We start from the raw sequence: 71628 nt of genomic DNA, 5'->3' as shown, positions 1-71628 counted from the left end.
ACTTGTCAATGTCTTCTCTATTGCATAACGACAACGTGTAACCCAAACGAAGATTCGTTTCACGCCCCTAACCCTAATTCTAATGTAAACCCGACATATATATATATATTATATATATATTTTATTATATTTATATATATATATATATATATATATATATATATATATATATATGTCGGATCAGCATTCGAATTTTGGGCGCGCGACGACTCTTCATGTGGACTAGCCATCGTTTCACAAAGCCGAGATTTTATTTACACGTATATACAGGTCTATCACTAAGCTTAACAAATAATAAGTACAACTAATAATAAGTCTAACAAACACTAAGCCTAATGAATAATACGATCTACGAATAATTAAATTAAATAATACTATTAGCAATGTTTGAGTTCAAACGAATCCACGGTCACCGGGATAACTCCTTACTAAGCGAAACTAACTTAGACGCAAATGCGATCCTCGAAAACGCTCGATGTATCACTCTCCAAGGCAATCGCAAGAATGCCGGCCTCGTGGAGATTTTTCTCCCTGTACGATTGCATTTTGTTTTCTATCCCCGTTTGGAAGCATCGAGAAGGTTCCAAACGCCGTTGCTAGGCACACTCGTTGGAAGCATCGAGAGAGTTCCAAACGCCGTTGCTAGGCAGTTTCTGCCTGGAGTTTTGGTTACTAAATACAATGTATGTCCCATTGCATCGGCACCTCCGAGGCAACATCACACGTGGCTCGGCCCGCTCTCGAGGCCGCATGCCGCCACAACCACACTTCTCGGAAAACACATACAACCACTCCAGACCTCCGTTAGATAAAACATCCATCCCGTGACCGTGGCTACGTTCAGCGACCGATTGTCACCTCGAACCCAATCTCGCTTATTACAAATCTTAAACAATTACAACTATAATAAAATCTAGGCTAAGGTACTAGAGGATGTTCCCAAAATCTCCAAGGAAGGGCTTCGGCTTTCCTTTCATCTCCGACACGGCCATCCTGACTATCACACGTCCTCGGGTGTACCTTCGTCAACAAAACAAAAGGAAACAAGATTAGTGTCATTGTGATTAGCATTCAAAGTGCCAGTTGCATTCTGCGTGCTTTCAGTCGGGTCGTAATGACATGACGGACCATTCTCGATTTCACACCCAAATGGGTCTCATCCTTCGAATCGCACATACTCTCAAAGTTCGTTACATAACCAGTTTCGTAACACGATCGCTGTCAACACTAGACCGCCTCCAGCCTCGTGACATTGTCACTGTCGGTACTAGACCAGCTCCAGCTTCGTGACATCGTCGCTGTCGGTACTAGACCAGCTCCAAATCCGTGACATTGTCGCTGTCGGTACTAGACCAGCTCCAACCTCGTGACATTGTCGCTATCGGTACTAAACCAGCTCCAACCTCGTGGCATTGTCGCTGTCGGTACTAAACCGGCTCCCAGCTTCGTGACATCGTCGCTGTCGGTACTAAACCGGCTCCCAGCTTCGTGACATCGTCGCTGTCGGTACTAAACCGGCTCCCAGCTTCGTGACATCGTCGCTGTCGGTACTAAACCGGCTCCCAGCTTCGTGACATCGTCGCTGTCGGTACTAAACCGGCTCCCAGCTTCGTGACATCGTCGCTGTCGGTACTAAACCGGCTCCCAGCTTCGTGACATCGTCACTCCCAGTGCCTGACCGCACTGAACTCCGTCCCATGGCCGCACCTGGGCTCATATAATTCTACGATCCTCTGGGATCGGGGTACTCGCATCGCCATGGTCACTGTTCTCGTCATCACAACAGACATCCAACTCCGCAGGAATGCGACTATCCGGCATTTTCCTTAACCTGTCATGACTGTACTTGTATGACCTTTTCCCATCCAGTGTTTTCAAGGTATATCGGTCTCCTCCCAGGACCTCCGATATCACAAACGGACCCCTGAATTTTGGATCCAATTTTGTCTGGTTCCTTTCTTCATTTTGGCGTAGTACCAAATCACCAGGATTAAACCTAACTACTTTAGCTTTGGTTTTATCGAATCTCTCTTTGTCATACCTAGCACTAGTTTCCATCTCTTTTATTGCCTGTTGTCTTACACTGGAGATATCTATTTCTTTTTCCTCGATGTTATCAGGTAGTAATAAGTCATACGGTCTTGCTGCTCTACCAATCAATAACTCTAAAGGACTCGATTTGGTTACGCGGTTGATGGTGCAATTCAAAGCCAATTGCATCTCCCCGATCGCGTCTTGCCACGAACGCCCGGTCGTTTCTACCGTTGTGAACATATTTTTTAACGTGCTCATAACACGCTCTACTTGCCCATTGGCCCTACTTGCACCGGTCGCGATCAAATGAACTTTGATTTGTTTGCTTGCACAGAATTCTTGAAACTCCCGGCCCGTGAAACATCTACCCTGATCTGCTATTATCCGACAGGGACTACCGAACAAAAACACGGCGGACTTAAGTGCCTTGATAACGCTGAGCGAATCCAATTTGCGTGTGTGATATAAGTGCACGAATTTCGTAAAGGCATCGATCAAGACGACGACATACTCTTTCGAGTCATTCTTGCCACTCAGCTTGCCCGTTATGTCCATATGCACCGTATGCCACGGTATGCCGGTCTTAGGTATAGGATGCAGTTCAGCCTGTATTTTACCTGAACTAGCCTTCGAAACTCTACAAGCATGGCAGTTCTCGACAAACTTGCGAACATACTTCGCCATTCCCTCGAACCAATAATACTCATAGAGCTTCTCGAGCGTTTTATCCCATCCTAAGTGCATAATTGACTGATGCACATGGTTGATGACGGACCATCTAAAACCTCTCGGAACAATGGGTAAGCAAAGGGTTCTGCCCTTTCGTTGTACTTTACGGTAAAGTGTACCGGATCGCAGTTCGTAGGTATTCGCGATATCTTCCGCGAGCTCTTCGTTCTGTAATTTATTAACGATTTCGGAGATTTGCGGATCGCGACGTTGTTCCGCTAATAGCCAGTCTTCGGAGATCTCGGCCAGATTAATCTCTTTCTCTGCGACCTTGTCTATCATACGGCGATTCAAGTCTACGGGGTTTCGCGAAAAGAAATCTACGTGGGCCATTCGTTTACCCTCTCGATACATGATGTCAAAATCGAATGTTTGCAAATAAGCCCACCACCTATAAACCCGGTCGTTTAAGTTTACTTTGTTGCTGGAGGCTTTCAAAGAATTACAGTCCGTAACTACTAAGAATTTCCGTCCATGTAAGTAGTGTCGGAAATGCTTAACGGCGCTTACTACTGCTAGTGTCTCCAGTTCGTACGAATGATACCTAGATTCCGCGGGACTGGTCCTTTTACTATAATATTCGATGACTCTGTTTTCCTTTTCGACTCTATGCATTAAAATAGCTCCATACCCCTCCGAACTAGCGTCGGTATGTAACTCTATGGGCCGATTGGGATCAAATATCATTAACACCGGCGCGTCGGTCAGAACGGAAATTATCTGTTGTCTTATCTTTTCGTGCCTGTCCGTCCAAGTTATGTGCTTGTTACTAGAAGTGAGTGCGTACAAGGGTTTCATCACTTGCGAAAATTTAGGAATAAATTTTCGGAAGTAAGAGGCCAAACCTATAAACTGCCTAAGCTGTGTGACGGTCGACGGTGCAGGTAAAGAATTCAAAGCTTGTATTTTTCCCGGGTTTGGACGAACTTCTCCGTTACGAATTACATATCCCAAATAAAGTACCGACGTCTTCAGAAAAGAACATTTAGCGAAATTGAAAGAAAATCCGGCGTTTACGAGAGTGTTTAGTACAGTGTGCAACCTTTCTAGAGCTTGATCTATTGAGTCGGCGATTATTAGAACGTCGTCCAAATAAACAACGACATACGAATAAGCGAGGTCGCCTAAGGCCTTGAAAATGGCTCTCTGGAAAACGGCTGGTGCATTTTTCAACCCAAACGGCATCGTCACGTATTCGTATTGACCGTCGGGGGTAACGAACGCAGTATATTCCGTCGAGTTAGGGTGAATGGGGATCTGGTGAAATCCGCTAGCCATGTCCAGGCTAATGAAGTATCTCGCACTCTGCAATCTCGCGATTTGGTCAGCAATAAGGGGTAAGGGATACCGATCCGCGACCGTATTTTTATTCAGCGCTCGAAAGTCTACGCACAATCTGTCTGAGCCGTCCTTCTTCTTCACGAGTATTATAGGGCTCGCGAACGGCGAATTACTAGGTTTTACAATTTGTGCTTTAATTAACTCGTCTATCCTCTCGCGTACTATTCTTCGCTCTTCCACGCTAAGCCTGTAAGGGCTTCTCTGCACGGTGACGTTGGGATCGATTAGCCGTATTTCCAACTGGCCCGTACTGACGCGAGTACGCGGGAAACCCGTAATGAATGATTCTTTGAATTTTTCGAGAACAGAGATTAATCGATCTTTATAGTTACCGATCACATCAGTGTCAACCTCGTTAATGTTGACCGCATCTTCTGCGACTTTACCACAAGCGTTAACGACCTTTGTTTTACAAATAACGAGGCTATCTTGCGCGATATTTACGTCGAATCCCTGGCTCAAAATCTCGCGACCAATCATGATGTCGTATTTTAGGTAATCGTCAGCAAGGACATGAAAAACTATCTCCAATGTAAGATCGTTAATACGAACAGTGGACAAAATCTGAAGTGTACTCTTAATACAAGTATTCCCGATCCCCCGCATCACTACCACATCGGTTATTCTTTTACCCGAAAATTTCGAGGCTAGGGACTCTTTGATTAACGAACACTCGGCCCCAGAATCAAAGTAAAATGGAAACGACTCACCCAGATGGCTTAATCTACCAGCCGGAGGTTCCACTACACAGGAGTCGATCCGGCGTTCGTCAATGGAATCGTAGTTTCTTTTCCGCGATGATGGGCAATTAGGCGCGATATGTCCCTCCTCGTGGCATTTGAAGCAGGTCACCTTCGACGATGCGGCTGGTCGTTTTTCCTTCGGGTTTCGTATATCCTGCTCCTTCCCCGTTTGTGTTTGCAGGCGACACTCCGTTCTCCTATGTCCGTGAGCACCACAGCGGTAGCACTTAATCCGAGGAACTGATAGCCTGCTTCGTTTAACTTCAGGTTCCGTTAGTGAATTTCTTGGCGAAAATGTCGGCTGATCGTTGTAAGGGAGAATCCTCATTTCATCATGAAATTGGTCCTCCGTCCTGATATTATTCGCGAGCGTTAGTCGCCGAAAGCGTCGATCTTGTGAACTCAGTATATAAAGGGCGAGGGCATTGATCACTTCGGGCATCGTTAGATCTTGCAACTTCATCTGCAGCATGGAGCGGAGGCGACTACCGTACGCTCCCGGGGATTCAGTCTCCGACGGTCGTTCTCTGGATATCCTTATTAACGCCGAAGCGGCTGTCTCTCTGCCACCAAAACGCGAAAGAAATTGTTCCTTAAACGTTGGCCAGGTAAGCTTTCCACCGCGCACCATTTGTGAAAGCCAATGCGCAGCAGAACCCCTTAGGGCGCGATTTAGAGCGGAAAGTAACGCACTCTCTTGCATCGGGTGGTCTTTCAAAATCAGATCAGCATGAGAGCACCACGCGGATGGATCGGCGCCCGCGCCTTCGGGGTCAAAACGTGGTAACGTTGCATCCTTAGATTCCGTACTCGGTCGTTGCTCCCCCGTTTTGTGCGCTAGCGTCTGAATTAACTCGCGCATAAGGTCCATTTGCCCTTGTAGCACTTTAAACGGTTCTGATCCCACTTCTGATGTCGGATCAGCATTCGAATTTTGGGCGCGCGACGACTCTTCATGTGGACTAGCCATCGTTTCACAAAGCCGAGATTTTATTTACACGTATATACAGGTCTATCACTAAGCTTAACAAATAATAAGTACAACTAATAATAAGTCTAACAAACACTAAGCCTAATGAATAATACGATCTACGAATAATTAAATTAAATAATACTATTAGCAATGTTTGAGTTCAAACGAATCCACGGTCACCGGGATAACTCCTTACTAAGCGAAACTAACTTAGACGCAAATGCGATCCTCGAAAACGCTCGATGTATCACTCTCCAAGGCAATCGCAAGAATGCCGGCCTCGTGGAGATTTTTCTCCCTGTACGATTGCATTTTGTTTTCTATCCCCGTTTGGAAGCATCGAGAAGGTTCCAAACGCCGTTGCTAGGCACACTCGTTGGAAGCATCGAGAGAGTTCCAAACGCCGTTGCTAGGCAGTTTCTGCCTGGAGTTTTGGTTACTAAATACAATGTATGTCCCATTGCATCGGCACCTCCGAGGCAACATCACACGTGGCTCGGCCCGCTCTCGAGGCCGCATGCCGCCACAACCACACTTCTCGGAAAACACATACAACCACTCCAGACCTCCGTTAGATAAAACATCCATCCCGTGACCGTGGCTACGTTCAGCGACCGATTGTCACCTCGAACCCAATCTCGCTTATTACAAATCTTAAACAATTACAACTATAATAAAATCTAGGCTAAGGTACTAGAGGATGTTCCCAAAATCTCCAAGGAAGGGCTTCGGCTTTCCTTTCATCTCCGACATATATAATTAATTAAAAAGGGGGAAATATAATTCTGTAATATCGTAGAATAGCTTTGATTGAAGATCGGCTGAAATTAGAAAACACCGTGTACGTCGTCTTTTTGTAGTTTGTTTACATCCAAGAGCGCCTAGTAACAGTGACGCGAGAAAAGATAAACAGCGTCAAAACAGAAGTACGGTTTCATATTTCAAGGAGTGGCAATCGAGAGGCCAGAGCATGTGAGCCGAAAAGTGTGTGTGTGTGTGTGTGTGTGAGAGAGAGAGGACGAGAGCAAGAGCGAGCACGACCGAGCAGGAATGCATTGGCGAGGGTCAGAGTTGATCGAGACGTCGAAGCATAGAGTCGTTAGAATTGTCGAGTGTTAGAGTTGCTAGTGAGAGAGAGAGAGAGAGAGAGAGAGAGAGAGACAGTTACCAAATATAAAAAATACGAGCGTTGCATTTAGTTTTCCTGTTAATCAAACATCGTTTCTCTGTCTAACTAATATCTGTATTTTCAATCCATTATTAATAAATTATAATTATTCGGACAAAATTACATCTTTAATATATTCCGATATTACAAGTGGGGCTCGTCCGGAATTGAATAAGACAGAGAACGACACGATTTAACGGAGCTATTTGTGCGGGAGTAGAAAAGAATAGAATAAAATGGCAAACGTTGAAGACGAACGATTGTCGGGTGAAGAGGATTTGACGCTGGAAGAGCTGAGGAGTAAGCTCGCACAGATGAATCTGCCTATATCCGGTGCGAGATCAGTGCTGGTTGCCAGGTTGAACAGAGCGTGCAAACCTGGTCGATCTACTCCTAAGGATTCGAAGCGTGGCGAAGAACCAACAAACCAGCGAGATCTAAGAAGCAAGCAGAGAGCCGAACGCAGTCAAGAGGGAGAGGAAGACCTCGAGAAGCTGAGGACGAAAGAGCTGAGAGCGCGTCTCGTTAGCTTGGGGTTGAAGGTAACGGGAAGAAAATCCGAACTACGCGGGCTGCTACAGGCGGCCCTAGAAGGAAACGATGTATCGTCGGAAGAAGACAGCTCCGACGAAAGTGAAGGCGAGGACGATAAACAAGGCGCGCGAGAATACAGGAGAGGCACGCGAGTGGTGTATCAGGACCGCGATGAGTATCACCAGAAGGTATGCGTCGGTTCGATGTTGAGTCTTAAAGACGTAGAAGACTCATTAGAGAAATTCAGCGGGGATGATCTGCTGAGTGTAAATCAGTGGGTGGAAGACTTCGAGGAAATGGCAGAAGTGTGGGGTTGGTCAGACGCCCACATGGTGGCCAATGCTAAGAAATTACTCGCAGGCTCCGCTCAGGCCTTCGTACGACAAGAACGATGCGCGAAGTCCTGGGCAAAGCTAAAAAAGGCGTTGAGGAATGAGTTTGAAAATGTAGTAAGCGACCAACAGATACATCACGAGTTATCCCATAGAAAGAAGAAAGCAGATGAGAGTCTGCAACAATATATGTATGTAGCATCGTGGAGAAGGGCCTAAGAAACGTCGAGCTAACTACAGACAATGTCGCGAGAGCCGAGGCGCTGTCGGCTCCATCAATGCATTACCGGGTCCTTCAAGTAAATAGCCTTGCCGAAAAGACCTACGTGACCCTGGCTACGAGCGTCTGCAGAACACGTGTGCCTAGCAAAAGACAATAGAATGCTACAACGGCCAGAGAGTCAGTCGAGAAACAGAGTTTGCGAGTGGCGTTGCCGAGAGAGTGTTGATTGCATTTTGTGAAAGTCGAGTCGTTATCTAATTATTTAGTTGTACTGTTTTCTGTACGTTTGGTGTGAATAGTTCAGGTTGAACAACAATCGTCTTTCTCTGTCCGATTAACATCTGTATCATCCATTCCTTGTAAATATATTATATCACAATATTACATGTATCACATGTGCGGGATTGCAAAACAAGGAAGGATTGATACGCAATCCTTGATAGACTACATTATTCAAGGCATTCCCGACGAGGTCGCGAACAAGACTGTGCTATATGGAGCCAGGAATATCGAGCAATTAAAAGAGCGTTTCAGGCGCTACGAAGCGATAAAAAGAGATATGGAGATGAGGACGAAATTTGAGGAGCCGAAGAGTAGCAGGGTAAAGCCGGTAGCGAAACTGTCCGAAACCGAGAGGAACAAGGAACCCGGTCGATCTGGAGATGCGAGGAAGGCGCGATGCTACAATTGCGGTGATGCGGAGCACGTATGTGTGGAGTGTCCGAGCAAATCGAGAGGACCTAAATGCTTCAAATGTAGGGAGTACGGACACATCGCATCAAAATGCGACAATTTGGTTCCAGACACAATGATGCAACATTCGCTTATTATTGGCGCAGACTTTTTGGACACTGTTGAAATAAGTATAAAAGGGGGAGAATCTTTTATTAGTAGAATAAAGGACGAAAATCCCGATGAGTGTCCGGAAGTCCTCAAGATAGATGTAGAGACACAGGCGAGTGAGATAGATTTGTCACACGTTAAGGACATGCAACATAGGCTAAAAAGAGATTTGAAGAGAACCAAAGCATTGCTAAGAGACGCTCAAACGATGCTGGAGAGATCGAAAGGTGACTCGACGGGTAAAGCAGCTTTACGACAGCTGAAGAACCAGTTAGAAGATGCAGAATGCGCTAGAGCAGTTGCAGTTAAAGCGAAACAGGCACTGGAGCAAGAACCGAATGAGACGCAGGCTTCGTTGCAGGAAGCACTGCGGCAACGTTCCGAAGCAGAAGATCGTGTTAATGTAGCTAGTCGCGAACGAACTGAGCTACTGTCGCAATTGGAAGAAAATAAAGAAGAGTTGGCAGAAGTTTTGAAGAAGTATCGGGCAGCTGTGCAGCAAGTGTCGGAGGAACGGAGAATAGTGGCAAGACACGTGGTGATTGGCAAAGTGGACCACGAGATGGTGTCCTCGTCAGATCCTTGCGGCCAGCAGGAGGACTTAGCGAACATCACGAGGAGGAAGAATCTGGCTAAACAACAGCAACAGGATGTTGTTGATGATATTTGCGAATTTACTGAGAAGGATAGCGTTGCGGGTGTGAGAGTTGTTTCAAGTTTTCGGATAGACTCGAAGAGAGTCAACGCAAGGCGAACGAAAAGACAAGGGAAGTCGCACGTGCGGAATCCCTCCAATAATATCGATACGAAGATTCGATATACAGAGGATGTGGATGACGAAGACGACGATGGTATTGTCGAGGACACGATGAACGTGAAGACCTTCGAAAAAGGAGGGATCATAGTCTCGGTAGATGGTAAGTTGTTAACGTCTTCCATGTACGAACCGAGCCTACGAAAATGTCACGATGCTGCCACGACGATCAAAGCCCCTGACAAGAGTGAAATGGGTAAACAAACAACGGAGAGGAAGATAGAGGAAGAGCGAAAGAGGAGCAGTAGCATCGAGGACGAACAGGCCGCGGTGTTCCAAGAGGAACGAGATCAGTTGCGTACAGATGCAAAGAGACGGATCGAAGAGATCCAAGCCCGAGACAAGTGGACGTATAACAAGAGACGCAAGAAGGCGACAGCATACAGGACGGGAGATCTAGTGGCGATCGAGAGGACGCAGGGCGGTCCCCGACTAAAGCTGCATCCGAAGTTCCTTAACTAAAAGTAAAGGTCCTGCGAAATGACCGATACGTAGTGCAGCGAGAGCAGCACGATCACGGCAGCCGACCACATGAAGTGGTGGAATGTTAACGATAGTGATGTAAGTGCGAGCAGCGATGATGAGCACATCTGAGGGCAGATGTGATTGTCAGGAAAGGCCGATTGTAATATCGTAGAATAGCTTTGATTGGAGATCGGCTGAAATTAGAAAACACCGTGTACGTCGTCTTTTTGTAGTTTGTTTACATCCAAGAGCGCCTAGTAACAGTGACGCGAGAAAAGATATGCAGCGTCAAAACAGAAGTACGGTTTCATATTTCAAGGAGTGGCAATCGAGAGGCCAGAGTATGTGAGCCGAAAAGTGTGTGTGTGTGTGTGAGAGAGAGAGAGAGAGAGAGAGAGAGAGGACGAGAGCAAGAGCGAGCACGACTGAGCAGGAATGCATTGGCGAGGGTCAGAGTTGATCGAGACGTCGAAGCATAGTGTCGTTAGAATTGAGTTGCGAGTGTTGTCGAGTGTTAGAGTTGTTAGTGAGAGAGAGAGAGAGAGAGAGTTACCAAATAGTTGTCACGTTATTTGATGTAAATACGAGCGTTGCATTTAGTTTTCCTGTTAATCAAACATCGTTTCTCTGTCTAACTAATATCTGCATTTTCAATCCATTATTAATAAATTATAATTAATCGGACAAAATTACACCTTTAATATATTCCGATATTACAATTCTAATGTAAACCCGACATATATATATGTAGATATAGTAAATACTCGAACTTCTAATCGGATAAGTTTTACAAATGTTTAGTAGGGTAAGATTTATTTGTGTCGATAGGATTAATGGCGAAAGCTAATTTTTACTCGTTCGGGCGATTAATATAATACGGTTTATGACAAACGCTATCGTATGATGTAGGCGATGGCGATCGAGATTAGAAGGAATGCGTCTCGCAATGTTCGGAAATAAGTGAACTCGAGGGCGAAAAACTCGGTACAGAATCTTCGTGATTTAAGTCTAACTCTTCTCTGCGCCTCTTTTCTTCCCTTGTAACTTCTGCAGCAATTAATCGTTTGTACCAACGTTCGGCTCGCTTCTTGCTAAGGTGACTTTTATCTTCTCGATTCTTTCTTGTTTTTGTCATCCGATATGATCAAGGTGAAATGAATATCACTCTCTGTGAGCGACTTGTGCGATTTCGCAAGCCTTGCCCAAAGACGGGCAATATTTGCCAACGGCAATGGGAGGAGGAATGTGAAAATCGATAAGTGTTTTCGATAATTGAGAACACCGTAACACAGGTTTAACACAGCGAATAATCAGTTAGATTTAACAATTTAGAAAATATATGTCATTCTTGGCAACTAGTGCAGTCGTAAGCGAGAAATTATTATTTTAATTGGCAACTAGATTCACTGTGGACAATCAGTGTGGCTTCGTAGGCCTCGCCCAAGGATGAGCAATCTGCTAACGATGGGAAGAGGAAAACGAAAAACCATAGATGTTCTCTGCGTTGAAAACACCGTAATCATTGGTTGATACAGCGAACAATTGTAAACGAAATAGATCGAAATTTTATAAAGTTGTTTTATTACAGACAATTTATTAAATCTTGGCCAAGAACGTTTATTTCAATTTTATATCGTGAATTCAAGACGTTCGGATGAAATCTACGCAAATTGTGTGCTTGATAGTTTTATCTGTCAACTATAGCTGCCGACGGGTGCCTTTGTTCAGAGACAACTTTGTTCGACTGCAAGTTAAAAGAGAAGAGGATATACAATTTCAAATTTCCTACCTTGATTAGATGTAAAGTCGATCGGCGGTATGTATGGCTTGGTGATGTGTCGAATTTTGACAATTAACTTTGATTCCGCAGATGAAGTGACAATACGAATGCTTAATTCGAATGAAGATTTTTTGAAACCCTTTTTAATATTCGATTTCGACGGACAGAGTGACGATGTGAATGGTCTGAATTTTAAATAAGGACTCTTCTACTCTATGTTATTCCCGCTTATTTATAATATCCTAATTGTCACGTGATGGATCATCTCTATGGGAATCACAGCATTGCTACGTGACAAATTAGGAATTTTCTAACTGTCTACTTTCGCGGATTGTGCTGAAGTTTCGTCTTCTTGATTATCTTATTTACGCTATTCCTAATTTCTCATATTCTTGAGACACGTAGATGCTACTGAAGTTTCGTCTTCTTAATTTCTCGTATTTCGTTGGGTATTAGGGACATGCAAGGTGCGTGATAAAATGTAGGTATCGTAGTAGCTCGTATTTTGCTAATGTTGCGTCTGCGATGTTTCCCAGAACTTCCTTACTGATGCCAGTGGAACGTGGCAGGCGCGTGCCAACTTGTCCTTGCTGAAGTTACATCTGCGATGTATCTGGTAACTTCCTTGCTGATGCCAGTGAATCGTTCAAGGCGCGTGGCTACTTAGTATTTGCCGAGTCTTCTTATGCGTTAAAATATCATTTTTTTTTTATAATAGTAAGCTTAATATATTTTTTCATGGTTTGTTTCTTACGGCTGGTTTCTATCAATTTCCAGTATTCTTGCGTTACGTTGTATTGATCATTATTTATTCTTTCTTCGTTACGATCTTTCATTTTATAATCATTTATTAAATATTTATTCCTTCGCTGAAAATATGATTTATTTTGTAACGCATAAAGATTACTATATGAACGTGTTGATTATACAAAATGGCCGCCTGTGAATGTTCCTAGTATATAGTAACATTTTATTAATGTGAAATCTATTATTTATCCGTTAATTATTTGTGACTTTATTTTAATAGTTGACGTACAATTGCAGTGGGAATAATATTATTTTGCATTTATTTAATGTGTGTAATTATTACATGTATTCCGATGCGCACGTGTAAGAGCTATCGTAACAATCCAAGATGGCCGCTAGTGAATGTCTCTAGTAAAAGTGTAGTGACGCGTCCTTAATTTGTTTAATATTGAAATAATTATTCGTCCGTCGCTTATTTTCCTCTATTTTAGCGCAGTTAGAATTTTTAAATGACAATAGTATTGTTTGTGTAATCATTATAATGTGTATATATACTATGTGTTATTTTAATATAATAACATGTGGATTGTGTTATTGTTAATTTTTTTATTTTTATAGAGTGTTCGCTTAATTAATTTAATACTAATATGTGCATAGTGTGTTATTTTAATATAATAACATGTGGATTGTGTTATTGTTAAATTTTATAATTTATCAATAGCACTGTTTTATTGTTGTGTTACAAGTGGTTTATTTTTATAGAGTGTTCGCTTAATTAATTTGATAGTAATATGTGCATAGTTTGTTATTACCAGTTCTATTACGTAACATAACCTTATTTCTCCACGCCAGAATTAATATAATTATGCTATATTAACTAAGTACAATATAATAATTTTTTATCTTAATCGCGGTTGTCGTTGATACTCAGTTAATCAGTTTTGATTAATTCATAACCTATTCCTATATTATTGGCTATTTTCTGTTTCTTTGTTATGCGGTTGTCGTTACCTTGTGCGTGTAATTTGCAGCCTTTACACAGAATAGAGGAGCTAATCTTATACATTGCTAGTTAAAATCTTTATTGTTTATAGGTTCTACAATTCTAATCCTTCATCGCCGAGTCCTTTACTTGGAACGGTTACATGGTGCGCGTTTGGTATCTTCTGGTTCTTCGTTACATGTCTAACACTTATCAAGACTACTTTTATTTATACTAGAATTGTAAGTATATATATATATATATATATATATGTCGGGTTTACATTAGAATTAGGGTTAGGGGCGTGAAGCGAATCTTCGTTTGGATTACACGTCGTCGTTATGCAATAGAGCATTGGCTAGTGCAAGTACGATTACCATAGAACCGGACAAGTAACCGTGGTAATTAGATACTCGAGAAACTAATGACAATGATCCTAGGTTCAACAACGAATCCGCGGACAACGGGACGGTAGTCGTACGCACTCGCAAAAATCTAAGTCGGATTCTGTGTTAATATTCGCTGACCGTAAGGCGTTAATCTTTTTGTCGATGAGACCGCAAGAGAGAATGACTTTCCGTCCCGGTGATACCTCAGAGGAAAACCATGACGGGGTGTGTCTAAGGACACGAGGTCATCGGATTCGTCGGGGATATCCTACGTTCGGAAAGTAAGGGAAATTGACGTTGCTGCTAATTGGCCAATCTCCATATCGGTAGTTAGAAAAGGATGCTAGCCGCCCTTGCGGGAAGGTTGCTAGTGGGAGACGCCGCTCGTTGAAAAATAGGTCTCTCCTGTCTTCTTGTAACTGGGACAAAGACTGTGTATCTGTTGAAGGATTTTAGGTAACTAGATATTAGTGTTTATAACGGTCCTCGGGCTAGCCGATCACGTACTGCGGAGACGCGTCGGCATCTGGTAAACATCCTGCCCGGAGAATAGGATCTGCGTGTGGCGAGCTACGGGACAGAAACCGTTGCAATGTTTACTGTCACGTGTCGCTACAAATCTTTCTTTTAAGGAGAGCTATAGGGTTACTCAATGCCTTTGTTAGATGGAGAGTTCGTCCCGTTAACCGCGGCTACGTTCGGCGACTAATTGTCGCCTTGAGCCCAAGTTCATTGTCACAAGTCTCAAACAAATACAATTGGGTAGAATGACGGCAAATCGTTTAATTACAACTGTAGATTTTAATTACAATGTTTTTATGGATTTTCCCGAGGTTTCAGAGGGAAGGCACCGGTGTCCTCTTATCTCCGACATATATATAAAACACTATATTTTGTAAATATCTATATAGTAAAATAGTCCGTCCACTATCTTGGTCGCTAAGACCACTTCGCTAACATCGAATTGTTTTGTTATAATGTCGGAATATTTCCTTGGTTTTCCAGTTTCTTGTTGCTGCCTTGACTGTTTCGGTAGTATCTGGTTCAGTATTCCATAAGTATTCACTTAAGATTGGCAGTAGGCCTCTTGTAACTGCGTTGGCTTTAATGTATATCTTCCGATGTGAGTAACGAGCTTCTTATTATTATCAATTTCTATTCCAAGATGGTTTACAACATTCTTCCCCTTTTTAGGTTATGATTGGTTACCTCGGTATTTATTACCTTCGATATCTTCATACCGTCGTATATTATGTTTTGCAAAGTTGGATCCGTAGCCAATTCTCGTGGAGTTCCTGCATGCACATTTCCTTTAAGGATGATTGGTTGCATACAAACCTCGTTAACTTGTAAGATACCTTTTCTTGTTTGCTAAGACCATTCCGTCGGTGTTGAATCGTTTGTTATAATGTCACTAATTTTTAACTTTCCAATTTTCTCACGTCTTCTTGGTCATTCCAGTAGTATCGACTGCGATTCTTCGTACACATTTACTCCAATTTGGTAGCTGGTTTCTCATCACTGCGTTGACCCTTGTATAAACTTCTTCGATGTGAGTAGTAAATTATCGTTGTCACTCACCTAACCTATCTTAGTTATTTCTTAACTCTTCCTGCACTTATTAACTGATTTTATTTCTTCTTATTAAAGACCGCTGTGTCAACGCTGAGTTATTTCGTTATAATGTCATTAACTTTCTTGATTTTTTCGGTTTTATTTTCCATTAGCGAACTGTAAGTTTGTTGTCGAGCATCAATTATTGATTGTTGTGCTTCGTTTAGTTTAATTGAAATATAATTGTAAATTTTTAATAGTATTATTTTCTTCCATATATATTAAGGCAATTGAAGTTAGTTTATTTATTCGTTTCTGCTGACAGTCGTATACTATGTTCTACGGAGTGGGTCAACAGTTTGTTTCTGCGAAATTCCTGCATGTACGTTTTCTTCTACTATGATTAATTGTGCACTAGGTACTTTTAACTTTCACTGCTTTTAATTATTTTATTGAATTAACATATTGTGTATTTAAATGATGGTTAGAACATAATAATATTCCTTTTTCTTTTACGTTTCTACTATCTGCATGATTCGATAAGCACTGTCACACTTCCTTTGAGTTAGGCACAATATTGTTATAAACATTTAGTAATATTATGTTTTGTATTGAAACAATTGAAGTTAATTCTTCCATTTGTTTCAGTTGGCTGTCATACCTTGTGTTCTATGGATATGGACACATAACCTGACTTCGCATATACACTTCCTTCTACGATGAGTAATTGTTCACGAGGTACTTTCCACTTCCACTGTTTCGTAATTATTTTATTGAATGACACATTTTATAATTAATGGTTAGAACGCACATAATAATTTTCTTTTTCCTTTTAGGTTTGTACTATCTGCATGATTCGATAAGCAGTGTCACACTTCCTTTGCTTCAGGCACAATATTGTTATAAACATTTAGTAGTATTATGTTTTGTATCGGAACAATTAAAGTTAATTCCTACATTTGTTTCAGCTGGCTGTCGTAGATTATGTTCTACGGATATGGACACATAACCTGTCTTCGCACATACACTTCCTTCTACGATGAGTAATTGTTCACGAGGTATTTTCCACTTCCACTGTTTTGTAATTATTTTATTGAATTACACATTTTATATTTAAGTAATAGAGCACGCATAGTAATTTTCCTTTTTCCCTTTAGGTTACCACTATCTGCAGTATTCGACAAGCAGTGTTGTTCCATATACTACCGCACTCCGTTGTCTCTTGAAATCGTTCTTGTGGTCTGTTTCGATTGTGTTAGTTTTAACTTGTTCGAGTGTATTGTTCGTTGAATCCCTTTTACTTTAATCTTGACGTTTCGTGTGTAGATTCTGACAATAGTGCCTGGTTTATTGAAGTGTGTTAATATGCCTAGGTGTTTTATATATTTTATATCTAGTTGTATATAAGATATATTTTGTTTATTGTGGTTTTGTATGTCCATATTTGCTGTATATTAAATTGCTTGATATTTCCTGTTTGTTATAAAGGTGTGTATTCCTATCGTTCCATTCCTTTTTCCTTTCCTTTGAATTATTCATAAAGTTATTACGAGATTTGATTAAATTGTCGAATTGTAGGTTATCCTGATTGAATATAGTATTATGTCGTGATTTATTAATTAATTTGCGAGTCACTTTTGGTTAATTGGTTCTTCATAGTTTATCCTTAGTCGAATTATGAAATTATAGGTTATGTTGTACTCTTTATATTTACTATTTCGTTAGAGTACCTATTTTAACTTTATTATCTCTTATTTGCCCTCGTATACTAATTCTCTATATATGACTACATTTAATTAAACTTTTATTTAAACAATTTCCATTTTCGTTGTATCGTGTGTTCGTTTTGGATATTCGAATCGTCGCTCGCGTTATTTGTATATTGCGTTTTTCCGTTTTTCGGTACGGCACGTGCGTAGCGCGGGACGTGACACCCCCCCTCTCGGGGTTCAAATTTCCGAAGGAAATTTGACTGATCGCATCCCTGAGCTCGTTCGGAGCGGATGTAGTGACTGTTGGTAGTTGCTTTACTATAATGGTCGGTGTGATTGATATTCCTTGTAATCCTGATAATATCGAATTCATCAATCGTTGGAACGTGTTGGTGCGTTTTTCAATATATCTGTTCCCTCCAGCGTCTCGCCTGGAAGATGAAATCTGTCTTGATTTTTCTGTATTAGTGCTTCAACGTTTCTTCTTTCTTCTATGTTTAAATGTTCCAGTCGCAACAATTCCATTATTTTGTCGAACCTTGTTTCTTTAGATACTGAAATATTGTTGCACGTAGTATGAGAGAGCGAAGTGGGAATTATAAATTCTTTAATTACCATTGTAGGTATGGTAAATTCGTAATCCCTCAATGTGGTATTAATTACTTTTAGATAACCCCGTCTCTTATGGTTTCTCACAACCGCGTTTCCGAAATAGACTCCCTTAATCTGTTCAATTTTGGGAATAAATCCCTCGTTTGCCTCCGGATTTGCAATATTTATTGTACGTGGTACCGAACTTCGTTTCAGCACAATTATTGTATCGAACGGGATGTAAATACTTCCCCATTTAATATGTTTTTGCTCGTAATGCAGACGAGCTTTGCATCCTGCAAAAATTCGGATCCTAAGATTCCGTTTTGATCGATCAGCAATGATTCATCAAGTACATGAAAAGTAACTGAATGGCCCGCAACCTGTATTATTGTCTGCCCTAGGGTGACCAGATTCTTTGCCGAAATTCCTCGAAATTCAATTGATTCTTGCTCGTTGATGGTTGCTGAATCGGGTAAGGCAGGTTTCTTGATGATATTGATTTCTGATCCGGAGTCTAAAAGTAAATATGTTTTAGTTTTTAAATCTGGGGAGACTATTCGTGCAGTTGGAGTATTTGGGGAATCGTTTGGGTTTATATATTCGTTTCCCTTGCAAGCTACTAAACTTTGTAATATTGGCTTCATGACTTCCATGTATCCAATTACTATTTTCTTCCCTTTCTTCATTTTAGTTTTTATTTTACGCCAAGACGCAAGTTTACTGACACCGATCCAATTATCCAATTGCTTGCCAATAGCATTCAAAATACAAATTTTTGAAAGTACCGCAGCCATGTTAACCCAAAAATATTTTGTATATGGTATAGTGTGATACCATCTATATTTTCCTGGGGGAATCATAAGATCGGCACTACCTACTATGTTACCTACGTCAAATATTAGATGTAGTAACCAATAAAGTATTTTTAATCCAATTATAATCCAATGGCTAGCGTATTTATTCAAGTTTTTATATATATCTTCAACTGGTGATTCCCTATGTTCTCCCTTTTGATGTCTTTGAGCTTGTTGAACTTGCGTTTCTTCAGCTTGAAAATGTTTAGAATCCTTTTCCTTAGTTACCCTTTTTTCTTCTTTATTTACTTTATTCACAACACCTTGATTTTTCTCTACCTTTTCAGGATGAATAGCTTCACTGGAAGTGCTTATTATAATTAAATTATTATTTATTTGTATGGAAGGTTTAGGAATATTTTCGGTAGATTTAGAATTATTCTTTGAATTTTTATTGCAAACCTTTTCGCTTATAGATTCTGTTTTGGATTTAAGGATAGCTATATTTTTATTCTCTATAGTGTGATCTTCCTTGCAATTTAATGATTTGGCTTTGAGTTCGATAAAGTTACCTTCTGATGGTTTTATAGAAGTTTTTGAGTAAGATACACTCGCTATCTCTTTTTCTATTATGGTTGAAATATTCACGAAATTTGTGGAGTCTTGCTTTTGTATCTTTGCCAAGTCGAACGTGGAGAGGCACTTCGCACTTCCCAGCGGGTCCAATATCTCCGTGATATTAGGCAGTGGATAAGCGTTGCCTATCGTCTCGTCGTTCAATTTCCTAGTTTCTGCTTCATTGTTTAACGTGACATTATTCCTTATCACAGCAACGGAATGGTGTTTGCATTGAAAAGTTGATTAGTTGAAATGGTCAGCATCTCTCTTTTGATTTATATCTCTATCGAGGTATTTATTTATGCATCTTTCTTCCCAGGTTATTGCTCTTGCTTCTTTCCTGACATCTTCTTCTATTCCCGGGTTGTTTAGATGTTTCCGCGACGGCGATACAAATCTTCAGTCCTGGCGGTTGTTTCCGATGTAGATATTATTGCATGGTGGATGAGCGTTGTTTCGGTTATAATTATTGGAAAGTGTCGGATGTTGGTATCGAATTCTATTGTTTGCTTGTTTTAGTTCTCGTGTTGCTTTCACGGCTTGGCGGTACGCATCGTCCAAGGATTGGTATCCTGCTATCTTTACTCGTAAATACACCTCGTTTGGGAGCCCCTTAACGAAAGCTTCCCTCGTGTCTCGATCTATCCTATCTTGAAATACGGTGCCGTACTCGTACCTTTCCCCGTTCATTATTGCCAATCTGAGATCTCTGACGCGATTTATGTAGTCCAAAATATCTTCTCCCGGTCGTTGAAACATTGTAGCTAATTCCCCTTTATATTCGTTAACCGTTTTTCCCGGACCGAACATATCTTTTAATTTATTCCCGAAATCGTTTAAACTTATTACTTCTGTGTCTTCTACGGCGAGAAACGCGTGTCCGCGAAGCTTATTCGTTAATAATTTTACTAACTGAGATTCTTGATGCCTAGGAACCATGTTTCGTGCGCGCTCGCATGCTCTTAAAAATCGAAATACCGAGGGTCGATGTCCGTCGAACACTGGTACTGTCTCTATTGCATCTTTTAACTTAATTGGTTGGGGATTAACTTCTATCGGTATTGTCGCTTGGGAAATTATCGGCGATGATACGGGTGTCTTGATTTCCTTCTTTATTTTCAGTGAACGCACATCGTCTTGTAATTTATTCATTTTTGTACTCATGTCGCGAAAATTCGCATCCCATGCTTTAAGTTTTTCCGATAACTTCAAGATCATGTCTTTGTCCAACGATTCTAATTTAGTCGACATTATTTCTTAGGTATAAATTTTATCGACAAGCGTGACAACTTTAGTCCTCTGTGGAGCGTATCGAACCGTTTAAACCAACTTTAATCCTCCGTGAAGCGGATCCCACCGCTGCCACCAAAAATTTAATCTGTTACGTATTTGTTTGTTTAAATCGATCAAATTCTAAATTTAAATTTTACTGAAATTTTTTTTTTGTTTGAGTTTGAATTTAATCGGAAGAGAAATATTGAAATGATATTATTGTGTATGAAATATTGATTTAGATTTCTGATTAATACGTTAGTTGCTGCCACCAGAAATAGTCTAAGGACTATTTCAGAAATTTTCTTTTTATTGTTAAATTTTTTTTTTGCGTTTAATGGGTAGCGTTAACTGACGTTTAATACAACTGGCAAACGAATTCCACTTTTCGGCTAACCTGCTATGTGCAGGGATACTGGCACGGGAGAGGATTAAAGCTGGGTACAATAAATATCTGTCCTCGTTGAACGGATTTTTATTTGAATGTAGAATTGCTTAGGTTATTATATATATATTTTATTAGCTGGATATATATATTTTAGCGTTGCTGGATTGGATAGTAATGTGAGATCTTTCGTTGTTTTATATAAATTTATTTTTACGTTTGACTTCTTCTTCTCCTTTAATTTCGCTGTAGTGGTTCGTCGTTAGAACCGAAACTCAATTCATTTGCTACGATGGATTCTATTGCCACGATTTTCTCGCCTTTTGAATTTAATAATCGAAGATGATTCTAACGATCCTCTCTGTGCGGGACTTGTGTAAAGTTTAAGCAATGATTCTTTCTTCAAAACCGTTCACGGAAATAAAACGAGATCGATGATAGGAAGTTCTAATTCGATTCTCGAGGGAAACGAAATTATCAGAGAAGGAATTTTCAAAATTAATTTTCTTACCTTGAGGAAAAAGTGCTGTCGGGTGCCATTACTTCGCCTGCTCCGGTGATCGTCGGTGTTTTTACTTCTGGGTTTATTACTTGAACTCGAATATAGTTAATTTCCAATTTTTACTTTATTTATTTTATCTAGATACCCGCCTTACAATTTACTAATCTGATTAATACAGTAAATGCTATACGAAATTTCTGAACGAACGTAATAAAAAGCACGATGGTAATGAGTACAAAGAATAATCGTAATAAGAATGATCACAAAGACTAATGCGCAAAGTATAATGAGCGTAATACGAATGATCCGTAATAACAATGAACACAAAATATAATAATGAGCACAATATGGTACGTAAATTATAATGAGCTCTGCTCTATGTTGCTACGCTTATTTATAATGCCATCCCCCACGGGGTGGTGGTCCACTGGGGGTACGCTTCCGTGGGAATCGGGATGTTGCAGTTTGGATTTCTTGAAATCGTACGTGAGAGAATGCGAGTTCCATACTTCGACTTAGTTCCTATCAGTCCTGTGCTTCTGCTGAGCTAGCGTCTAGGAGGCTTGAAGCATTCCATGCTGGTCTAGTCTTTTCCGCGAGAAACTTCTATGTTTTGTACCGTGGGAATTACCCGTGTCTCTTCGGCGCGTGCAAGGGCTGGCGGCTGCAGCATCAAACATCTCGATGTTTGCTCGGGCAACACGCGCAATTCCGCTGCTCTCCCACAACAAGGACCTCCTTCTTCGAGTTATTTTTCGTAAGTTTGGATATTCGCATATTATGGTTGTTTTTGCGATTTTAATGTTTTTTCCTTTTTTGTTGTTTCCCTAGGCTTCGGTGATCGACGTTCGGACAATGTTTGCGGAGGCATTTCCATCAGAGGTTCCTTATTATTATTATTTTTTTCTTTTAAATGTCTTTTGTTTTTATGTATGATATATATATATATATATATATCATACATAAAATATATATATATATATATTTTAATATATATATATTAAATATATATATATATATATTATATTTATTTATTTAAATATATATATATTATATATATATATATATATATATATATATATATATATATATATATATAGTATCGTGGACGAAAGGCCTGGGAAATATCGGGCGAACTATGAACAGTGTCGCGATATATATATATATAGTATCGTGGACGAAAGGCCTGGGAAATATCGGGCGAACTATGAACAGTGTCGCGAGAGCCGAGGCGCCGTCGGGCCCATCAATGTGTCATCGGTCTTTTCAAGTGCATAGTTTCGTGGAAAAGACCTACGTAACCCTGGCTACGAGCGTCTGCGGAATACGTGTGCTGTGGGCCTAGGAAAAGGACAACAGAGTGTTAGTCGAGAAACAGAGTGCGAGTCGAGGAGCCGAGTGCGAGTCGAGCGGAGACGGAGTTTGCGAGTGGCGTTGCCGAGAGAGAGTGTGGATTGCGCTGTTTTCTGTACGTTTGGTATGAGTAGTTCAGGTTAATCAACAATCGTCTTTTTCTGTCTGATTAACATCTCTATTGTCCACTCTTTGTAAGCATATTACATCACGATATTACATATATATATATATTTATATATTTTTTAAATGTGATATCTATTTTATGTTTGTTAAATATATGTATATTTAATTTTATATTTCCCCCCTTTTTTTAAATATATATATATATTTTAAATATATATATATATATTCATTTGTATTTGACAGTGTAGTTGCTCATAGAATCTATTAAAGAAAAATGTTAACAATGTGTTTTCATGATTTGTTTCTCGCGCCTGTTTTCCATTAATCCCTAAGATTCCTGTCGCCATAACGCGTGTTACTGTTCCGATGCGCACGTGTAAATCTAACATGGCTGCTCATAAATATCATTAGTAAAGTTATAGTGGCGGGTCTTTAGTTTTGTTTGATATCGAAGTAATTTTCCGTCTGTCGCACGTTTTTCCTTATTCTACCGCAATTAGAACATTTATTTATTAATATTGTTTAAAGTGACAATAGTATTGTTCGTGTGAATATACATATATATATGTCGGAGAGGCAGTGGGGATAGGGTTGTCGGTGTTTGAGGAGTCTTCATTGAAGGTAGCCATCGTTGCGGTGTAGCGAAGATACGATTTATTGACACAGGTATGAATAACACAGGTTTGACAATCTATCACGGCGGTGAGACGTCCGCGACACTAGTGACAGTGATCTCCGGTTCAATAACGAATCCGCGGCCAACGGGATGACAGATGGGCGTTCTCGCTGAATCTAAGTCTGACTCGTAAAAATAATTGCTGAGCGTAAAGACGTTACTCTTTAGTCGACGGGAGCGCGTCAAAGAATGCCCGTCCCGTCCCGATGATGCCACAGAGGAAAACTATAATGGGGTGTGTCTAATGACACGAGATCATCGGATTCGTCGAGGAAAGCCTTCGTTTAGGAAGTAAGGGAAATTGACGTTGCTGCTAATTGGTCAATCTCCATATCGGTGGTTAGAAAAAGATGCTAGCCGCCCTCGAGGGAAAGTTGCTAGTGGGAGACGCCGCTCGTTGGAAAATATGTCTCCCCTATCTTCCCGTAGTTGGGACAAAGACTGTTTGTCTGTTTGAAGGACTTTAGTTAACTAAACCTTAAGATTTATAACGGGCCCTCGGGCTAGCCGAACATGTACTGCGGAGACGCATCGACATCTGGCAATCATCTTACTCGAAGAATAGGGTCTGCGTGTGGCGAGCCACGGGACAGAAACCGTTGGAATGTTTACTGTCGCGTGTCGCCACGAATATTTCTTTTAAGGGGAGCTATAGAATTACTCCATACCTTTGTTAGGCAAAGCGTTCATCCCTTGACCGCGGCTACGTTGGGCGACAGACTGTCGCCTCGAGCCAAAGCTCACCGTCACTAATCTCGAACAATTACAATCGGATTGAATAACTACAATAGTTTAGTTACAGTTATAGTAGACTTTAGATTGCAATGTTGCGGGGCTATCCGAAGGTTCCGGTGTCCTTTCATCTCCGACATATATATATATTTATGTTGTGTGTCATATTAATATGACTAATGTTTTTTAATTCTTCGATAGCGTTATTTATTGTTTTGAGTAGTTTATTTTATAGTGTGTTCGATAGTATAAAACATACACACACACACATATATATAAATATGTATTCATATGCATATTTCTTCTGGCAGTGTAGTATTCATACGAAATGAAATGTTAATTATTTATTTTATATTAACTTCATTTAATAAGATAGAACACGCACACGCACACGTATATATGTATATACTTCTGGCAATGTGATTTTCATTTAGATTCTTTAGAGATGTAATGTTGTGTATTTGAGGTTATGTGTCAATTATTTGATTTCATATATACATATATATCTTGTATTGTGACAACATAGTATTAAGGTTTTGTTTCTAGATTATTGTGTGTTTAATGTGTGTTTACATATTTGTGTTTGATGATAGAATTTCTGTACGCAATTCCTCAAGTCGTTGCGGTGTTAATTATTTTGAGCGTTTGGCCCATCGCCAGGTTGTCGCTTAGTCCCAAGTGTTGCGTTGTGTGTTCTATTTCTTTTGTAGATTATTATTAGTGGTTTAGTTTAGAATATGGATTATTTATATATTTATATATAGACATGCATGTTTCGTAATTGTTAGGGAAGTGATACATTTACACTGTACATGAGAGTGTGTGTGTAAGGGTTAGAGGGCGTCAAGGTCTTAGTGGAGACAAAAGACTGTTGCCAGATGTTAGAAGAATCTAGGGTAGTCGGTTGGCGACCAGCGTGCGTGCAAGACGTTCTTCAGAGAGTAATATAGATGTATAACTGTTGTGTGGGAAATATAGTCAATAATTTGTATTCCCAAACCCTCGAATTTCCTAAACAGTAATGTAGTTCTTATTTTATAACTCTTTACCGGAATGTAGGCTAGTTTTAAGTATATATCTTACATTACTATTTGATTTAATACGCACACATATATATATATTTCTGACAATGTAACCTTTATTTCCTTAATAATACAATATTGTATGTTTCATGTATTCGTTAGACTATTAGTTTTTGACTTCATATATACTTATATTTCATAAATTGATAATATTGTATTTGTTGCATAGTATTGGAAGCACTGTCTCTAATATTTACTAGTTTATTACACGTCTGGCATATATGTTTATACTTATATGTAACTCTCCAAGTTGATTGATTAATATATATATATATATATGTCGGAGATGATACATATATATATGCAATGTTTGAGTTCAAACGAATCCACGGTCACCGGGATAACTCCTTACTAAGCGAAACTAACTTAGACGCAAATGCGATCGTCGAAAATGCTCGATGTATCACTCTCCAAGGCAATCGCAAGAATGCCAGCCTCGTGGAGATTTTTCTCCCTGTACGATTGCATTTTGTTTTCTATACCCGTTTGGAAGCATCGAGAAGGTTCCAAACGCCGTTGCTAGGCACACTCGTTGGAAGCATCGAGAAAGTTCCAAACGCCGTTGCTAGGCAGTTTCTGCCTGGAGTTTTGATTACTAATACAATGTATGTCCCATTGCATCGGCACCTCCGAGGCAACATCACACGTGGCTCGGCCCGCTCTCGAGGCCGCATGTCGCCACAACCACATTTCTCGGAAAACACATACAACCACTCCAGACCTCCGTTAGATAAAACATCCATCCCGTGACCGTGGCTACGTTCAGCGACCGATTGTCTCCTCGAACCCAATCTCGCTTATTACAAATCTTAAGCAATTACAACTATAATAAAATCTAGGCTAAGGTACTAGAGGATGTTCCCAAAATTTCCAAGGAAAGGCTTCGGCTTTCCTTTCATCTCCGACATATATATATAAATATATTTCAATCAATCAATTTGGAGAGTTATATATAAGTATAAACATGTCGGGTTTACATTAGAATTAGTGTTAGGGGCGTGAAGCGAATCTTCGTTTGGATTACACGTCGTCGTTATGCAATAGAGAAGACATTGGCTAGTGCAAATACGATTACCATAGAACCGGACAAGTAATCGTGGTAATTAGATACTCGAGAAACTAATGACAATGATCCTAGGTTCAATAACGAATCCGCGGACAACGGGACGATAGCCGTACGCACTCGCAAATATCTAAGTCGGATTCTGTATTAATAGTCGCTGGCGTTAATCTCTTTTTTGTCGACGAGACCGCAAGAGAGAATGACTTTCCGTCCCGGTGATACCTCAGAGGAAAACCATGACGGGGTGTGTCTAAGGACACGAGGTCATCGGATTCGTCGGGGATATCCTATGTTCGGAAAGTAAGGGAAATTCACGTTGCTGCTAACTGGCCAATCTCCATATCGGTAGTTAGAAAAGGATGCTAGCCGCCCTTGCGGGAAGGTTGCTAGTGGGAGACGTCGTTCGTGGAAAAATAGGTCTCTCCTGTCTTCTTGTAACTGGGACAAAGACTGTGTATCTGTTGAAGGATTTTAGGTAACTAGATATTAGTGTTTATGACTGTCCTCGGGCTAGCCGATCACGTACGGCGGAGACGCGTCGACATCTGGTAAACATCCTGCCCGGAGAATAGGATCTGCGTGTGGCAAGCTACGGGACAGAAACCGTTGGAATGTTTACTGCCACGTGCCGCTACAAATCTTTCTTTTAAGGAGAGCTATAGGATTACTCAATGCCTTTGTTAGATGGAGAGTTCGTCCCGTTGACCGCGGCCACGTTCGGCGACTAATTGTCGCCTTGAGCCCAAGCTCATTGTCACAAGTCTCAAACAAATACAATTGGTTAGAATGACGGCAAATCGTTTAGTTACAACTGTAGATTTTAATTACAATGTTTTTATGGATTTTCCCGAGGTTTCAGAGGGAAGGCACCGGTGTCCTCTTATCTCCGACAAACATATATGCCGAACATGTAATAACCTAGTAAATATTAGAGACAGTGCTTCCAATACTATGCAATAAATACAGTATTATCAATTTATGAAATATAAGTATACATGAAGTCAAAAACTAATAGTTTAACGAATACATAAAACATACAATATTGTATTATTAAAGAAATGAAGGTTACATTGTCAGAAATATATATATATGTGTGCGAATTCTATCAAACCGATAATCTAAGATACATACTTAAAACTAGCCTACATTCCGGTAAAGGATAAATAAATAATTGACATTTCATTTCGCATGAATACTACACTGCCAAGAGAAATATGCATATGAATACGTATATATATATATATATATTTATATTATCGAATACTCTATAAAATAAACTACTCAAAACAATAAATAACGCAATCGAAGAATTACAAAACATTAGCCATATTAAAATGACACACAACATAAATATATATGTCGGAGATGAAAGGAAAGCCGAAGCCTTTCCTTGGAAATTTTGGGAACATCCTCTAGTACCTTAGCCTAGATTTTATTATAGTTGTAATTGCTTAAGATTTGTAATAAGCGAGATTGGGTTCGAGGTGACAATCGGTCGCTGAACGTAGCCACGGTCACGGGATGGATGTTTTATCTAACAGAGGTCTGGAGTGGTTGTATGTGTTTTCCGAGAAATGTGGTTGTGGCGACATGCGGCCTCGAAAGCGGGCCGAGCCACGTGTGATGTTGCCTCGGAGGTGCCGATGCAATGGGACATACATTGTATTAGTAATCAAAATTCCAGGCAGAAACTGCCTAGCAACGGCGTTTGGAACTTTCTCGATGCTTCCAACGAGTGTGCCTAGCAACGGCGTTTGGAACCTTCTCGATGCTTCCAAACGGGTATAGAAAACAAAATGCAATCGTACAGGGAGAAAAATCTCCACGAGGCTGGCATTCTTGCGATTGCCTTGGAGAGTGATACATCGAGCATTTTCGACGATCGCATTTGCGTCTAAGTTAGTTTCGCTTAGTAAGGAGTTATCCCGGTGACCGTGGATTCGTTTGAACTCAAACATTGCTAATAGTATTATTTAATTTAATTATTCGTAGATCGTATTATTCTTAGGCTTAGTGTTTGTTAGACTTATTATTAGTTGTACTTATTATTTGTTAAGCTTAGTGATAGACCTGTATATACGTGTAAATAAAATCTCGGCTTTGTGAAACGATGGCTAGTCCACATGAAGAGTCGTCGGGCGCCCAAAATTCGAATCGTGATCCGACATCAGAAGTGGGATTAGAACCGTTTAAAGTGCTACAAGAGCAAATGGTCCTTATGCGCGAGTTAATTCAGACGCTAGCGCACAAACCGGGGGAGCAAAGGCCGAGTACGGAATCTAAGGATGCAACGTTACCACGTTTTGACCCCGAAGGCGCGGGCGCCGATTCATCCGCGTGGTGCTCTCATGCTGATCTGATTTTGAAAGACCACCCGATGCAAGATAGTGCGTTACTTTCCGCTCTAAATCGCGCCCTAAGGGGTTCTGCTGCGCATTGGCTTCACAAATGGTGCGCGGTGGAAAGCTTACCTGGCCAACGTTTAAGGAACAATTTCTTTCGCGTTTTGGTGGCAGAGAGACAGCCGCTTCGGCGTTAATAAGGATATCCAGAGAACGACCGTCGGAGACTGAATCCCCGGGAGCGTACGGTAGTCGCCTCCGCTCCATGCTGCAGATGAAGTTGCAAGATCTAACGATGCCCGAAGTGATCAATGCCCTCGCCCTTTATATACTGAGTTCACAAGATCGACGCTTTCGGCGACTAACGCTCGCGAATAATATCAGGACGGAGGACCAATTTCATGATGAAATGAGGATTCTCCCTTACAACGATCAGCCGACATTTTCGCCAAGAAATTCACTAACGGAACCTGAAGTTAAACGAAGCAGGCTATCAGTTCCTCGGATTAAGTGCTACCGCTGTGGTGCTCACGGACATAGGAGAACGGAGTGTCGCCTGCAAACACAAACGGGGAAGGAGCAGGATATACGAAACCCGAAGGAAAAACGACCAGCCGCATCGTCGAAGGTGACCTGCTTCAAATGCCACGAGGAGGGACATATCGCGCCTAATTGCCCATCATCGCGGAAAAGAAACTACGATTCCATTGACGAACGCCGGATCGACTCCTGTGTAGTGGAACCTCCGGCTGGTAGATTAAGCCATCTGGGTGAGTCGTTTCCATTTTACTTTGATTCTGGGGCCGAGTGTTCGTTAATCAAAGAGTCCCTAGCCTCGAAATTTTCGGGTAAAAGAATAACCGATGTGGTAGTGATGCGGGGGATCGGGAATACTTGTATTAAGAGTACACTTCAGATTTTGTCCACTGTTTGATTTAACGGTCTTACATTGGAGATAGTTTTTCATGTCCTTGCTGACGATTACCTAAAATACGACATCATGATTGGTCGCGAGATTTTGAGCCAGGGATTCGACGTAAATATCACGCAAAATAGCCTCGTTATTTGTAAAACAAATGTCGTTAACGCTTGTGGTAAAGTCGCGGAAGATGCGGTCAACATTAACGAGGTTGACACTGATGTGATCGGTAACTATAAAGATCGATTAATCTCTGTTCTCGAAAAATTTAAAGAATCATTCATTACGGGTTTCCCGCGTACTCGCGTCAGTACGGGCCAGTTGGAAATACGGTTAATTGATCCCAACGTCACCGTGCAGAGAAGCCCTTACAGGCTTAGCGAGGAAGAGCGAAGAATAGTACGCGAGAGAATAGACGAATTAATTAAAGCACAAATAGTAAAACCTAGTAATTCGCCGTTCGCGAGCCCTATGATACTCGTGAAGAAGAAGGACGGCACAGACAGATTGTGTGTACACTTTCGAGCGCTGAATAAAAATACGGTCGCGGATCGGTATCCCTTACCCCTTATTGCTGACGAAATCGCGAGATTGCAGAGTGCGAGATACTTCATTAGCCTGGACATGGCTAGCGGATTTCACCAGATTCCCATTCACCCTAACTCGACGGAATATACTGCGTTCGTTACCCCCGACGGTCAATACGAATACGTGACGATGCCGTTTGGGTTGAAAAATGCACCAGCCGCTTTCCAGAGAGCCATTTTCAAGGCCTTAGGCGACCTCGCTTATTCGTATGTCGTTGTTTATTTGGACGACGTTCTAATAATCACCGACTCAATAGATCAAGCTCTAGAAAGGTTGCACACTGTACTAAACACTCTCGTAAACGCCGGATTTTCTTTCAATTTCGCTAAATGTTCTTTTCTGAAGACGTCGGTACTTTATTTGGGATATGTAATTCGTAACGGAGAAGTTCGTCCAAACCCGGGAAAAATACAAGCTTTGAATTCTTTACCTGCACCGTCGACCGTCACACAGCTTAGGCAGTTTATAGGTTTGGCCTCTTACTTCCGAAAATTTATTCCTAAATTTTCACAAGTGATGAAACCCTTGTACGCACTCACTTCTAGTAACAAGCACATGACTTGGACTGACAGGCACGAAAAGATAAGACAACAGATAATTTCCGTTCTGACCGACGCGCCGGTGTTAATGATATTTGATCCCAATCATCCCATAGAGCTACATACCGACGCTAGTTCGGTGGGGTATGGAGCTATTTTAATGCATAGAGTCGAAAAGGAAAACAGAGTCATCGAATATTATAGTAAAAGGACCAGTCCCGCGGAATCTAGGTATCATTCGTACGAACTGGAGACACTAGCAGTAGTAAGCGCCGTCAAGCATTTCCGACACTACTTACATGGACGGAAATTCTTAGTAGTTACCGACTGTAATTCTTTGAAAGCCTCCAGCAACAAAGTAAACTTAAACGACCGGGTTTATAGGTGGTGGGCTTATTTGCAAACATTCGATTTTGACATCATGTATCGAGAGGGTAAACGAATGGCCCACGTAGATTTCTTTTCGCGAAACCCCGTAGACTTGAATCGCCGTATGATAGACAAGGTCGCAGAGAAAGAGATTAATCTGGCCGAGATCTCCGAAGACTGGCTATTAGCGGAACAACGTCGCGATCCGCAAATCTCCGAAATCGTTAATAAATTACAGAACGAAGAGCTCGCGGAAGATATCGCGAATACCTACGAACTGCGATCCGGTACACTTTACCGTAAAATACAACGAAAGGGCAGAACCCTTTGCTTACCCATTGTTCCGAGAGGTTTTAGATGGTCCGTCATCAACCATGTGCATCAGTCAATTATGCACTTAGGATGGGATAAAACGCTCGAGAAGCTCTATGAGTATTATTGGTTCGAGGGAATGGCGAAGTATGTTCGCAAATTTGTCGAGAACTGCCATGCTTGTAGAGTTTCGAAGGCTAGTTCAGGTAAAATACAGGCTGAACTGCATCCTATACCTAAGACCGGCATACCGTGGCATACGGTGCACATGGACATAACGGGCAAGCTGAGTGGCAAGAATGACTCGAAAGAGTATGTCGTCGTCCTGATCGATGCCTTTACGAAATTCGTGCACTTACATCACACACGCAAATTGGATTCGCTTAGCGTTATCAAGGCACTTAAGTCCGCCGTGTTTTTGTTCGGTAGTCCCTGTCGGATAATAGCAGATCAGGGTAGATGTTTCACGGGCCGGGAATTTCAAGAATTCTGTGCGAGCAAACAAATCAAAGTTTATTTGATCGCGACCGGTGCAAGTAGGGCCAATGGGCAAGTAGAACGTGTTATGAGCACGTTAAAAAATATGTTCACAACGGTAGAAACGACCGGGCGTTCATGGCAAGACGCGATCGGGGAGATGCAATTGGCTTTGAATTGCACCATCAACCGCGTAACCAAATCGAGTCCTTTAGAGTTATTGATTGGTAGAGCAGCAAGACCGTATGACTTATTACTACCTGATAACATCGAGGAAAAAGAAATAGATATCTCCAGTGTAAGACAACAGGCAATAAAAGAGATGGAAACTAGTGCTAGGTATGACAAAGAGAGATTCGATAAAACCAAAGCTAAAGTAGTTAGGTTTAATCCCGGTGATTTGGTACTACGCCAAAATGAAGAAAGGAACCAGACAAAATTGGATCCAAAATTCAGGGGTCCGTTTGTGATATCGGAGGTCCTGGAAGGAGACCGATATACCTTGAAAACACTGGATGGGAAAAGGTCATACAAGTACAGTCATGACAGGTTAAGGAAAATGCCGGATAGTTGCATTCCTGCGGAGTTGGATGTCTGTTGTGATGACGAGAACAGTGACCATGGCGATGTTAGTACCCCGATCCCAGAGGATCGTAGAATTATATGAGCCCAGGTGCGGCCATGGGACGGAGTTCAGTGCGGTCAGGCACTGGAAGTGACGATGTCACGAAGCTGGGAGCCGGTTTAGTACCGACAGCGACAATATCACGAGGTTGGAGCTGGTCTAGTACCGACAGCGACAATGTCACGGATTTGGAGCTGGTCTAGTACCGACAGCGACGATGTCACGAAGCTGGAGCTGGTCTAGTACCGACAGTGACAATGTCACGAGGCTGGAGGCGGTCTAGTGTTGACAGCGATCGTGTTACGAAGCTGGTTATGTAACGAACTTTGAGAGTATGTGCGATTCGAAGGATGAGACCCATTTGGGTGTGAAATCGAGAATGGTCCGTCATGTCATTACGACCCGACTGAAAGCACGCAGAATGCAACTGGCACTTTGAATGCTAATCACAATGATACTAATCTTGTTCCCTTTTGTTTTGTTGACGAAGGTACACCCGAGGACGTGTGATAGTCAGGACGGCCGTGTCGGAGATGAAAGGAAAGCCGAAGCCTTTCCTTGGAAATTTTGGGAACATCCTCTAGTACCTTAGCCTAGATTTTATTATAGTTGTAATTGCTTAAGATTTGTAATAAGCGAGATTGGGTTCGAGGTGACAATCGGTCGCTGAACGTAGCCACGGTCACGGGATGGATGTTTTATCTAACAGAGGTCTGGAGTGGTTGTATGTGTTTTCCGAGAAATGTGGTTGTGGCGACATGCGGCCTCGAAAGCGGGCCGAGCCACGTGTGATGTTGCCTCGGAGGTGCCGATGCAATGGGACATACATTGTATTAGTAATCAAAATTCCAGGCAGAAACTGCCTAGCAACGGCGTTTGGAACTTTCTCGATGCTTCCAACGAGTGTGCCTAGCAACGGCGTTTGGAACCTTCTCGATGCTTCCAAACGGGTATAGAAAACAAAATGCAATCGTACAGGGAGAAAAATCTCCACGAGGCTGGCATTCTTGCGATTGCCTTGGAGAGTGATACATCGAGCATTTTCGACGATCGCATTTGCGTCTAAGTTAGTTTCGCTTAGTAAGGAGTTATCCCGGTGACCGTGGATTCGTTTGAACTCAAACATTGCTAATAGTATTATTTAATTTAATTATTCGTAGATCGTATTATTCTTAGGCTTAGTGTTTGTTAGACTTATTATTAGTTGTACTTATTATTTGTTAAGCTTAGTGATAGACCTGTATATACGTGTAAATAAAATCTCGGCTTTGTGAAACGATGGCTAGTCCACATGAAGAGTCGTCGCGCGCCCAAAATTCGAATCGTGATCCGACATATATATATGTCGGAGATAAGGGGACACCGGTGCCTTCCCTCTGAAACCTCGGGAAAATCCATAAAAACATTGTAATTAAAGTCTACAGTTGTAACTAAACGATTTGCCGTCATTCGAACCAATTGTATTTGTTTAAGACTTGTGACAATGAGCTTGGGCTCAAGGCGACAATTAGTCGCCGAACGTGGCCGCGGTCAACGGGACGAACTCTCCATCTAACAAAGGCATTGAGTAATCCTATAGCTCTCCTTAAAAGAAAGATTTGTAGCCGCACGTGGCAGTAAACATTCCAACGGTTTCTGTCCCGTAGCTTGCCACACGCAGATCCTATTCTCCGGGCAGGATGTTTACCAGATGTCGACGCGTCTCCACAGTACGTGATCGGCTAGCCCGAGGACCGTCATAAACACTAATATCTAGTTATCTAAAATCCTTCAACAGATACACAGTCTTTGTCCCAGTTACGGGAAGACAGGAGAGACTTATTTTTCCACGAACGACGTCTCCCACTAGCAACCCTCCCTCAAGGGCAGCTAGCATCCTTTTCTAACTACCGATATGGAGATTGGCCAATTAGCAGCAACGTCAATTTCCCTTACTTTCCGAACGTAGGATGTCCCCGACGAATCCGATGATCTCGTGTCCCTAGTCACACCCCGTCATAGTTTTCCTCTGGGGTATCACCGGGACGGAAAGTCATTCTCTCTTGCGGTCTCATCGACAAAAAAAGGATTAACTCCTTACGGTCAGCGAATATTAACACAGAATTCGACTTAGATTTTTGCCAGTGGGTACGACTACCGTCCCGTTGCCCGCGTATTCGTTATTGAACCTAGGATCATTGTCATTAGTCTCTCGAGTATCTAATTACCACGGTTATTTGTCCGGTTCTATGGTAATCGTATTTGCACTAGCCAATGTCTTCTCTATTGCATAACGATGACGTGTAGTCCAAACGAAGATTCGCTTTACGCCCCTAACCCTAATTCTAATGTAAACCCGACATATATATGTCGGATCAGGATTCGAATTTTGGGCGCGCGACGACTCTTCATGTGGACTAGCCATCGTCTCACAAAGCCGAGATTTTATTTACACGTATATACAGGTCTATCACTAAGCTTAACAAATAATAAGTACAACTAATAATAAGTCTAACAAACACTAAGCCTAATGAATAATACGATCTACGAATAATTAAATTAAATAATACTATTAGCAATGTTTGAGTTCAAACGAATCCACGGTCACCGGGATAACTCCTTACTAAGCGAAACTAACTTAGACGCAAATGCGATCGTCGAAAAAGCTCGATGTATCACTCTCCAAGGCAATCGCAAGAATGCCAGCCTCGTGGAGATTTTTCTCCCTGTACGATTGCATTTTGTTTTCTATACCCGTTTGGAAGCATCGAGAAGGTTCCAAACGCCGTTGCTAGGCACACTCGTTGGAAGCATCGAGAAAGTTCCAAACGCCGTTGCTAGGCAGTTTCTGCCTGGAGTTTTGGTTACTAAATACAATGTATGTCCCATTGCATCGACACCTCCGAGGCAACATCACACGTGGCTCGGCCCGCTCTCGAGGCCGCATGCCGCCACAACCACATTTCTCGGAAAACACATACAACCACTCCAGACCTCCGTTAGATAAAACATCCATCCCGTGACCGTGGCTACGTTCAGCGACCGATTGTCACCTCGAACCCAATCTCGCTTATTACAAATCTTAAACAATTACAACTATAATAAAATCTAGGCTAAGGTACTAGAGGATGTTCCCAAAATTTCCAAGGAAGGGCTTCGGCTTTCCTTTCATCTCCGACATATATATATATATATATATATATATATATATATATATATATATATAAAAAGGGGGAAATATAAAATTAAAATACATATATTTTACAAACATAAAATAGATATCACATTTAAAAAAAAAATATATATATATCATACATAAAAACAAAAGACATTTAAAAGAAAAAAAATAATAATAATAAGGAACCTCTGATGGAAATGCCTCCGCAAACATTGTTCGAGCGTCGATCTCCGAAACCTAGGGTAACAACAAGAAAGGGAAAAACATCAAAATCGCAAAAACAATCATAAGCGTACCCCCAGCGGACCACCACCCCGTGGGGGATGGCATTATAAATACGCAAAGCAACGTAGAGCAGTGCTCATTATTATTATTCCGGTGAACATTCTTATTACGTCCATTGCTCATTATTATTCCGATGAACATTCTTATTACGTCCATTGCTCATTATTATTCTGGTGAACATTCTTATTACGTTCATTGCTCATTATTATTCCGGTGAACATTCTTATTACGTTCATTATTCTTCGTTCATTATTCTTTGCTCATTATTATTCTGGTGAACATTCTTATTACATTATTCTTCGTTCATTATTCTTTGTTCATTATTATTCTGGTAAACATTCTTATTACGCTCATTATTCTTCGCTCATTATTATAGTGATCATTGTTATTACCGTTCATTATTCTTTGTTCATTATTATTGCGATCTTCGTTATTACGGTTCATAATTATTTTGTTCACTCTTTGAGTTCATTGTTACTACGTTCGTTATTGCGCTCATCTTTAGAAATTTTGTATAGTATTTTGCGCTTCGGGGTCTTTAGTTTTTCGGTCAAGAAAAGAGAGCCGCGACTAAGTAAAAAGAAAATTTTATTTTTGAACGCGCATTGTAATTGCGGTATTAATCCAGTTAGTAAATTGTTCTGTCTGTATCGAAATAGATAAATAAAGTAAAAGTTGATAGTAAACTATATTCGAGTTCAAGTAATAAACCCAGCAAAAACTTCGACGACCACTGGAGCAGCTGAGGTAATGGCGCCAGACAGCGCCTACTCCTCAAGGTAAGAAAATTAATTTTGAGAATTTCCTTTTTCTCTGATAATTTCGTTGCCCTCGAGAATCGAATTAGAACTTCCTATCATCGGTCTCGTTTTATTTTCGTGAACAGTTTTGAAGATAGAATCATTGTTTAAACTTTAAACAAAGGAGTTGTCCGCTGTGTCGGCTTGTGCGAACGGTGTTTTCAGCTACTGAAACACCCACTGATCTTCGCATTTCTCCTCCCATTGTTGGCAAAATATTGCCCGTCTTTGGGCAAGGCTAGCGAAATCACACAAATCCCGCACAAAAAGGACTATTAAATACATCGTCGGGGTCAATCGAAAATTAAGAGCAATACCGGCATTGCTAATAATCGATATTCTTGCCATCGTGCATGCGATTGTAAGAGAGAAATAGCAGAACAATTTCCCTTCGGAAATTTAACCAAAGGATCGTTCGCTGTGTTGGCTTGTGCAAACGGTGTTTTCGATTATCAAAAAAACACCCGTCGATCTTCGCATTCCTCCTCCCACTGTTGGTAAAATACTACCCGTCTATGGGCAAGGCTTGCGAAATCACACGAGTCCCACACAGAGAGGATCGTTAGAATCATCCTCGAGTATTAAACTCAAAAGGCAAGAAAATCGTGGTAACAGAATCCATCGTAGTAAATTTTTTTTTTATTTATTTGTTGAAATTACAATCAATTCTCGCGTTGAGAATTTTCAGTAATTTTTCTGGCGTGGCGCAGTGACATGGCTGTTTATTTACAATAAGTTAATACTTATTATAGATAGGTATAATTTATAAGTATTATAAGTAAGTGCATATGCTTAATTTGGATAATTAAATGAATCTAACGTTTAGGTCTAGCGGGTAGTGCCTCTTCAGCCTGCGAATCTGGTCCGTCGTATCGAGTAGTCCAGTGATTAGGGGGTTTCGGTGTTTGTTGACTCTTTTGCTATATCTGTCGCTATATTTTGCTATTTCCTCTTTGACTGTAGGTATCTTGAGGTCGCGATGGATGGTTTCGTTGGTAACATACCAAGGTGCGTCTATTAAGGCTCTTAGCGTTTTCGATTGGAATCGTTGTAGTATTTCGATGTTGGAGTTACTTGCTGTTCCCCATAGTTGGATTCCGTAGGTCCAGACAGATTTTATTACGGTCTTGTAGAGGGTAATTTTATTCTGTATGTTTAGTTTGGAGCGTCGGCCCGTGAGCCAATAGAGTTTTTTTAGTTTGTCCTTTAGTTGCTTCGTTTTATCTGAGATGTGTGTCTTCCACGTTAGTCTCCTGTCCAGGGTCATGCCCAGGTATCGGACTGTGTCCCTGCTAGGAACTGTTGCATTGTTGATGGTGACCTGGGGGCAGGTTTGTTTTCGGAGCGTGAAGGTTACATGTGAGGATTTCTTTTCGTTGACTTTGAAGCCCCATTTGTAAAACCACTTTTCCATGGAGTCGAGACTTCGCTGGAGAGTGGATGAGGCTATTGCCGGGTCTGCGTGGGTAGCTAATAGCACTGTGTCGTCTGCAAATGTCGCTATTGTTATATCGTTTGATATAGGTAGGTCGGCAGTGTAGATGGAGTACAGTAGGGGTCCGAGGACACTACCTTGGGGTATGCCGACTTCTATTGGGAATGTTGCGGAAGTGGCGTCTAGGCATTTAACCATGAATTGTCTATTGGTTAGGTAAGATTTTAGGATGGAGTAGTAGGGGTGAGGTAGGATCTTTTTAAGCTTGTATAGTAGCCCTTCATGCCATACTTTGTTGAATGCCTGTTGGATGTCTAGGAAAACCGCTGAGCAATATTTTTTCTTTTCGAGTGTTTGGCTGATCGTATGAGTTAAGCGGTGGATTTGCTCTACTGTAGAATGATGTTTTCGGAAGCCGAATTGGAGATCTGGGAGTGTTTTCAAGTTCTCTAGGATTGGAAGGAGTCGGTTCGTGAGCATCTTCTCGAATAGTTTGGACAGGGTAGGTAAAAGACTGATTGGGCGATAGGAGCAGGTTTCGTATATCGGTTTACCGGGTTTAGGGATGAGGGTAACCAATGAGATTTTCCAGGCCTTAGGATAGTGTTCCAGGCGAAGGATAGCATTAAAAATCGATGTGATGAGTGCTATCCCTTTTGTGGGAAGTTCCTTGATTGCTTTATTGCCTATTAGGTCGTGTCCTGCTGCTTTCTTGGGGTTTAGGCGACTGATTGTTTCTATAGTCTCTGCAGAGGAGAAGGGTTCGATAGGAGGGGACATTTGGAAGGGGGTGTGCAGGTATTCAGTAACGTCCGCGGCGGCTTTGGGGGAATGGGGTTTGAATACTTTTAACAAGTGTTTAGCAAACAGGTCGGCTTTTTCTATAGGGCTTCGCGCCTATCCACCTTGCGGACGGCGGATAGGTGGGATTATTTGTGGGGGGCGTGTGAGTTTCCTGGAGGCCTTCCATAGTGAGTAGTTGGAGTCGGCTGTGGGGGATAAGCTGGCGAGGTATTTATGGAAACAGTCGTTTTTATAGTTTTTTAAGGTTCTGGATAGCTTTCTAGTTGCGTTGTTTAGTTTGCGTTTGTCATCCGGTGTTCTATGGGTCTGCCATACTCTTCTTAGTCTACGTTTTTCTGCTATTTTTTTTAGTATGTATTGGGGATATTCTTGTTTGCTGTTAAATGGCTTTGTCGGTGTGGAGAGACAGATTGCGTTTATTATGCTCGTGTTTAAGTATCCCGTGGCTGCTTCGATTTCTTCCTTTGTTTTTAGTGGGGTGAAGGCTGAGGTTGAGTGTGTAAAGACTTCTCTGAAGAGCTGCCAGTTGGTGTGTTGGTTGTGAATGGAGCCATTAGGTGTATTCTCGATGATTGTTGAACTGACTGTTGCTATCACGGGAGAATGATCAGAGTAGAGATCAGCCGAGGAGTTGATCTGGACGTGTCTTGATGGGATATTTTTAGTTATGAAGAAGTCGAGAAGGTCGGGTATTTTGTTGGTGTCAGTGGGCCAGTATGTGGGTTCGTATGTGGTGAGGTAGTTGAGGTGTTGTTTGTTATGCTGTTTAAGAGGTCTTTGCCTCTTGCTGTAACCAGTCTGCTGCCCCATTGGATGTGCTTGGCGTTATAGTCTCCTCCAACTATGAATCTATTGCCCAGGGTGTCCAGGAAGTTATCAAAGTCTTCTTTGGCGATGGAGTGACTGGGAGGGCAGTATACTGCTGAGGTGGTGATTGAGCCATGACAGTCTTCTATTGCTACGTTTGTTGCTTGGAGGTAGTCTTTCTGGAATGATGGAAGTTCGTAGTGCTTAATACTTGCTTTGATTATTATTCCGGTGCCACCGTGGGCCTTTCCGCTGGGGTGTTGGGTATGGTAGAATTTGTAACCATTTATTTTCAGGTAGCTCTTGTCGGTGAAGTGGGTTTCCGATACGAGCATTACGTCGATTTGCTGGTGTTTTAAGAAGAGTTCTAGTTCAAGTTTGTGTTGCGCTAGACCGTTGGCGTTCCAGAGTGCTATGCGCCTTGGTTTTATTTTGAGTCGGGGCGTGTTAATTTTTCCACGATGAGTGTTAGTAGCGATAGCAAGTGATTTATTTGCTCTGATTGTTTCTCTATTAGCTTTTCAAGCCTAGAGGAGTTGTCTGTGTTAGGTGGGTTGGGGACACTGTTTTGGGGAAGATTCCTTTGGCTGTTCGGGTTATTTTGGATGCCTTGTACTGCTTGGGCATAGGAGGTTGAGGTGGAGATGAATTTGGTAGGACTGGGTGTTTGGTTGGTTGAGGGGGTTGGGGTAGTCGTGAATTTCGGCGGGCTGGGTGTTTGGTTGGATACCTCTTTTGCTCTGAGCTTAGGGTACCTGTTCGTGTATAGTGTTTTATATGCTGGGCTGCCTTTGTAGTTGGCAGGATGGTCCCCTTGGCAGTGGATGCATTTCGCTGGGGTTTCCGGTGATTTGGCGCACTGGTCAGTGGAGTGAGTGCCTGCGCATTTAACGCAGCGGAAAGTATGGTTGCAGTATTTCTGCGTATGACCGTACCTTTGGCACCTTTTGCATTGCACTATTTCTTTTTTCACGAGCGGTGGTTCGATCTTTATTATCGCGTTCATTAGGCGACTGATGTTGTAGATTTCTTTATTGTTCGGCTTTTGTTTAATGTCTAGGAAGAATAAGGATAACGGGTCTTTCGAGACTCTATGCCTTATATTACTTACGTTGATGACTTCGTGGCCGAGTTTTGAGAGTTCGTATTTGAGTTCGTCTATGTCTGCTGAGTGGTGTATGTTTCGTAGGACCACCCGGAAAGGCCTTTCCTGTTTGAGTTGGTAGGTGTGGAAGTTGGCGTTCAGGGTCCTGAGTGTCTTGGTGAGTTTTCTGTAAGCTTCTGGGTTCGTCGGCAGTATTTTTACTTTATTGTTACTTATCTTAAGGTTATATTCCTCCTTGCAGATATCTCTCTCTAGGGACTTGATCATTGTCTGTATGTCGATGACGTCGTCCACAAATATTGGTGGGGGAGGGGGGATTCTCTGTGAGTATTGGTTTGGTGGCGGTTCTACGATTTCCATGGCGTCGGTTGAGGATTCCAATACGGCGAACCTGTTGTGTGTGTTTATTTGCGTTGTTGTTTCTATTTTCCATTTCTTTGTAGTATTAGCGTCGTTAGTGCGGAGAGTTCTGCTACACTTCTGCCACGGGGGAGGTAGCGCGGGGTACCTGCGAGTCTGCTCCGGAGAGCCTGGTCGCGATTGCTGGGCCATCATCGAGCTAGTTAATTCGGAATGAACAACTAGTCGTGAGGCTATGAGGCCAGTATTCGGGTTGGGGTTAGGTGCGTGGGATTTTCTTCTCCCTAAAGGGTAAGGGACACTTGGCTGTGTTCTCTTTCGACGGTTGGGCGACACGTGTTGTTTTCGGACTACGCTGGGCACTAGAGACACATCTGCACATTTCGGCACTCCACAGCGAACTGATCGTAGTAAATGAATTGAGTTTCGGTTCTAACGGCAAACTATTACAGCGAAATTAAAAGAGAAGAAGAAGTCAAACGTAAAAATAAATTTATATAAACCAACGAAAAATCTCACATTCCTATCCAATCCAGCAACGCTAAAATATATATATATCCGGCTAATAAAATATATATAAAGGTAATAATCTAAGCAATTCTACATTCAAATAAAAATCCGTTCAACGAGGACAAATATTTATTGTTCCCAGCTTTAATCCTCTCCCGTGCCAATATCCCTGCACATAGCAGGTTAGCCGAAAAGTGGAATTCGTTTACCAGTAGCATTAAGCGTCAGTTAACGCTACCCAATAAACAAAAAAAATAATAAAAATAAGATATTTTGAAATAGTCCTTAGACTATTTCTGGTGGCAGCAACTACCGTATTAATTAGAAATCTAAATCAGTATTACATACACAATAATATCATTTCAATTCATTTCCCTTCAGCTTAAATTCAAACTCAACAAAAAAAAATTTTTCAGTAAAATTTAAATTTAAAATTTGTTCGATGTCAATAAACTAATACGTAACACTAGATTTCATCGAAATCGACGAAATCTGCGCGATTTGCGAGCTATTTTGCTTGTTTCGACGCTTAAATGGTAGTGCGTTACATTTGCAGTGTAAAATGGAGTTCAACGAGCGCTTAAACGTCGAAATATCTCCAACGGGAGGGAAATGACAGCTAGTGTCACGTCCCGCGCTCCGCACGCGCCGTAACAAGAACAAGAAAACCATTCTATACAAAACACGCGAATAAGGATTTGAATGCACAAACGAACACACGGCACTACGAAACGAAAGGAAGGATTAACAAAACGAGGGCGATTAACGGATCCAACCAATAAACAAAATACATATACACACAATTCTAAATAAACCAGGAAATAAGAATAACTACAAAAGGGGAAAATAATTGAAACGCCAGGAATATATATATATATAAATATATTTCAATCAATCAATTTGGAGAGTTACATATAAGTATAAACATATATGCCGAACATGTAATAACCTAGTAAATATTAGAGACAGTGCTTCCAATACTATGCAATAAATACAATATTATCAATTTATGAAATATAAGTATACATGAAGTCAAAAACTAATAGTTTAACGAATACATAAAACATACAATATTGTATTATTAAAGAAATGAAGGTTACATTGTCAGAAATATATATATGTGTGCGAATTCTATCAAACCGATAATCTAAGATACATACTTAAAACTAGCCTACATTCCGGTAAAGGATAAATAAATAATTGACATTTCATTTCGTATGAATACTACACTGCCAAGAGAAATATGCATATGAATACGTATATATATATATATATTTATATTATCGAATACTCTATAAAATAAACTACTCAAAACAATAAATAACGCAATCGAAGAATTACAAAACATTAGCCATATTAAAATGACACACAACATAAATATATATATATATATATATATATATATATATATATATATATATATATATATACGTATATTCACACGAACAATACTTTTGTCACTTTAAAGCAATATTAATAAATAAATGTTCTAATTGCGGTAGAATAACGAAAAACGAGCGGCAGACGGAAAATTACTTCGATATTAAACAAAAGTAAAGATCCGTCACTATAACTTTACTGAGGACATTTACGAGCAGCCATGTTAGATTTACACGCGTATAGCGACAGGAATATTAGGGATTAATGGAAGTCAGTCGCGAGAAATAAATTATGAAAACACATTGTTAACACTTTTCTTTAATAAAATCTGTGCGCAACTACAAATGTAAAAAATATATATATGTCGGAGATGAAAGAACACCGGAGTCTGTAAATGAACAATTGTAGTTATTCAATGCTATTGTAATTGTTCAAGAGTTGTGATAATGAGCTTGGGCTCGAGGCGACAGTCAGTCGCCGAACGTAGCCGCGGTTACGGGATGAACGCTTTGTTTAACAAAGGTATGGAGTAATTCTATAGCTCTCCTTAAAAGAAATATTCGTGGCGACACGCGACAGTAAACATTCCAACGGTTTCTGTCCCGTGGCTCGCCACACGCAGACCCTATTCTTCGAGTAATATGATTGTCAGATGTCGATGCGTCTCCGCAGTACATGTTCGGCTAGCCCGAGGGCCCGTTATAAATCTTAAGGTTTAGTTAACTAAAGTCCTTCAAACAGACAAACAGTCTTTGTCCCAACTACGGGAAGATAGGGGAGACATATTTTTCAACGAGCGGCGTCTCCCACTAGCAACTTTCCCTCGAGGGCGGCTAGCATCTTTTTCTAACCACCGATATGGAGATTGACCAATTAGCAGCAACGCCAATTTCCCTTACTTTCTGAACGAAGGCTTTTCTCGACGAACCCGATGATCTCGTATCCTTAGACACACCCCATTATAGTTTTCCTCTGTGGCATCATCGGGACGGGAAAGGCATTCTCGCTCGCGATCTCATTGATGAAAGGAGTAACTCTTTACGATCAGTGAATATTACGCGTCCGACTTTGATTTTGTGAGTACGTTCATCTATCATCCCGTCGACCGCGGATTCGTTATTGAACCTAGGATCATTGTCATTAGTTTCTCGAGTACCTAACTACCACGGTTACTTGTCCGGTTCTGTAATAATCGTATTTGCACTAGTCAATGTCTTCTCTATTGCATAACGACAACGTGTAACCCAAACGAAGATTCGTTTCACGCCCCTAACCCTAATTCTAATGTAAACCCGACATATATAATAATTCTATATTAAAAAAAATATGAAATTAACATGATATATACATTACTACATAAGTTATATATAAAATATGTATATTATACCCTTGCCTACTGACTGATATGAATTTCTTTTGGTCTCGAATGCGTTAAAAGAGAGCGCAAAGAAGTCGAAATTACTTATTGTAATTAGTAAAACGACCTGAGAGGCAGACAGATACAAGAAAGAAGGAATATTATATTAGCGGCATTTTTGTAGCCATTATATAGGGTTTCGATCGCATAATTAATCGGTATCAACTTACCAGTCTTTAACGGAAGGACAAAAAGAAGAGCAGACGGCACACAGACCACAATCATGATCATTTTCAAGTAGAATCTCAAACTGCCGTACATCTTCGAAAACTTCGTTAGTCGTAAGGGATCAAAGGATGATGTCCGCGCTGCGGAAAATAGATGAGAAGCGGCTGTTTCAACAACCACCGTGTAGGTACTGCACTAGCCAGAAGTATCTGCGACAGAAATCAGAATACACTCATTTTCGCATGGTTGGATCAATTTCGCGTGGGACTAACCTGATTGAACCTAACGCGGGATAATTGCTCAACTCACGACTTTAAGCAGCCCGCTTGATTCTCTGTAAATGCTTGAAATTGACGCTTGGATTCTTTCCAGATTAACTAGCTATGCCCCTCCCTCCCTTTATCTATTTTCTTAGATCGACTTAGACTGCCACAACATATTATTTTTCTTCTTTTCTTTTCTTTTCTTTTGATCTTTTACAGCCCTAAATCGCTGGCTATTTTGTATACTATATATTTTGTACACTCAATTATTCTGTAAGTCATAAGTACATATGTTTTACAACGTTACTTGTCATATTTCAGTTAAACTCCAGAAAAGCCAGAAATATATTTTCAGCATATTTTAACGCGCCCCTGGCAAAGATCTCAAAAACGAGTTGCGGCACAATTTAAAGCGACAAATAGCATCGCGTGTCTCGTTGTGGTAACACACGGTTCGCCAGTTTTTTTTTTTTTTTTTTTTGATATCGGTGGCTGCCATATTCTCTTGAGTTTCCAAATCGTAAAGAATCTTTCCCCAGGGATTGGTCAACTGTGTATGTCCCCATGCGACGTAACTTGCTTAAGGAACACGAGCCGGTGATATGCAGGCAACGTATAATTGATTATCATTCGCCCTGGAACGCTGAAGTAATGACCAGTGCAGTGGTCCAGTGGTCATATTGAATGCCGCTGGATATATCAGCATTTGGCAACCTAACCCAGAGAAGCAGGAAATATGAAGCCACCGAATACCAATTAACTTCGTAGTTGCACGGTTCACATTCCATCATTTCTGAATATGCGAGGACAGTCCTCTTATTGTGCTTTTAATTCTTTTATTTGTTTCATTTTCAGCAAATATACTGGTTTTTTAAATTAAGCTTCTTTTTATACAGAGTTACAGAATGATTCTGTGTTTTACTCTCTCCAGGGTATCCTATTCATACTTTGATTTTAAATCGATGACAATCTTAAATAGTATGCCTCATATTTTTAAAATATAAAATTATATACTATGTTATTCTATAATGTATTATGTACAGTCATATATATATATATAATAATTCTATATTGAAAAAATATGAAATTAACATGATATATACATTACTACATAAGTTATATATAAAATATGTATATTATACCCTTGCCTACTGACTGATATGAATTTCTTTCGGTCTCGAATGCGTTAAAAGAGAGCGCAAAGAAGTCGAAATTACTTATTGTAATTAGTAAAACGACCTGAGAGGCAGACAGATACAAGAAAGAAGGAATATTATATTAGCGGCATTATCATGTTTTTGCTCTCTTTAAGTCTTTCATCGAGACAGACAATCTACAGGTATTAATCGACCAATTTCTCCAAGCTGATAACTTCGAATTGATGTTTATATATAAGAAGTGTTATGTGTTAATCTGTCTAAATGTTTAAAAGGTGTTATAAATTAAATGTTGTTAAACGATACGTAATTGCCTTCTGATCGTAAATTTTACTATCAAGGGGTGTTTTATGTATGCGTAATCATTGTGAATTATAACAATTTATGTGATCGATATTAAAGGTGTTTAAAAGCATGTATTTTTTTCTATATTATTATTCTCCTATATTATTATCCTATATTATTATAGCATTCCTATATTATTATAATATCCAATTACATGTTGATACACAAGATATACAGATTATTATTTATAACGTTTTGGTTTTCTTAATTGAGTCATTCATTTAGTACAAATGATAAGAAATTAGTAATAATTCACAAAAAAAGGATATGGTAGTAGAAATATTATAAAAAAACATTTTCTCTTTTAGTGTAGAGTTACTCCTTCTTACAGACAGTGTCGTACAAATCTGTACGTCTCTGAGAAAATGTAGGTATCTGAGCCCTTACTTCCTCAACAACTTTTACATCTGATAGAAAAAAGAAACATACGAAGTAATAAGTAATGCTTACTAATAAATTCAACAAATACAGAGGAAGATGGCTAAATCGATAAATTAACGAGACTAAAAATTAATTACATCATGGATCTCTCGCTTTTAATTTTAAGCTGTAAATTACCGATATCGGTGACTGCCATATTCTCTTGAGTTTCCAAATCGTAAAGAATCTTTCCCCAGGGATTGGTCAACTGTGTATGTCCCCATGCGACGTAACTTGCTTAAGGAACACGAGCCGGTGATATGCAGGCAACGTATAATTGATTATCATTCGCTCTGGAACGCTGAAGTAAAGACCAGTGCAATGGTCCAGTGGTCATATTGAATGCCGCTGGATATATCAGCATTTGGCAACCTAACCCAGAGAAGCAGGAAATATGAAGCCACCGAATACCAATTAACTTCGTAGTTGCACGGTTCACATTCCATCATTTCTGAATATGCGAGGACAGTCCTCTTATTGTGCTTTTAATTCTTTTATTTGTTTCATTTTCAGCAAATATACTGGTTTTTTAAATTAAGCTTCTTTTTATACAGAGTTACAGATTATATTAATTTTATATAGAATATATTTAAGAAAGATATTTAATTTTTTGCTAGTTAAGTATTGATCGGTTAAGTTACTGTACCTTTGTTCCGATAAATGCGTGCCATTTCCTCGAATCTAATATCATAGCAAATGCCAATACCTATTTTGCAGCCCTTCACATCGAACGTCGTTAGGGAGTTACCAGGACTGAGTGAATCACTCTCTCGAAAAGTAATCTTATTAGGAATGTCGATGTCGAATAGATGTACCTAATAACATAAAAATGTGGTAGCTAATTCTATTGCTGCAACTTTTGTAATTTAATATCAAAGTTACCAACTCCTAAACTTTAATTATTTTTTATTTAATAACTGACAGCGTTTTTATCACTTTCTTTTATTAAAAAATCTTATCATTTAATAATGTTTAAAAAGGAGAAAAAATAAGTATTTTCGTATGTGAAAAATTTATACAACAACAAACACATTACAACAAAAATGGGCGTTTCCCGTATCATAACGTATTTTATAAACCGTAAATTATAGAATTGGTTATAGTATACGTATGTACATATGTATATTCCTAAATTATTCCTAGATAGAGTCACTTTCTTCACCCCAATATTTTCAACTTCAAAGCCATAAAGGAATATATTACTTACCTTTCGGTGTCTTGCTATCAAAGTTCCATCGGGACCCCAAATAGTACAGGTATTGTACAATTTATCGCCCTCTATTTCAGGCATCGTACCACCAACTACATAGATGTTGTTTTCTTTAGCTGCGTTCGATGAAGCAACGCTCGTTTCACCATCAGGAATACTCTCGGCGTATTTTGGAAAGTACTCTGCATTGCAATATTTCAATTAATGAAAAATAACTGTCTTTTGTTCCAACCATAAATTAAATTGAAATGTTTGTCAGTTTTTTATTTTCTAAATTATCAAAATAACTAAGTTTTATATTTCGACTTAATTAAATATGCAATTACTTAGCTAATAGTATATATAATAAATTGTTTCTACAGGTTCAAAATGAAAAATGAATATTTAGAAATACTTAATTACGACAATGCTATTTGTGTTAGCATCAGTGGCTTGTTACTCAACGACTTTGCTAGTACTTTTTGAAACATAAAGTTAGTTTTCAATTAACACTTATACTAGAGGCGGAATTATAAATGCAAAATAATTGATAATACTAATTTATAAGTACCTAATTATTAGTATCTTAAAAAATATATTTATACAAAAATCACGATAATCATGAAAATGGGGAAATCCTATATTCTCGACTCAATTCACAATTTATTTTGTATATTAATTAGATTCCGCGCTCATCAGTACGTACTCACTGGCGACATCGAGAAAATGTATCGGCAATTCCTCGTACGACCAGAGGATCGGAAATATCAAAGGATATTATGGCGCAGCGCGAGTGGAGAAACAGAAACATATGAGCTTAACACCGTAATACTCTTATCATAGAAATAGAAGCAGTCCTCAATTCCCGCCCGCTAACTTCTATCTCCACCGATCCAAATGATCTCCTAGCCCTCACTCCCGGACATTTCCTCATTGGCGATTCATTAATGTGCTTACGTGATCGAGATTTCAGGGACATTCCATCGAACCGACTCTCCAAATGGCAGCATATCCAACAGCTTAAACAACATTTTTGGAACCGCTGGCATAAGGAGTATTTGAACGAGCTAACCAACCGCAATAAATGGAGCAAGGGTGGACACAGCATCCAAAAGGGCACAATCGTCATCCTCAGAGAGGACAACGTTCCCTCCATGCATTGGCCTCTGGGCCGAGTTATCAAGGTTCATCCAGGCGCCGATGGTGTTGTCACGTAAAATAACAAAATAAAAAAGGAATTTGAGGTAAAAAAATAAAAAAAGTAAACTTTATTTTTTTTCTAACATCAATACACTTTACAATCTACTTCCGAACTCTAGGCGTGACTTTCTAAGACTGACTCTTATGATTTTACTTTCGATCGGATCCGATTACTTTCTTTTGTCATCCCTCAACATTCCCACCGTCCATGCATTTGTTAGGCGTCCGCGATCGTTGCCACGTGCTCTTTCTTCTAGAACCTTCGGTGGAAGGACCGTTGGGATGTTGATGGTTCATTAGGCACTTCAGCGATATACATTGTCGCCGAGTGCCGCCACATCTTTATCTCTATCGTCAGTCCGACGGATTTGAAGTATAACGGTCGTGATATGCTCTTCGGGCCACACGTTTTATGATACAAGACCAGCAAAATGATCAATGTGTAATTTTACATATCTTACATTTTTTCCAAATGAAATATTGTTTTTATTAAACGTTTAAAACCTCAGGCAACATTTATTTCATCTGATTTCAGTTTTACAAATATATATCTATAATACATATCTGTATAAATTACGGTCTGGTTATATCAAACAGGGACCGACACTCGCTAGGGAAAACTGCCCAAAAATTGAATCGTAAAAACCAATATGAAAGACAACAAATTTCTCGTTCTGCGGAACAAATAGAAATGAGCAGAGTATCTTTATCTTTATCTGAGACATTCAAAGCGTATCACGCATACGCTAAACCTGAAGAAAACTTTCTTGTCTTCCATGTTCATTTTTCCCTTTCCATTTCCGAACGGTTTCTTCTATATTTATTTATATGTTCGTGATTGATGCTATTGACAACATACAACTAAGGGGAAATACGAATAGTAATAGATAGATGTATAATTCATTATGCAATTTTATAGAATTAAATCTTATTTATCTTCAGATATAAAAACTATATTTACCAGCTGAAACACTAACGCATATGCAGTATAATATAATCTACTTAACAATCTCGTTTTAGTTATAATATGTGATTAATTCTTTTGCTATTTCCCTATAAACAGTTTCTTGTGCATACAATATTTTTTTATAGTATTCTAATATATTGTTAGATATTGTAAAGAAAGTAAAATACAGTTATTGAAGTTTGGGAACATTCAATGTTAACCTTGCTTCAAAAAATAATCTTTCGAATGAATGGGGAATAGATTTTTAGTATTATAGTTGGTATAATGTCATCATTGTTTACAATGTGTTAGAGTTAAAGAAATGAGACAAATTAATATTTCAGAAGCAAATTCAATATTTAAATGATGTTATTTTAAAATGGCAGATGATATGAATGTTCTTTTTATACGAGGAAATGGAAACGTATGTATGGTAATGGAAACGTAATGGTTTTAACATTATTTTAGTACAAGATTTTAGCATAATAGTAATTAACAGTATCCACTACCTTTTAGTCAATTTTTGAGAAATGACATATATGATAATTTGCAATAGTTTGATAATAAAATACTTGTATCAATATTAATAACGTATAATTTGCTATCTCAAAAGGATACAGACACAGCCAATGATAATGTTTGGGATGATGGTGCATTAATAGAAGCATATGATAAAGCAATAAATTTAGCAAAAGAAGAAGTTATCAAGCGAACGGGAATGGATGTTGGAAATTCTCAACCGAAAGAAAACCTACAAAATCTTAAGCAGCCTAAACACGCAAGTAAATTACACAAGGTTGTGATTTTGATAGAATATTACAAATTTGATACAGAATATTATTAAATATATTGATTAAGAAGCAAATTATTTTATTTTGCTATTTACTTATATTTATTTGTATACACATCTTTTCTCTATAGAAATGGATCATAGGAGCACCTTATCGTGCAATATACTCAGAGGATGGAGAAATTTATGAAGCTATAATATCAAAAATGTACGAAAACAATGGCACGTGTTGAAGTGGTTACCACTTCTAAGAAAACTCTACATCTGGTCTTTTTTAGTTTTCTCAAGCACTGAAGCCATCGACAGCGTGTAGACAAAAGACCGCGACGAAGTCAGGCCATAAACAGTAGACAGGCGACGTTGGCTTCGGGATTTTTCAGTTATTAGGTAACACAGCTAGCGTGCGGATCTGGACCAGCTCAAATTATACTTTTACTTATTACACTTCTATTTAAATATATTTTCTACCTTACAATTTATCCACGTGTTTTCTCTGTTTACACACCGAATAACCTCAACAGGTTATGGGCCCAGGGCTGTAAATTGCAAGGTAGCAACGTGAAGTGAATAAATTGTTAAAGTGTTGTGCTTAGTAAAATAAGGGATAGTGCTAAAATGGAATCAGCAAGTGCGAAGGTCGAGATGTTACGCGGCGAAGAAAATTGGCTCCAGTGGCGTTTTGTTATGCGTACACTTTTGGAGGAAGATGACGACCTGATCAACGTGTGTGAAGGGAATTTGTGTCATCCAGGTAACAGCGCGGAGAAAGAAATCGCTCGTGGAAGATTTTTGAAAGCAGATCGATTAGCGAGAAAATTAATCGTGACCTCAGTAGAAAAGAAACCGTTGGATCTTCTTTTATGTTGCACGACAGCACATGAAATGTGGAAAAAGCTGAATACAGTATATGACATGAAGTCGGATGAGAATTTAAATATGGTCCAGAAGCAGTTCTTCGATTTTAAATGGGAAGAATCTGAAAATGTCTCTTACAACCTATCAAAGTTGGAACTCATAGCGGCGAAGATGAAAGTCCTTGGGAGTGAAATTGGCGAGAAAATGCTGATAACACGCATTTTATCGGTGTTACCAAACAAATTCGATCATTTTCACAGTGCGTGGGATTCCGTGGAAGAAGAAAAGAAGACCTTAGACAGGCTTAGTACCAGGCTGATGACGGAAGAAATTAGATGGAAGGAAGACGACCAGGAAACATCGGTGGCACTGGTAACAAAAGGTAATAATTATAAAAGGGAACAGCAGAAGCAGTCAAGTAAACGTGAATACGAGAAACAAGGACCAAGTTGCTTTAACTGTGGAAAAGTTGGCCATCTGAAGAAGGATTGCTTTAGATGCTTTATATGCAAAAGGAAAGGCCACACCAGCAAAAACTGTTTTAAAAATAACAAAAGAAGCAACAGTAGAGACAACCAGGAACCTAGAAACCAAAATCGGGATCACAGCGGAATTGGTCTATTAGGAAGTACCTCAGCGATACAAACGGCAAACCCTGATGTTTGGATAATCGACTCAGGAGCTACGGATCACATGACAGGACGACGGGAATGGTTCAGCGTTTTCGAAGAATTCGATAACACGGTGAAGATAGAGATCGGCGATGGTACGTTCATGGATGCGTGCGGCAAAGGAAAAATCAGAGTAGAGACTTTTGTGGACGGCAAATGGGTAACATGTACAATGAACGATGTTCTATACGTACCAGGTATGAAAAGAAATCTGTTTTCGATTAGATCTGTCGCAAGAAGGGGCATAGATTTTTGTATTTCAAAGGAAGGGACCAATTGCATATTTTTACAAAATCAGAAAATAATAGCAAGAGGTTCTGTTATCGGAAATTTGTATAAAGTAGATATGCGAGTTATCATACCGTCAGTTTGTAATTTTAGCAATAGAGCGGAGTCAAACGCGGACACATTGCAGTTATGGCACGAACGGCTATGTCATCAGAACATCAGACATGTTAAAGAATTCTTAAAGAATTCAAATATGAAAGTTGTAGAGGATAATAACTTTTTCTGTGAAGGTTGCGCGTACGGGAAATAGCATAGATCGAGTTTTCACGAGAAAATCAATCGGGCGACTAAACCTCGCGAAATTATTTATACGGATGTATGTGGACCTATGGAAGTCGAGTCATTAGGCAAGAAACTGTATTTTCTGACATTTAAAGATGATTTTTCAAAATTCACAAAGATTGACTTCTTACGACGTAAGTCAGAAGTAATTGAAAAACTAAAAACCTTTTGCCTAGAAGTTGAAAATCAATTTAAGGATAAAATTAAAGAAATTCATAGTGATGGAGGGAAAGAATTCCAAAATAAAGAAGTCAAAGAATTTTTAAGAAGTCAGGGAATTAGGCACACGATTAACGTCCCATACACTCCTGAACAGAATGGTGTCGCAGAAAGGGAAAATAGAACAATAGTAGAGGCAGGTCGGTCGATGCTATATTCGAAACCAAATCTACCGCTGTTCTTATGGGCCGAAGCCATGAACACAGCAGTACATGTCATAAATAAAACGGGGCCGACAAGACAAGATAAGAAAACACCATATGAACTGTGGTACGGGAAACCGCCGAATTTAGAAAAGTTTAGGGTTTTCGGTACTGAGTGCTTTGCTCACATACCTGCGGAGAAAAGGACAAAACTTGACAAAAAGGCTAACAAAGGATATTTGGTAGGCTATTTAGATAACGGACGAGGGTATCGAGTGTACGTGCCAACAGTAAAAAATGTAATATTAAGCCGTGACGTAATATTTAAGCCTGAACTAGAAAATGCGAAATTCGTAAAATTAAGTTTACCGAAAATTGTCGAGCGCGAAGATGTGAGTGCGCAGAGCGATAGAGCATGTACGTATGAAAGTGCAGAGAGTGAACATGAAAAACAACCTCATGGAATTAGCGACAATGTGAGACAATTGAGAGATAGAGATAAGATCAAACGAGCCGATTTTTATGGTAACCCAGTAACGTACGTAGCGGAAAAATTACCGGTGGATTTTAACGAAGCGATGAGATCCGAAAAGAAAGAGTTATGGGAAACAGCTATGAATGATGAAATGAAATCGCACCATGAAAATAAGACGTGGATACTTGTAGAAAAACCTAAAGATCAGAAGGTACTTAGCAATAGGTGGGTTTTAACGATAAAGCTAAATCCGGACAACTCGGAACGATACAAAGCGCGACTTGTAATAAAAGGGTGTTCACAGAAAGAAGGCATAGATTATAAGGAAACATATAGTCCCGTTGCTCGGTTTGACACAATTAGATTAATGCTCAGTATTGCAGCCAAAAATAATTTACACCTCGGACAGTTCAACATTAAAACCGCATTCTTATATGGAAGTCTGAAAGAAGATATTTATATGAACCAACCTAAAGGTTATGATGATGGTACAAATCGGGTTTGTAAATTGCTAAAAAGCCTATATGGCTTAAAGCAGTCTCCAAGATGTTGGACGGAACGTTTCACAAAATTTATCTCGAACTTAAAATTTTATCAGAGTAACGCAGATCCTTGTTTTTATATTTATACAGAAGACGACAAATTAATGTTGATGACCATATACGTAGACGATGGACTGGTAGCAGCTTCAGACGAATCTTTAATTGATAAATTCTTCGATGATTTAAATAAAGAATTCAAAATTACGAGTTCGAAAGAAGTAAAGAGTTTTCTTGGACTTGAAATTAATAGATTAGAAGATGGTTCAATATTCATTCATCAGAGTAGGTATATCGAAAACATATTGGAAAAATTTAATATGAATGAGGCAAACAGTGTTTCTACACCTATCGAGACTAATTGGAACGAAAGTAACATAGGCGATAATGATTGTAACGCACCATACAGAGAAGCCGTAAGGAACTTAATATTTTTACAAACCGTAAGTAGGCCAGATATTAGTTTTGCAATAAATATAGCGGCGAGACACTTAGAGAATCCAAACCAGTATCAATGGAAATTAGTCAAACGAATTTTGCGCTACATAAAAGGGACCGCAGACATGGGACTCTTATATACAAAAGCAGGCAGTCTCGAAACCTTTAGCGACGCTGACTATGCAGGCGACAAAGAAACAAGAAAGTCGACATCAGGCGTTGTATGTAAGTATGCGAATGCGGCCATCACATGGCAATGTAAGCGACAACAATGTATAGCTCTATCTACGACCGAAGCTGAATATGTCAGTGCAGCCTCAGGAGCGAAAGAAATTATGTCGCTAAAGAAAATATTTCTTGAATGTAAATTAGAGATCCTTAAGTATATGCTATGTGTAGACAATACTAGTGCCGTGAAATTAATTAAGAATCCAGAATTCCATCAAAGAAGTAAGCATATTGACGTAAGATATCATTTCTTGCGAGATTTATACAATAGAGGCGAAATTGATATAACGTATGTAACAAGCGAAGAGCAATTGGCAGATATATGTACAAAGGCGTTGCCAAAACCGAGATTTGAATATTTAAGGAAAAAGTTAGGTTTGAAAAGTAAAAAAGATATTAAGAGGTAATTGTTTGTAAACATGTAGAGTTTTTAGGGAGGGTGTCGAAGTGATTATTACTTCTCAAAAAAAAAAAAGAGGAAAAACTCTACATGATCTGTTTAGCCTTCTAGTTTTTTTTTGTGTAATAAATTAATTTGTATGGAAAAGAGAAAGGCGGCTGGCAAATGTACTTGAGAAGGCATTGACAAATTAATTTTCAGATATTTACGACAAGAGTTAGAAAATATTAAGAGATAATTTGTAAATTTGAGATAATTGTTTGTAGGGATGTAGAGTTTTAGGGAGGGTGTTGAAGTGGTTACCACTTCTAAGAAAACTCTACATCTGGTCTTTTTTAGTTTTCTCAAGCACTGAAGCCATCGACAGCGTGTAGACAAAAGACTGCGACGAAGTCAGGCCATAAACAGTAGACAGGCGACGTTGGCTTCGGGGTTTTTCAGTTATTAGGTAACACAGCTAGCGTGCGGATCTGGACCAGCTCAAATTGTATTTTTACTTATGACACTTCTACTTAAATATATTTTCTACCTTACAATTTATCCACGTGTTTTCTCTGTTTACACACCGAATAACCTCAACAGCACGTGTGTTGTAAAATTTGTAGGTAATACTTTTAGCATGATGGTTATGTCAATTAAGAAATGTACTAAAAATACATATATATATGAAGTAAAGGCTTTCGCATAGTCTATCACAGTGTCATTCAGCAGGTCCTTAACTGGGCAGGAGTACCTGTCAATGTCTATGGGGAGACCCGTGGGATATAGGGTCATGAACCATAAACATGCATGTTACTTATTGTTCATTATTAGCTGCTTGGAATATAATTCTCCTCATTAGACGAGTGATTATTACTACATATATCAAGGCAAACATTTATACATATACATTTATGCACGGGAAATTCTAATACATTGCCTGTAAGGACAGTAACTGAATGGCACTCAGTCATTCTATTAAATGACAAAAATTTCTTTTACTCTGTGTTTAGGCTATGGTAATACAGAGAAAGTCGAGTTGAGTTCTCTTTTAGAATCAGAAGGTTTGCAAAGTCAAATAGCACAACAAAAGAAAGCTTTGGAAGAGAAATTCAATGAAGAGAACGATGAGACTTGTGAGACTAATTTTTCTACAAATGTAAATTCGAAAAAATATAATGTAGAAAAAATGGATTGTGACTCTGAAGAAGCAAATGCGTATAAACATCACTTCATACCGGGACCATCTTTCAATTCGATGACTGATATAATGCCACCTGCACCTCCTTTACCACCACAATTAATGGCCAAGTAAGTACAATTTAAAAATTCTAATGGAATGCTGAATACTTCTAATATTAATAAGTAATTTGGAATAAGTTTAACATTTTATTTGGAAAAAAATACGAAATTTTAATAAAATGTACTAGATTACCAGATAATGATACAGACGCACTTTCAAGTATGTTGATGTCATGGTATATTAGTGGTTACATGGTATATTACACAGGTAATTATTTCATATAAGTATTTTATTGTATATTAAATTTTCAATGGACTATGTTATTTCTTTTGTAGGTTATTATCATGGTTTGAAACAAGCAAGAAACAATCAAGAGAACAGAAAGAACTGTTGATTATATCAATTTTTTCAATAACAATATAACAATAATATAAGATATAATAAAATATAAAACTCATTGTATTTATTTACTTCAATTATTTGAAATAAAGAACAGCTTTATTTTCATATAAGACTTTAAGACTTTTTTAAAAATAATTACTAAGATAAGAAAACATAAAAAACATATTTTTGATAAAATACACTCACATATATATGTCGGGTTATCATTAGGATTTAAGGCGCGTAATGATCCTTCGTTTGAATTAGCCATTGTTTTACGAAACGGGGGAATATATTTACGCGAATAAACAAGATTTTACAGAATATTATGAATAATGAGTTTAATAAATAATAAGATTAACAAACGATAAGTTTAACTAATAATTAGATTAAAGATTAATAAGTTTAACGAACAATAAGAGGAACGAATAATTAGCCATTGTTTTACGAAACAGAATATATTTACGCGAATAAAAAAGATTTTACGAAATATTATGAATAATGAGTTTAATAAATAATAAGATTAACAAATGATAAGTTTAACTAATAATTAGATTAAAGATTAATAAGTTTAACGAACAATAAGAGGAACGAATAATATGTCTTACGAATAATGAATTTAACGTATAATGAGATTAACGATTGATAGGTTTCACGAATAATGAATTTAATTAACGCTATTAACAATGTTCCGGGGTTCAAACGAATCCACGGTCAACGGGATAACTCTTTACTATGTGTAGAATAATTTTAAACACAAAATACAATTGCTGAGACACTCGGTAAATTGCTCGATGTATCACTTTCCAAGGCGATCACACGAATGAATATCTGATGAAAATCTTTTTCGCTATTCGACTGCATTTGTTTGTTATATGCTCGCTGGAAACATCGAGAAGTTTCCAATCGTTGTTGCTAGGCAATTTCTGTCAAAAGTTTGTTGTATACTCTTTGGAAACATCGAGAAAGATTCAAACGCCGTTACTAGGCAGTTTCTGTCTGGAGATTGATTCCTAACACAACGTGTGTCCCATTATATCGACATCTCTAAAGTACAATTCTATGTGATTTCTAGGGAGAACAATACAACCGATCCACACCTTCGTCAGGCAAAACGTTTATCCCGTGACCGTGGCTACGTTCGGCGACCAGTTGTCACCTCGAACCCACTTTCGCTTTCACAAATATCAAACAATTACAAATGACAATTGCTTAATTACAGTTATGATAAAATCTAGGCTAAAGCATTAGAAGGCTTCCTCAAAATTGCAAAGGGAAGGCTCCGGTTTTCCTTTCATCTCCGACATATATAATACAAGGATATAATACAACCGAATATTTTAAACTTAGCTTATAGCGCGTGCGCGCACACACACGCACACACATGACACACATGCGCGCACACACATGCGCGCATACACACATGCACACACATGCGAATGATTTCTCGAACGATAATCCATTTATTTATATTTTTCAATATCTGTCCTTACGATTGCGTATTTATTTGTTCCACGTATCATATTTATCTATTTGCATAACTGTAGGTGACATTTTTTTTAACAATTTTGCTAATATTTCATAACTTTTTAATTCATATTTCAAAGTGGTAACAGGTGTTTCTTTCTTTTCAAGTCTCCTCCATATCGGGCTTATTTCTAGTAGCCACGCTTGCTTACAAAACAATTTTATATCTGCACAAGAATATCTTTCAGTACATTTTACTATGTGGTTTACAATATCTGTATTTCCTAATAAGTGGTTGCTAAGGTATAATTTGAATATACCAAGTCGAGCAACTTCATTGGGTAATGATACGTATATTTGCTTTTCGAGACGCCTGAGTAAAGCTGCATCAATGCCCCTAATAACATATTTACAATAAATATTATCGTTCTATTATACTAATAATAATGAAGGAATACTTCAAACAACACAATAACATATTTGGAATTTGGAGAAATATTACGATATTTTGGTAGATATTACGATAGATTGGTTTAACTTGTATAGTTTTAATAACTGTGTAAGATCAAACAAGAACTTATCGTTAGTTTGGCGAGATTTGATTACACGAAGCAACATAATTGCTTTGAAACTCAGGACAGAAAACAATGTCAACCGGTAGACGCGTTTGTCTGGTGAACGTGTAACGCGTGAATAATAGATAGCGACAATCACGCGAACGCTAGTTACAGCTGACTTGGCTTACATTGTAGCATTCAAACTAGAGTATACGAGCCGTAAGCGCTATTGAAATTTCAAAGGCCGACTAGTGAGCTTCATCCTATCTCATTTTTTAATCAGGCGATGGATCGACGAATCGTATTGATTTCGAGGATTATTATAGTTCTGTGGGAATTTTAAAGCGTGGTTTGTCTAATCTTGTCTCGTTAGCTACAGACTCTTTGGCGAGCAGCCTGAAACTTGATCCAGTTTCGAGAAAATGAAAAATTCGTTTCTTCTCTTTGCTTCCCTGTTTCTTCTTTCCTCCTTTTTCCCTTTTTACATCGCGTTAAGACCCGTTAAATAATATTGACTGCCGTGGACGCTGGCTGAGAAGTGCACTTTATAACTAGCTTTAAAATCACTGACGTCGATGAGGACAAAGGTAAGTTAGAGGGTCATTTATCTGAGCTGGTGTTATTCGACCTGAACTCTGCAGCTTTTCAGAGCTTCTTTCGTTTTTCTTTTAAGAGCAGAGATGTTAACTGGTCTTTTGTTACGTGTAAGAAGTATGTACTAAAGCTTATTTATCACCAATTGGTTGCTCAAAGTCGAGATATACATACCTATATTATATTAATACGTTACAGAAGATTAGGCGTTAGTTAGCTTATGAGAATTTATAGTGTGTCACAGATCACAAAAGCAGAATGACTACTTTTTCATAAACGATATATGTATATGAATTGAAAGTTTAACTATTACGCCACATACTTCTCTCGATAAACGTCGTCGAATGCATATTGTTAAGGAATATTAGCCATTTGAATTCAATAGTTTCGAAGATACTAATGCTTCTGTGAAGTTTTTGCAGGCTGTTAATTTTTTATTGAGATACTACAAATTTTGAATAACTTCGATTAGAAATAAAAATCACATTACATTAACGCGTAGAATGTAACGTAACGTAGATAATGTAAATATAAATTATATTACAAGGAAATAATACGGATAAGTAATGTGAAACATTCTGGTTAAAATTGCATCCTTTGAAGGCTAGGACACACAGTACTTACGAAGTAGATTAAGTACCAAATGGGGTACTTAAGAAAATTCATGTTGTCATTGTTTAATAAACATCTTTAGCTAATAGCCTTCTGCAAAAGCTGGTTTAAGTTATGCTAACTTATTCCTTATTAATTGCAATTATATTGTTCGTATCTCCTAGAGGATTAACAATCCATTTTTATAATAGATAATAAAAGCAAATTTCTATTAGGTTGTCCCAAGTTTCTTTCGTTTTATAAAGAAATGACAGATGCACAACATATTTTGTTTTATGTTATTCTATATTATTTTACATTAAATTGGAAAAAGGTGGACCACACGTAATTCAATAAAATAATATAAAACGAAAAATGTTGTACATCTATTACTTTCTTATAAAACGAAAGAAACTTTTGGAACAACCTAATATTTCTCTACTACGACGCTTTTACAGTGCTAAAATATTTGATAAAAATGTTAAGAAATTCTAATATTGATTTAAGCGTATCGATTTATCTGCTCTTCATATTTAATCAAACAGAAATCGTTAATTATGATTTCCACTTAAAAGCGGATTGCATATTATGAGGATAAATTATCAAATTCATCTCTAATATACACATTAGAGAATCATTCATAGCCGCAATCCTGTTTACCGCTAACATTCCTGGTACTCAATAATTCATTAGGTGACTGCTTTAGCCGCACAGAATACACCTACAAATAATTAATCGCGATTAATATTCCATCGACTTTTGAAAATCCCTCATGTGATCTATTTCATGCGATGAGAATACGTATAAATTGAGATTGCGATCGACCATCCTCAGTCGGATAAATCGAGTGATTCAAATTATAACACAAAAAAAAGTTAAAACTAGTTACATTATCTTTTTCAATTTTTATGTATTATTTGGCGGAAGAAACTTTGGTAATTGGTAAGTAAAGTTCACCTCCTTAATGTTAATGATTTTAATATGTTATTAAGCTCAAAGTTCTAAGGAATTTTATATATATATATATATACATATACATAACTGTGTGCGTATATGTATAATATACGTATAACAACCAAAGTTCAGCTCTCAAGTGTACGCAAAACTTTTATGTTCATTTTACGCTATACCAGTATGTTTCATGAATTTGTTTGCTAACAGTATCGAAACAAATAACAAGCAGAAGACGAGCTATTCATGAATTGTTTTGCCAGCGTGTACGCTCCCAATATTTTCTATTTGAGAAAACATACTTGTTGCTATTGCAACTACAAATATATTTACAGTCGACGCTTTTGCCGTGAATCATTGGCTAACATTTAAAATCTAGAAAAAACATGGTTTATTGTGATGGAAATGTGGAAAACCGCAAAACCGATATAGAAGGGAAAATAAAGGAAAGGAAGGTAGATAAGTAGAAGCTTGGGGCCAAGTTTAATTCACTGAAACCGAGCTGCTTGTATTATCACAAAACAAAATTGCCAGTATGTCATTTCCGTACTCTCGTCCTCGCGAAAATGGTTTTGCTTGTTAAGGAAAAACGAAGAGACAGGGAAGAGAGGAAAAAGCAGACGGAGAGCACTTTTAAAAAGCTGGCGAACCGAGTGTTACCACAACGAGACACGCGATGCTATTTGTCGCTTTAAATTGTGCCGCAACTCGTTTTTGAGATCTTTGCCAGGGGCGCGTTAAAACATGCTGAAAATATATTTCTGGCTTTTCTGCGGCTTAACTGAAATATGACAAATAACGTTGTAAAACATATGTACTTATGACTTACAGAGTAATTGAGTGTACAAAATATATAGTATACAAAATAGCCAGCGATTTAGGGCTTTAAAAGATCAAAAGGAAAGAAAAGAAAAGAAAAGAAGAAAGATAATATGTTGTGGCAGTCTAAGTCGATCTAAGAAAATAGATAAAGGGAGGGAGGGGCAAAGCTAGTTAATCTGGAAAGAATCCAAGCGTCAATTTCAAGCATTTACAGAGAATCAAGCGGGCTGGTTAAAGTCGTGAGTTGAGCAATTATCCCGCGTTAGGTTCAATCAGGTTAGTCCCACGCGAAATTGATCCAACCATGCGAAAACGAGTGTATTCTGATTTCTGTCGCAGATACTTCTGGCTAGTGCAGTACCTACACGGTGGTTGTTGAAATAGCCGCTTCTCATCTATTTTCCGCAGCGCGGACATCATCCTTTGATCCCTTACGACTAACGAAGTTTTCGAAGATGTACGGCAGTTTGAGATTCTACTTGAAAATGATCATGATTGCGGTCTGTGTGCCGTCTGCTCTTCTTTTTGTCCTTCCGTTAAAGACTGGTAAGTTGATACTGATTAATTATGCGATCGAAACCATATATAATGGCTACAAAAATGCCGCTAATATAATATTCCTTCTTTCTTGTATCTGTCTGCCTCTCAGGTCGTTTTACTAATTACAATAAGTAATTTCGACTTCTTTGCGCTCTCTTTTAACGCATTGAAACTTGATCCAGTTTCGAGAAAATGAAAAATTCGTTTCTTCTCTTTGCTTCCCCGTTCCTCCTTTCCTCCTTTTTCCCTTCTTACATCGCTTTGTTTTACATCGCAATTTACATTTATTTGTAAAGTTTGAATCTCCTCGATATTGAAGATGTTGAAGCTGCAAGTATGTATTTCATTTTAATCCATTCGAGACCGAGATTTAATTGTAAGACGATACCTACGTGTCGGTACGATCTGAATGTTTAGTTAGAATGATTCTGTGTTTTACGCTCTCCAGGGTATCCTTTTCATACTTTGATTTTAAATCGATGATAATCTTAAATAGTATGCCTCATATTTTTAAAATATAAAATTATATACTATGTTATTCTATAATGTATTATGTACAGTCATATATATATATATATATATATATATATATAATAATTCTATATTGAAAAAATATGAAATTAACATGATATATACATTACTACATAAGTTATATATAAAATATGTATATTATACCCTTGCCTACTGACTGATATGAATTTCTTTCGGTCTCGAATGCGTTAAAAGAGAGCGCAAAGAAGTCGAAATTACTTATTGTAATTAGTAAAACGACCTGAGAGGCAGACAGATACAAGAAAGAAGGAATATTATATTAGCGGCATTATCATGTTTTTGCTCTCTTTAAGTCTTTCATCGAGACAGACAATCTACAGGTATTAATCGACCAATTTCTCCAAGCTGATAACTTCGAATTGATGTTTATATATAAGAAGTGTTATGTGTTAATCTGTCTAAATGTTTAAAAGGTGTTATAAATTAAATGTTGTTAAACGATACGTAATTGCCTTCTGATCGTAAATTTTACTATCAAGGGGTGTTTTATGTATGCGTAATCATTGTGAATTATAACAATTTATGTGATCGATATTAAAGGTGTTTAAAAGCATGTATTTTTTTCTATATTATTATTCTCCTATATTATTATCCTATATTATTATAGCATTCCTATATTATTATAATATCCAATTACATGTTGATACACAAGATATACAGATTATTATTTATAACGTTTTGGTTTTCTTAATTGAGTCATTCATTTAGTACAAATGATAAGAAATTAGTAATAATTCACAAAAAAAGGATATGGTAGTAGAAATATTATAAAAAAACATTTTCTCTTTTAGTGTAGAGTTACTCCTTCTTACAGACAGTGTCGTACAAATCTGTACGTCTCTGAGAAAATGTAGGTATCTGAGCCCTTACTTCCTCAACAACTTTTACATCTGATAGAAAAAAGAAACATACGAAGTAATAAGTAATGCTTACTAATAAATTCAACAAATACAGAGGAAGATGGCTAAATCGATAAATTAACGAGACTAAAAATTAATTACATCATGGATCTCTCGCTTTTAATTTTAAGCTGTAAATTACCGATATCGGTGACTGCCATATTCTCTTGAGTTTCCAAATCGTAAAGAATCTTTCCCCAGGGATTGGTCAACTGTGTATGTCCCCATGCGACGTAACTTGCTTAAGGAACACGAGCCGGTGATATGCAGGCAACGTATAATTGATTATCATTCGCTCTGGAACGCTGAAGTAAAGACCAGTGCAATGGTCCAGTGGTCATATTGAATGCCGCTGGATATATCAGCATTTGGCAACCTAACCCAGAGAAGCAGGAAATATGAAGCCACCGAATACCAATTAACTTCGTAGTTGCACGGTTCACATTCCATCATTTCTGAATATGCGAGGACAGTCCTCTTATTGTGCTTTTAATTCTTTTATTTGTTTCATTTTCAGCAAATATACTGGTTTTTTAAATTAAGCTTCTTTTTATACAGAGTTACAGATTATATTAATTTTATATAGAATATATTTAAGAAAGATATTTAATTTTTTGCTAGTTAAGTATTGATCGGTTAAGTTACTGTACCTTTGTTCCGATAAATGCGTGCCATTTCCTCGAATCTAATATCATAGCAAATGCCAATACCTATTTTGCAGCCCTTCACATCGAACGTCGTTAGGGAGTTACCAGGACTGAGTGAATCACTCTCTCGAAAAGTAATCTTATTAGGAATGTCGATGTCGAATAGATGTACCTAATAACATAAAAATGTGGTAGCTAATTCTATTGCTGCAACTTTTGTAATTTAATATCAAAGTTACCAACTCCTAAACTTTAATTATTTTTTATTTAATAACTGACAGCGTTTTTATCACTTTCTTTTATTAAAAAATCTTATCATTTAATAATGTTTAAAAAGGAGAAAAAATAAGTATTTTCGTATGTGAAAAATTTATACAACAACAAACACATTACAACAAAAATGGGCGTTTCCCGTATCATAACGTATTTTATAAACCGTAAATTATAGAATTGGTTATAGTATACGTATGTACATATGTATATTCCTAAATTATTCCTAGATAGAGTCACTTTCTTCACCCCAATATTTTCAACTTCAAAGCCATAAAGGAATATATTACTTACCTTTCGGTGTCTTGCTATCAAAGTTCCATCGGGACCCCAAATAGTACAGGTATTGTACAATTTATCGCCCTCTATTTCAGGCATCGTACCACCAACTACATAGATGTTGTTTTCTTTAGCTGCGTTCGATGAAGCAACGCTCGTTTCACCATCAGGAATACTCTCGGCGTATTTTGGAAAGTACTCTGCATTGCAATATTTCAATTAATGAAAAATAACTGTCTTTTGTTCCAACCATAAATTAAATTGAAATGTTTGTCAGTTTTTTATTTTCTAAATTATCAAAATAACTAAGTTTTATATTTCGACTTAATTAAATATGCAATTACTTAGCTAATAGTATATATAATAAATTGTTTCTACAGGTTCAAAATGAAAAATGAATATTTAGAAATACTTAATTACGACAATGCTATTTGTGTTAGCATCAGTGGCTTGTTACTCAACGACTTTGCTAGTACTTTTTGAAACATAAAGTTAGTTTTCAATTAACACTTATACTAGAGGCGGAATTATAAATGCAAAATAATTGATAATACTAATTTATAAGTACCTAATTATTAGTATCTTAAAAAATATATTTATACAAAAATCACGATAATCATGAAAATGGGGAAATCCTATATTCTCGACTCAATTCACAATTTATTTTGTATATTAATTAGATTCCGCGCTCATCAGTACGTACTCACTGGCGACATCGAGAAAATGTATCGGCAATTCCTCGTACGACCAGAGGATCGGAAATATCAAAGGATATTATGGCGCAGCGCGAGTGGAGAAACAGAAACATATGAGCTTAACACCGTAATACTCTTATCATAGAAATAGAAGCAGTCCTCAATTCCCGCCCGCTAACTTCTATCTCCACCGATCCAAATGATCTCCTAGCCCTCACTCCCGGACATTTCCTCATTGGCGATTCATTAATGTGCTTACGTGATCGAGATTTCAGGGACATTCCATCGAACCGACTCTCCAAATGGCAGCATATCCAACAGCTTAAACAACATTTTTGGAACCGCTGGCATAAGGAGTATTTGAACGAGCTAACCAACCGCAATAAATGGAGCAAGGGTGGACACAGCATCCAAAAGGGCACAATCGTCATCCTCAGAGAGGACAACGTTCCCTCCATGCATTGGCCTCTGGGCCGAGTTATCAAGGTTCATCCAGGCGCCGATGGTGTCATCCGGACAGCTACAGTTCAGACGGCAAAGAGCATTTTGGATCGGGGCGTCAAAAGGCTTGTCCCACTGCCAATTCAACCCGATCTCGAGAAACCCGAACAACTAGCCACCGAGACGAAATAAGATGGGAACTTCAACCACACCTCGCTAGTTTGATCGGTACCCTCTCAACGGGGGGAGAATGTTACGCCATGCGGCTTACCATAGGTCATATTCTTAACTATCGATCGCGGCACTATAATGTCGCAGACGGATCGTCGCGTCTGCCCGGCAAACAAACATTATAGTGGCAAGCGCATGGTTCATTAAGCAGGGCGACTTCCAGAAACGTCGACTCGTGGCCCGTATTTTACCTCGCGTAAAAGAATGTGGCGTGATCCGAACGTAGCGGGGGTCGCCTTCCAGAAAAAACGAAAAAAATCGAAAGGCGTTCAGAACTTTTCGAGAAGTCGAACCGTCAACACATGTGGTATGTCGCGCATTACTTATCAACCAAAACGCAGTTACATTTTTTTTGTTCCATTTATATCTTTCTAGTTAATAAGTTGTTGAAATAAACATTAATTTATTTGTGTTAATTCTGTGGAATTTCATTGAACTACCCTTATTATCATAATCGAAATAAGGGGATCGATCAGTTCGTGGTGTCGATTATTTAATCGTAACGGGAACTTACAACTCTCGTTGACGTGCTATCCCGCGATCGCGTCTCTCCGCGAACGGTCGAAACAAAATGATTCACTAAAAACTGTCCTGAATTCCTAAGAAGTTATTTACCGCAAAACTGACAAAGTGTTTATTTAAAAAATGAGGTTGAAGGTAGTCCTTTTCTTTCATTTCATTCATTTTCATTTTCTTTCTTAAGTATGGCTAACACAATATCTAATCAATTAAAATTTTATATTTTCACGTGAAAAGTTTCTTTAGATAATTATTATCAACATGATGACTAACTCTTACGGATTAATACGTGTCTGTAGGGCAATCCGGTGGACTTGATCGGCTTTTTACTTCGAAAGTTGAGTAATCGGTGTCGCTTTCTTACGCATCTTTGAACTGTATAAATGTTTTAAAATTGTTTGATCCAGAATGTACCACACCGAACAATCAAGAAGGCAGGTGCCTTGACTACAGAAAATGTAAACCTCTGCAAGAAATATGGCAGATACAGTACCGTACAGCCACCGATTTTTATAGACGATCAGTGTGCAGATACCAGGGCAATGTTACGATCGTTTGCTGTCCGGACGATCCAAACAAAGAGAAGAGAGAAATTTTAATAAAAACTGTGTATAAGTATAAGGCTTGGCGACCACCATACTGTAGTTTTAGCAACGTCTCTCATACCAGGGTGGTCGATGGTAAACCAGCTGAACTTGGTACGTTTTATGTCTTTCTTTCCGATTAATAATAAGCCATTTACTGCAAAGAATGAACTTTAAAGGCATTAAACAGCACATCAATGTACATTTCAATTAGACTAAATAATAATGCTATGATTTTATCGGTAGTAACTTTACTTATTAACTTGAATTATTTCTTTCTTCTACTCCATGTTAGGAAGAGTATCTTTTTGCTTGAAATAAAAAATTGATATAGGAGTAATAATATGGATAGAGATCAAAAACTGTTAGGGCAGAAATTACACGTTTGAACTTTATAGTTCAGTATAGTTCAAATAGAAATTATATAGAATTATTTAATAATTTCTATTCCAGTGGAATAAAAATTTAATTTCTGTCTTTATCAAATCTCTATTTCAGAGTATTTGTACGTATGTACTTATCGTCTGCTGTATGATCGAATATCGAATAGATAATAATCGTTGTTACTCATTATGTGAGAAAAAATTATGTATATTCACAACTATGACTATTGCATTTTAGGCGCTTGGCCATGGATCGCTGCATTAGGTTTTCGTAATCCCCGAAACCCAGACAAACCACTATGGAAGTGCGGAGGTTCCCTGATAACGGCTAGGCATGTTTTGACCGCAGCACATTGTGCACATATGGATGGAATAGAAAGCATACACAATCATAATATTGCCATTCTTAGATTGGTGGAGGAGGTGCCATTTTCGAGTAAGTCCTCAAATATATATATATATGCTATTGAGTATTACTGAAGTATCATATCCTGAAATTTCTTACTGTACACATATATTGTGTCATAAAGCGTGTACAATTCTTTCTCATACTTTTGGTCATTCGTTTCCTGCATTTTCATTTATTTTTTTATTTTTCAGGGTACGTATATCCCATTTGTACGAAAGAGCCCCTACGAAAGAGCAACTTTGTCGGCTATAACCCCCTTGTTGCTGGATAGGGAGCATTAAGATATAGTAATTGATATCAATTTTATAATAAAATTAAACAGTTCCAGTCTTAAATATCTTTCTTATTTTCTTCGTAGGACGACCACGACGTAATGCATTAATGGAAGTACAAATGCCAGTGATTAAGAACGCCGAATGCAAAATAGCTTATTCCAAATTTCCTAATGCACCTGATATCACTGATGGTATAATATGCGCCGAACATGCTCAGGGTGGAGAGGATTCTTGTACGGTAATTAAGTTACAGAGTTACTACAAACTATACGGTATCTGAAGACACGTCAATTCGAATTAACATCAAATCGACGTCTTAAACATTAGAAATAATAGATAAACACAATTCAATAGTTTTGCCCACTTCTCACACCTCATTATGGTATTTAATCTAATTTCCTTCTAATCTTAGTTTTGCTCAAAATACATATAACATGTACATTATAAATTGGAGCATTTCAATACACAAGTCAATAGAAGATTATTACTGTATATAAGTATAATTTCAATACAATTCGATCGATATATTTCAGTATCTTTGATTAAAAATTTAACGATCCTTTCAGGCTGACCGCGGCGGACCACTGCTGATACAACATGAATTAACCTCGTATTTAATAGGTATTGTGTCTTATGCTTATAAGTGCGGCACAGCTGGGTATCCCAGCGTTTACACTAGGGTCACATCGTACCTTGACTTCATTCTCCAAGCGATGCAATAATATGATATTACTATTCCATAAATATCATTGTGTAAAAAACGTAAAGTTGGATTTTCTTATTGTGGAGATAAGAAACAGCTCAAATTTACATTGTTTTGTACGTTACAAATTATAGGCTTAAAATGTACGAAATGTAACTTTGAAACGACACTAATTTTTTACGCACGATAAACCTCCACAACTTAGGTATGTAAAGATGATAAACGTATATTAATTCTATTAATTTGGTAATAATAAACCAACTTTCTGAGAAGTTCTGTAAATTTCGTTTCTGTTGTATCAAGAGAATAATGGAATATTCCACTTAGATCGTATACTTCTTGTATGTACATACAAAATTTTCCGGCTAATCTAAAACACTTCATAAGATAGAGAGCTTCTGGAAATTCGGACACAGAGAGTGCATAAAATACAAGATAAGTCTCGTGTCTTTCAAAATTATTTTTTATTCGCTAAAAACGTCCTGTGTACTCATGCAATCACATGCAACCTCGAAACTTCACTTATTTTTTATCACTTTCCAATTCAATACACTGTTTCTGCATTTTTGACTATATGTAAGAGAAATTTCCATTCAGCCAAAGGTGTACTTACAGATTATAGATTCCTATACGACTCTCGGTAAAAATTTATCCGCACTCCAGATAGTTAAAACTTCTGTCGACCGTATTGATCCATCTGCACTCTTCGTATGACGTCAATATCTGTTCAGTGCTGCTGCGTAGGTTACATTGTGTTACGTCAATTCGTTTGTGACCGTTGCGCGAGTAATGGCGCTTTGCAATGGTGATTTGCAGGAAAACAGTGCAGGATGCTGTGATTCGTTTCTTGTGGTCGGAGGTTATGTTTGATGCCTATATTTATCAAAGATTTAATGCACATTATGGAGAAAGTGTTTTGTCACGAAGTGTGTTTGAATGGGCACAAAAGTTCAAAGAAGATCGCACAAGTGTTATGAAAAAACAGCTGGACGCCCGTCCACATCCACGATGACAACATTGAACGTGCTCATGAACTTATGCTCTATGGAATAGACGAGTGACGCTGGATAATGTGGCAAATCATTTGCAAATCAGCCACGGCTCTGCTTATGCAATAGTGCACGACAGATTTGGGTGTTAAAAAGTTTGTGCGAGATGGATGCCGAAAAAGCTGATGAAAAGGTGAAGACGACGATGCATTCGTGGTTCGCAGCTCAGCCCAAAACATTTTTTAATGAGAAAATACGAAGGTCGTTCAGCAAATGGACAAAGTGTATACAGAAATTGAGTGATTATGTCAAAAAATGATGTATGTCTTTTTTGACAATTGCTTAAAATAAATTCTACACCGACAGAGCGGGTAACTTTTTACTCACCCTCGTAAGACACTTAAATTTCCAATCTATTATGATGAATAAAAGAGCTTATACTATTAAATCTAATTGTATTTTGTTGCATGAGAGTACACGTGTATGTGATGTACATTACCTTCATATCCCCTTGAACGCTTCAATATTGCGCATATATACTATATTTTGTACAGCTTCTATAAAATTTTGTATGTTTGTTTAGGCTGTTAATCTAGAGGCTGGAGTACAAAGAAGTGGCACAATGATGTGGGCTGATGACATTTATAATTATCAAGGAATCACCCCTACATTCGCTCAGGTATATATCGTTGACTATAATGTATTTAACATATATGATTGTTAGAATATTAATAATTAATTTTTAATTCTATCAGAATTTTAATGAAACTGTCCCTTGGGAAGGAAGAACTGATACCTTGATATCACGGTTTGTACATCC

General features: G+C 38.7%; 5 protein-coding genes and 1 long non-coding RNA gene across 17 annotated transcripts; 3 read left to right on the top strand and 3 right to left on the bottom strand.

Moving 5' to 3' along the window:
• Positions 1-164: 164 nt before the first annotated feature.
• LOC143303023 (uncharacterized) lies at positions 165-5765 on the bottom strand. Its single transcript, XM_076620736.1, has 2 exons — positions 4815-5765; positions 165-1020 (listed from the first exon to the last, which is right to left on the bottom strand). Exons 1-2 carry the CDS (start codon positions 5716-5718, stop codon positions 1001-1003), a joined length of 924 nt encoding a protein of 307 aa, XP_076476851.1. The 5' UTR covers positions 5719-5765; the 3' UTR covers positions 165-1000.
• Positions 5766-13124: 7359 nt separating this feature from the next.
• LOC117162892 (uncharacterized) lies at positions 13125-17125 on the top strand. 8 transcript variants are annotated; one of them, XR_013059052.1, is made up of 6 exons: positions 15128-15220; positions 15292-15446; positions 15559-15649; positions 16300-16389; positions 16620-16709; positions 16809-17125. It is a non-coding gene; the product is annotated as an uncharacterized LOC117162892 (long non-coding RNA). The 8 variants fall into 8 exon arrangements; XR_013059051.1 differs by having other exon boundaries at positions 15206-15446; XR_013059056.1 differs by lacking the exons at positions 15128-15220; positions 15292-15446; positions 15559-15649 and adding an exon at positions 13125-13143.
• Positions 17126-43440: 26315 nt separating this feature from the next.
• Positions 43441-49698, bottom strand: LOC143303050 (omega-amidase NIT2-A-like). Of its 4 annotated transcripts, none has more exons than XR_013059021.1 (4): positions 48352-49681; positions 47791-47959; positions 47283-47516; positions 43441-45168 (listed from the first exon to the last, which is right to left on the bottom strand). XR_013059021.1 is itself a non-coding variant. In XM_076620826.1 (3 exons), the coding sequence occupies exons 1-3, from the start codon at positions 48433-48435 to the stop codon at positions 45155-45157; spliced, it is 267 nt and encodes an 88-aa protein (XP_076476941.1). In that variant the 5' UTR covers positions 48436-49698; the 3' UTR covers positions 43441-45154. The 4 variants fall into 4 exon arrangements, 2 of the variants coding, with proteins under 2 accessions (XP_076476941.1, XP_076476940.1); XR_013059022.1 differs by lacking the exon at positions 43441-45168 and adding an exon at positions 46690-47131; XM_076620826.1 differs by lacking the exon at positions 47283-47516 and having other exon boundaries at positions 48352-49698.
• An 894-nt stretch (positions 49699-50592) lies between these two features.
• On the top strand, positions 50593-51549 carry LOC143303000 (survival motor neuron protein-like). 2 transcript variants are annotated; one of them, XM_076620552.1, is made up of 3 exons: positions 50593-50912; positions 51093-51275; positions 51401-51549. In XM_076620552.1, the coding sequence occupies exons 1-3, from the start codon at positions 50859-50861 to the stop codon at positions 51500-51502; spliced, it is 339 nt and encodes a 112-aa protein (XP_076476667.1). In that variant the 5' UTR covers positions 50593-50858; the 3' UTR covers positions 51503-51549. The 2 variants fall into 2 exon arrangements, with proteins under 2 accessions (XP_076476667.1, XP_076476668.1); XM_076620553.1 differs by having other exon boundaries at positions 50593-50903; positions 51401-51547.
• A 4388-nt stretch (positions 51550-55937) lies between these two features.
• Positions 55938-57472, top strand: LOC117164771 (uncharacterized). Its single transcript, XM_076620550.1, has 4 exons — positions 55938-56412; positions 56800-57097; positions 57217-57296; positions 57365-57472. Exons 1-4 carry the CDS (start codon positions 56307-56309, stop codon positions 57421-57423), a joined length of 543 nt encoding a protein of 180 aa, XP_076476665.1. The 5' UTR covers positions 55938-56306; the 3' UTR covers positions 57424-57472.
• A 6460-nt stretch (positions 57473-63932) lies between these two features.
• LOC143302999 (omega-amidase NIT2-A-like) lies at positions 63933-70572 on the bottom strand. The gene is made up of 4 exons (XM_076620551.1): positions 70433-70572; positions 65595-65779; positions 65034-65202; positions 63933-64759 (listed from the first exon to the last, which is right to left on the bottom strand). Exons 2-4 carry the CDS (start codon positions 65676-65678, stop codon positions 64626-64628), a joined length of 387 nt encoding a protein of 128 aa, XP_076476666.1. The 5' UTR covers positions 65679-65779; positions 70433-70572; the 3' UTR covers positions 63933-64625.
• Positions 70573-71628: the final 1056 nt, after the last annotated feature.

Source organism: Bombus vancouverensis, chromosome 8 (genome assembly GCF_051014615.1).
Source record: "Bombus vancouverensis nearcticus chromosome 8, iyBomVanc1_principal, whole genome shotgun sequence".
NCBI lineage: Eukaryota > Metazoa > Arthropoda > Insecta > Hymenoptera > Apidae > Bombus > Bombus vancouverensis.
The sequence above is the reverse complement of the archived record's forward strand: the minus strand, read 5'-3'. Positions and strand labels throughout refer to the sequence as shown.

Excerpts from the sequence above, each read along its gene's own strand:
- LOC143303023 (XM_076620736.1), bottom strand. The coding sequence starts at position 5,718 with ATGGACCTTATGCGCGAGTTAATTCAGACGCTAGCGCACAAAACGGGG. Across the intron at positions 1,021-4,814 it reads TGGTAGATTAAGCCATCTGG|GTACACCCGAGGACGTGTGA; the intron begins GTGAGTCGTTTC and ends TTGTTGACGAAG.
- LOC143303050 (XM_076620825.1), bottom strand. The coding sequence starts at position 48,435 with ATGCCTGAAATAGAGGGCGATAAATTGTACAATACCTGTACTATTTGG. Across the intron at positions 47,960-48,351 it reads TGATAGCAAGACACCGAAAG|GTACATCTATTCGACATCGA; the intron begins GTAAGTAATATA and ends TTATGTTATTAG. Across the intron at positions 47,517-47,790 it reads ACGCATTTATCGGAACAAAG|GTTGCCAAATGCTGATATAT; the intron begins GTACAGTAACTT and ends TCTCTGGGTTAG.
- LOC143303000 (XM_076620552.1), top strand. The coding sequence starts at position 50,859 with ATGGCAGATGATATGAATGTTCTTTTTATACGAGGAAATGGAAACGTA. Across the intron at positions 50,913-51,092 it reads GAAATGGAAACGTATGTATG|GATACAGACACAGCCAATGA; the intron begins GTAATGGAAACG and ends CTATCTCAAAAG. Across the intron at positions 51,276-51,400 it reads ACGCAAGTAAATTACACAAG|AAATGGATCATAGGAGCACC; the intron begins GTTGTGATTTTG and ends TTTTCTCTATAG.
- LOC117164771 (XM_076620550.1), top strand. The coding sequence starts at position 56,307 with ATGACACTTCTACTTAAATATATTTTCTACCTTACAATTTATCCACGT. Across the intron at positions 57,098-57,216 it reads CCACCACAATTAATGGCCAA|ATTACCAGATAATGATACAG; the intron begins GTAAGTACAATT and ends AAAATGTACTAG. Across the intron at positions 57,297-57,364 it reads TTACATGGTATATTACACAG|GTTATTATCATGGTTTGAAA; the intron begins GTAATTATTTCA and ends TTTCTTTTGTAG.
- LOC143302999 (XM_076620551.1), bottom strand. The coding sequence starts at position 65,678 with ATGCCTGAAATAGAGGGCGATAAATTGTACAATACCTGTACTATTTGG. Across the intron at positions 65,203-65,594 it reads TGATAGCAAGACACCGAAAG|GTACATCTATTCGACATCGA; the intron begins GTAAGTAATATA and ends TTATGTTATTAG. Across the intron at positions 64,760-65,033 it reads ACGCATTTATCGGAACAAAG|GTTGCCAAATGCTGATATAT; the intron begins GTACAGTAACTT and ends TCTCTGGGTTAG.